At 44.7% G+C, this 71,785-nt stretch overlaps 4 protein-coding genes and 1 pseudogene across 5 annotated transcripts in view; 1 reads left to right on the top strand and 4 right to left on the bottom strand.

Moving 5' to 3' along the window:
- Window positions 1-5,599: 5,599 nt before the first annotated feature.
- LOC308402683 (P2Y purinoceptor 14-like) lies at window positions 5,600-6,872 on the bottom strand (the record flags this gene model as incomplete). Its single annotated transcript, XM_080891715.1, has 3 exons — window positions 6,762-6,872; window positions 6,398-6,657; window positions 5,600-6,218 (listed from the first exon to the last, which is right to left on the bottom strand). The coding sequence occupies exons 1-3, from the start codon at window positions 6,864-6,866 to the stop codon at window positions 5,600-5,602; spliced, it is 984 nt and encodes a 327-aa protein (XP_080747841.1). The 5' UTR covers window positions 6,867-6,872.
- A 22,365-nt stretch (window positions 6,873-29,237) lies between these two features.
- LOC308402679 (P2Y purinoceptor 14-like) lies at window positions 29,238-30,531 on the bottom strand (the record flags this gene model as incomplete). Its single annotated transcript, XM_080891707.1, has 3 exons — window positions 29,238-29,880; window positions 30,075-30,334; window positions 30,427-30,531. The coding sequence occupies 3 exons, from the start codon at window positions 30,529-30,531 to the stop codon at window positions 29,238-29,240; spliced, it is 1,008 nt and encodes a 335-aa protein (XP_080747833.1).
- A 10,897-nt stretch (window positions 30,532-41,428) lies between these two features.
- LOC308402678 (P2Y purinoceptor 14-like) lies at window positions 41,429-61,921 on the bottom strand (annotated as a pseudogene). The gene is made up of 4 exons: window positions 61,817-61,921; window positions 60,618-60,732; window positions 42,257-42,516; window positions 41,429-42,084 (listed from the first exon to the last, which is right to left on the bottom strand). The product of its transcript is annotated as a P2Y purinoceptor 14-like (transcript).
- On the top strand, window positions 46,635-50,840 carry LOC308402708 (uncharacterized protein). Its single transcript, XM_080891755.1, has 2 exons — window positions 46,635-48,759; window positions 48,817-50,840. The coding sequence occupies exons 1-2, from the start codon at window positions 47,062-47,064 to the stop codon at window positions 50,251-50,253; spliced, it is 3,135 nt and encodes a 1,044-aa protein (XP_080747881.1). The 5' UTR covers window positions 46,635-47,061; the 3' UTR covers window positions 50,254-50,840.
- Window positions 61,922-69,516: 7,595 nt separating the features above from the next.
- The window catches only part of LOC308411609 (uncharacterized protein), a 6,031-nt gene continuing 3,762 nt past the window's right edge, over window positions 69,517-71,785 (bottom strand). The window contains exon 2 of the mRNA XM_080905564.1: window positions 69,517-71,785. This exon is cut by the window's right edge and continues 2,116 nt beyond it. The gene's annotated coding sequence lies outside the window, so the exon portion shown is untranslated.

The raw sequence follows: 71,785 nt of genomic DNA, 5'->3' as shown, positions 1-71,785 counted from the left end.
TCTTGATGAAGTTCATGTCAGAAAAGGCTGATTCACAAAGATAGGTTGAACCAAACAGGCTGGCAACCTTCATAGCTGCTGTGCATACACCACTGTACTTTTCTGTGTCAACAAGGCACCAAAAGTTTGGTGCACCCAGATAGGCTTTGAGGTGGACGTCATTTTGCAATGTTACAATTTCGATTTCCACCTGTCCAGCATCCAAGCTGAACATTGAACTTAGTTGCTCAGCAATGCATGTTGTGTCCACATTCATGAAAGGATTGGAAACAAATGAGACACATGGCTCAAGCTGATCAAGGTCACAAAACCTGTTCCCAAACTCTTGACCAAGTCGGTTTATGACTTGAGTGTACTTTTCTGCAACTTTGTCAAAAGTCTCAGATGCAGAAGCATTGTCTTTCAGCACCATCTGCACAGAGGGAAAGTGCAGCACCTTTTTTCTCTGTAAATGCACAGAGAAAATGTTCATCTGGGCTTTAAATCCATTTAAAGCACTTATCATGTCAGCAACAGTCTTACCTTTGCCTTGCAGCTCACAGTTCAAATGGTTCAGTTTCCCAGTAATGTCTGTTAAAAACGCAAGGTCAAGTGTCCACTCAGTGTCCTCCAGCAGAGATGTGTCTTCCCCTTTGGATTGCATGAACTCCTTGATTTCACCCAAAAGTGACAAAAAACAAAGCAAAATCCGTCCCCTGCTGAGCCATCGGATTTCCGTATGTAGTAGCAGGTCACCATATTCAGCTGACAGCTCCTCCAATAGCACCTTGAATGTTCTGTGCTGTTTAGCTCTGGAGCGGATGCTGTTTATGATCTTCACGACGGGAGTCATGACGTGCTCGAAGCCGATCACCTTTGCGCATAACGCCTGCTGGTGAATGATGCAGTGGTAATGCATGAAGTTTGGGAACTCTGTGTCACCTTTACAGTGAGCGATGAATCCCGTATGTCGGCCGATCATAGCAGGAGCCCCGTCGGTAGTCACTGATACCAGCTTTTCCAACGGTACCTTTTTCTTCGCGAAAAACTCCTTCACCGCGTTATAGATGTCAACTCCCTTCGTTGTTGTCTTTAGCGGCAGTAGTGTCAGAAGTTCTTCTTTTGTGGAGAAACCATCAAATACCATCCGGATAAAGACCATCAGCTGTGCTGTACTGCTGCTGTCGACGGACTCGTCACACTGGATGCTAAACCACCTGCACTTTGCCAGATCCTGATCCAACTGATCGGCCAAGTTCCCGGACATAGCCGACACTCTTCTAACAATTGTAGTTGCCCCCAGCTGGACATCAGAGAGAGTGGAGATTACATCGTTTCCATATTTCTCGTCTTTAAGCACAGTTTTTGCAATTATCATCATTGCTTCTTTGAAATACTCCCCGTCTAAAAATGCCTTCTTTTTCTTAATCATGAAATGTGTAGCTCTAAATGAGGCTTCGGTTGCTTTTTGAGAGTTTTTCACCGGTCTCGTGAAAAAAGACTGCTGTTTGCTCAAACCTGCCTTTAATTCGCGGGCCTTTTCCGCTCGCAGTGTGCTGCCCTTTGGGTAGTTAGCATGGTAGCTTGTGTGACACGTTCGGAAATGTCTCTCCACGTTGTGCCGCTTTGCCGTTGCCACAGTTGCCCCGCAAATGAGACACACGCATGAATCTTTCACAGTGGTAAAAAAGAACTCTTCCTCCCATTCACTGTGAAAATTATATGTTTTCTTCCTTTTTTCCGCCATGTTTTCCTCATCTCCTCCCCTTTGCCTTTGCTGGTCTTCACGGCAACTGTTTCCGTGGAGACCAGCTAGCACTAAATACTAGATCATGATCTAATATTTAATAATAAACTTTTTTTTTTAATATATTATCTCTAACAAATTAACGCCAATGCAATTGTGATTAAAAAAAATAGCAAGAAAAAATAAAAATAGATGCAGCTTACTGGTAAGTTGTTATGGTGAGCTATTTTTAGAACAGGCCCGCGGGCGACTCATGTGGTCCTTGCGGGCGACCTGGTGCCCGCGGGCACCGTGTTGGTGACCCCTGCTATACACAGTTCGCACGATTGCAAAGTGAAAGCAAAAAAACAAGCGCAAATTCAAACGCGACTTCAATATGTCACATATTGACAGTGGCTCACCGATGCCAATGACATAATTACCCAGCTACATTTCTGAAAGAATGCAAAAGCATTGACATATATTTTTCCTTCCTACAATAGCCCGACGGGCAGGGAAGAGATAGATTTTGGTAGCCCGACTGAAAAAATCGCTAGCTTCGGGACGTCGGGCTAGCGATATTGCGAGCCCTGTATCTGATTGAGGAATCACTCATCTTTGGAAAAGAGAGTTTATTACAGAGAAATGGCTCTTTCCAAAATAAAAGCTATACTATCCGCTTCTTCTGGGCTATATTCTCAGCAGCATAAGGAGAATCATGTGCTAAATGACTCGGCTAAAGTTAGTAGCATGCTTGCTTATTTTTGTCTGCTTCCACTTGTCTTTGCACTAGGATGATGTTGGCGTAAATGTGCAGTCATATTCGTTGTGTTCCCACTAGTGCATTCAGGTTAATCTCGTTGAAATGACCTTAACGCCACAACACGGCAAATCTCTGTTAACGAGCTACCGCCGATCGCTCCGTGCATGGGGCTAGACGGCCAACACGTTAACGAGCTAACTGCGCTAACACACTAGTTCACACCAATGTAATTGAGCATTGCATGGCACATCCAACATACTGTTTTACTTTAGTCCATGACTCGCTTACCTTCAGGGTCATACGTCACATGAAAACCAAAATAATTCCAAACGCCAGATCTGAATGAGGGTGGGGGAGGTTCAATTTGCCATGTTGCAAGGAGAGCTTAACTTCTGTCTCGCTAGCTTGCCCTGCGCTCTTCCTTCTGACTATGCTGTCTGTGTTGAGCGCTCAGTGGATCTGCGCTGGACAGTGCAGCCTAGGCGGAGTAGTCGAACACAGATTCACTGAGCGCTCAACACAGACAGCATCGTCAGAAGGAAAATTGATAAAATAAATTACAAATGTTGTATTGTTCGAGACATATGCGTACCGAACCGAAAGCACTGTATCGAACGGTTCAATATCGATACGAATTGCACCCCTAATATATATATATATATATATATATATATATATATATATATATATTGTTAGGGAGTTTTTATTGTTTTATTTGCTTATGCTTCAAAAGTTATGTTATACATATTTCACCAGACAGTTTTCTGTAGAAACAGGAAGCTGACCCTGTGACACTGACAAGAGACCAGCACAGAAATATATATAATATTTATTTATATATTTATTTATATACATCAAGCCATTTCTCTTCTTCTTTTTTCTTTTACTCAGTCGAGTGTTGACTCCAGTCAGACCAGTGTTCCAGTCCAGGTTTTCTCTATGTTTCTATAGGCGGTGCAGACTGTTTTATAAATGAGGGAGGATGAGCGGAGATCTCTCAAGGTTGCAGGAAGTAAACCTCTTTGCCAGTTTAGCTGAGATGATCTATTTATCTTCAGAACTCATCCTATGACTCCTCGGCTCACATCTGGTTAATGGACGTGTTTAATGTTGGAGGAACAAATCAATGAATGGGTGGGTATGTGGATTTTCATAAGCATCGGTCACACACTCACATACTATTGTTTTCAAAAGATAACAAATGCATATGTCTGGTTTTGTGTTAAAGTGTAAGGCCAAAGATATTACAGACCAAATCTAAAAATAGTTTTAATCTGCAGTTCGAAAAGCTCTTCACTTAAACAGCAGCCACTAAAAAAAAAATCTGCAAATCACAGGAAGGCTGAGAACTCTGGCCTCCTTCATGACGCTCCGAGGTCTTAGATTTTCAAACCACTCCCTGAGCTCAAACTGAGCGTCGTTACAGATCATATGATGAAAAAGATAAAAAGATCTCTTAGCATGAGCATTTAGTGGAGTGATACCACAAAGTAGCCTAAATATGATCCACAAAAAAAAAAAATCTTGTCAAGTCATGGTCAACACTAAAATACACCAGCTCAGGTTATTAGATACAGGCAGTGTGATTTCTGGTCATTTCTGTGTTGGGCTGCTTCAGCCACTGTATTTATTTTAGCTGATATTTTTCAGATGAGTTTTAATTTTGTTTTGCTTTGTTTATTTCTGTGAATAAAAAACCCTGGCTGAGATAATACAGCACAGACGCCCCATGTAGCATTATTTAAAAACCTAAATGTTAGTAAGTGTCACCAGGTTCCTGCAGCTCTGTGATCATCTTTCCTGTTCATAAATAACAACAGATATTAAAACACAAGGTACCAAACAGAGACACACTTTGTAACACTATATACACTTTATTATTAGCTCTGTGATGAGAAGTCTTGCTGTAGCAGGAGCAGGAAGTAGCTGCTGTGGTTATACGTGCACATCATACAAACATATAAATAGACGCTCTAATACATTACTGTTGTTCCGTCTATGTAACTGATAAAGTGAAGTTAAAGAGTTTTGTAGAGATATTAACTGTCCCGTGAGGACTGATTAGCTCATGAGCTCACTCAAGACTCTTAGTTTGAACTGTGAATCTGGTTGGTGGAGGCTGACATGTAGAGGCCACAGCTTATGTCCTCTTCAGTGTAGTCACAGTGGTGGCTGCTGCTGTTAGAATAATGTGTGAGCGCAGCGGCCATATTGTTCAGGGCTGACTGTGGATCCAGAGGTTTAAACAGAAGTAAGTCATGCCTGAAAAGTCTGGGTGGTTGCAAAATTGTATTTATGACACACAGAAAGAAGAATTAAAAATTAAAGTAAAAATTGTAATATTTAAAATGAATCTGCTTTAATTTTATGATGATTTCTGTAAAAACTGAGTCTAAAATGTAAAATGATTGGATTATTTAAACCTGTTTTTTATTCACTAAAACAGCTTCTCTTTTTAACCTCTGTCAGGGTCTTTTGTTATGTTTTTCCTTTTTTTGCTCTGATTTTGAGACCATCAGATAAAATAGTTCCTTTTCGCCGACCCTCAGATGAGTATCACAGCTTCCCAACTGATGAAACTGTGCTGCATCTTTGCATTATTACATAGTAATGATGATGTAAAGTGCATTTGATCAGATTTAATTGATGTAATTTGAATGAGGAAAAAATATTTTTGATTTTGTGTTACATCAGCAGGATATGAGAACACCCTAAAAGCTGTGTAGACAAACGCTGACACAGACAACATAAACACTAATGTTGTTTGGTTGTTTGGTTTGGTTTTGTGCTGAGTTCAGCCTTGTATTGATCTCTGAGCTCAGTACAAACTCCTGTGGTTAATCAGGACCTGGAATCCCTGACACTGGTTTCACTGAACTCATCTGACAAATGTCTCAAATGTAAATCAACATTTTATAAAATGTCAAACTTTTCCTTAAAGCTTATTGATTTAACTTGTTGCTGTAACAGTGTCCACTTCCTCCTTCCTTCTCTTGCTATTATTGTTTGCTTGTTGGATGTTGGTCCCCACTGATACTATTCTCTGGCTCACCTGATCCCAAAGTCTTACACTCCATGAAATGTTGAGTTGATGTCTGAGCTCTTTTCTTTACTTGTTGCTGTTGCTGCTCTCACTCTTCTGGTCTGTTTGCTTGTTCGTTTGGATCATCGACTCTCCTGGACATCTTTCTCACCTGAGCTCGAAAAGTCTTACAGAGGAAAAAGTAAACAACAGGGTCCAGACAGATGTTGAAAACTGACACCATGATGGCTGCCTCCTTCAGGTAGTACAACACTGAAACAACAGAGCAGCTGTTCCACAGAAAAGCATAAGGAAGTCGAACCAGGTGAAAGGGGACAAAACAAACACAGAAGATGCTGACCAGCACCAACATGTTCCTGCGAGACTTCACCAGCTTCTTAGCATTGGAGGAGGCCAGCTGCCTCTGCTGTGCCTGCAACACCCTGCGGGAGATGCTGTAGTAAAAGAAGACCAGGGATATGGACACCAAGAGGAAGATGATGGTGCAGAGGGTGTGGAGGATTTTGAAGAACAGGCTGATCAATACACTAAAGAGGGCCCCACAGTGGCTGGGGGTAAACGTCAGAGGTTTCTGGGTGATGAAAAAGACGATGGCATATGTAACTGATGGAGCCAGGAGACAAACCCAGGTGACCATGGAGATGATGTGTGCAGTTCGCAGTGACTGCAAGACATGAGTTCCTGAAGGATGGACGATCTTCAGATACCTGAAGAGAGAAGACAGAGGAGACAGTAGATAACTTCACGAAGCAGTCACAGTGGTACCAAATTCGCAAAGGTCATTATCAAGTTAAAATGAGATGTCTACACATTCATCTGGAATTTAGGGTTTTTATTCATTAACACTGTCGTGAACTGTAGTGGGAAATCAGTAGAGGTCCTTTACCTGTTGGCAGCGATATAACACATGAATATGATGCTGGCATAAATGTTGACATAGACAGTAGAAGCTCCAAAGCTGCAGTAGAGCCTTCGAATGATGAGTGACTTGCTACCACAGTGGGCGATGCGCAGTTGCAGAGAGAGGCAGAGCAGGAAGTCAGCAGCTGTCAGGTTCTTCAGGTAGACCATCAAACTGTTTGACTCCTGCTGCTGAGCTTGACCAATGTAAAACTTTAGGATGAAGCCATTGAGGAGTAAACCTACCTGAAGAGACAGAGAGAGGGTGAGGAGATGAGAACCTTGGTACATACAGTGCTTTGAGAAACTTAAAGCAATTTCTAACACAGCACTGAAGATTAGAAACTTACCAGAAACACCAGACTGTAGACCAGTACAAAGAAAGTGTTGAGTGATGGGACAACTGGATCACAGGTCTGGTTGAACGATGAAGTCATGTTTTTTGAGTCAGCCATGCTTCTTCAGCTGAAAAACAAATCCACTTTATTCTCTCTTTGAATGGCTTTACCATCATAGTCTAATTTTATTGTTAAACAAAACAAAGTCAAACTCATTTTAAATATTCTTTTGAACTCTACTGCATCTCTTTTTAAGACAGTAATGTTAATACATGGAGCTTTCTGGGGGAGTTTGCTGACAGTTTGACTAAATTCAGTTCACAACAGTTGTCTCAGGTTGCTTTCTATATGATGCACCCTACAGTCTTGCAGCATTAAAAGAAAAGTTGAGAGCTTAACATGCAAGTATAGAAATCATTAGTGGTGTCATCTTTCATGTACAGTTTATATTTATGGAAGCAAAAATGAATCACTTCCTCTCACGAGTCTAATCATAACAATCATTTCAACATGGACCAAGACAATTCTTTACTCTGAGCATTACAAGGTATCATGTATAACAACATATAACTGGTTATAATCTTGTCTGCATATGTCCAGGTCTACAACATGTTCTTCTTAACAAGAGCTCGTAACATGGGATTGCTGCACAGTCTGTGTGATGATATATAAAGAGTGTGTATATAGATGATACAGTCACTTTCACATACGTGACAGGATCGGAGCAAGGAGGACATATGTTGGATAAACTATGTCACATATGTTGGACAAAGTTTCATGCTGGCATTTCATTTTTTTTCTTTCTCTTTTTTGTGTCCCGTTTGGATCTATAGCCATCAGAATTGTTGTCTTAAGGCCAAGAAAGATGCCAAGCGGATTTATTTTACCAAGTGGATCATCATGGCCTTGCCATATTGGTCCATTTGATTGACCTTTATTATAATTATGAATTTATTTTATTTTCAGTTGCTACAAACGGGACAGACATGACTGGGGGATAGGACAGGGAGAAAGAATGAAAGAAAGAGAGGGAGAGAAAGAAAACCAAAGGGGAGAAGAGACGGTGAGAAGGGGGGAAGAAAGAAAAAAACAAACAAACAAAAAAACAAAACACCTGGGTCACCTGTGTGGAGAAAAAAAACAGAAGAGAAAGCAAACAACAAAGAGCAACATAATAAGAAAAAACGGCACCATCACAATAAACTAGCTAGCAGTAGATATCAGTAGATACTAAATAATAAACGATATTGTGCAGCACGCAAGATAGACAGCGCACAATGTGCTTTGAGGCAGCAGCCATGAAAGCTGTGTCTGTGAACACCCGTGTGTACACCTGTGTGGATCAGCATGCTTGTATTCCAAAGGTTTCTCCATGTAACGATCTGCTAGAGGGTGTGGGGGGGCCACAGCCCCGTCCTCCAGGGCATGAAGCAGGTATGGAGGAGATCAAAACTCCAGACATCCAGAGGCCCCCAGAACACAAGAGACCAAGGAAGACCAACAGAGGGGCAGCCGCGCCACTGTCCCAGTAAGAGCTGAGGAGAGTCCCAGATGAGGGCTCCGTCGGCAGCCGCGGAGCAGAAGCCAGGGGGAGTTGCAGTGACGCGCCCGTGAGCTCCGCCAGCCAGCTGTGCCTGAGTGACCGAGCCCCAGGCCGAGAGGCCGGGGGCACCCCACCTCCGAAGTGGCCTGAGCGAGCCCCAGGCTCCAGGCCCCGATAAGCGGCCGCCAAGGAGTGAGCCGGTGTGTACCTGGACGCCCACCCCCACACACAAAGAACCACCAACGCACCGACACCTGAGGGAGTCCGTTGGCATTTCATTTGTGTTTCACCCAGAAGTGTAAACAAAAGTTGTATCCAAATATTTATGATCATTAGAAAGCATGCCAAGAAGAGGAAAGTGAAACCAGTAGCTGTTTCTCCTCTGTGATTTCCTCGGGAAATACCAAATATTAGTTTATTAGATCTTAGATTTTAATTTTGCACATTGGCAGAGGCCACTTGTAATGCTGATGCAGCTGTGTAGAGTATTTCTATTCCGGGTGTCAGTAGTCACTAAAAGTGATCTTTTAAGCTAAGCATGAAATATGTACAAGTACAAACAATTTAAGGATGATCAACCAGCAAGACTCACCTCTGTTTCTGCAGTTTTCAGTGAGCAAGAAAAGCTGCTTGAGTAGTTATGCCCATCTGGTTTAACAGTATTGCTGCACATCAGGAAACACACAGTGATCACACCACTAACAGGCACTCTGACTTATTTCCTGCTTGTCTTCCCTGCTAAATAGGGCCAACATGTTTCTAATACAGGCATGAAATTTTCTGATCAGTTGTGATATATGCCATTTTTCTCAGATGACCTCATGATGAGAATGAGGACCCAAGCACACACAAAATGGTGTGAAGGCGTATGTTAAAAAAAGCGAGCGTTTATTATCGGCTTGACACAACACTACAAAGTAGACGGGGAACTGACAACACGAAGGAAAAGCTAAACTAAAGAACATATCGAACAAAGAAACCATAACTAAGACCTGAAGCAAGAACATGGAGCCTGAGACATGAAACATGAAGGAAACACAGATGGAGACGAAGAACAGAGGTAAACACACATGATAAATACACACTAAGGGAAAATGAGGAAATGGGAGGGAGACACAGTAAAAGTAAAATAAGGACAAACATCAAACCAGGGACACTAGACACAACACAAGAAACACAGGAGGCAGAGAGAACACCTAAACACTGGAAATAATTAACAAATAACCAGGAAACAAGATCAAATTGTGAATATTAATAAACACAAACATAACCACGGAGTCACTAGACTCCAGACCATAACAGTTTGATATTATCTTCTATTTTAACTGCATCAGTCAGCCATCTAAACCACCCACACCAGCCCATCTTCATCTTCATCTTGATCCTTATATCTGTCTTTTTTTACTAAAACACACATTTTGCAGGATGTTGCTGGCACAGCAGTGGCAGAGGCCCCTCTGGCTTTTGGGTGAGATTTAAAGTCAGTGTCATAGATGTCAGTCTTCATGAAGATCTATATGAGAGTTAAATCAATACATACACAGGCCCACATAGACAGCATCAGTGTTACTGTTGCTATTTTGCTACTGTGGCCGATCAGCTCACAGTGTCACCCTGTATATTATCTCTTCCTCGTTCTGTTGGTGTTAGGTACTACATTGCAGGTTGATTATTGGTGGTTCCTCTCTCTGCTATAATTGAACTGGTCTCCTGTGCTCATTGATTCATTCATTGGTCTTTCCTGGAGTTTGCTGCTCTCACTGGACAAGCAGTCGACCAATTTACTTGTCACCTTGCAGTGGCAATGCAGTAGTCTTCAGGGGTTACCTGAGTTTAATTACTGATTGACTACACCCAGTGAGTTTTGGATAAAGGTGTCTGAGATGCACCAAAACGGGGCCAGCAGCAGCAACGGAGCTGGTCTGGAGGCCGACCGTGGGGCCAGCGGGGCCAGCGGCTCAGGGTGCTTGGCAGGCACAGGATGTGCAGGACAGTGAGGGTGCAGGATGTGCTGGACCATAGCCACCCTCAGAGCAGGAACAGGCAGAGGAGATGGTACAGGGGTGGCTTTAGAAAAAAAAAACACTTATACAGTTGCAGGCTTTGCCTCTGTGGAGTGCAAAACACAGGAAGATTAGCTTCATGGATATTTGGTTTATGGATTAGAGAGTCCCCATGACTGAGTCTCATCCTTAAATTAGCAGGTTCAAACACAGTTGACTCAGGGGTTTTACCAGGCTTACAAACATTTACTGTGGACACCAACTCAGATAACGCAGGGTGAGACAACTCATGCTCAGTCACAGGAAGTGTAGCATTAGCCAGCTCGCAAACACTGCGCAGCTTCTTGAACATCCACATTGACTGGGTCAGACAGAACACAGGGAGTTGTTAAGGTTCGTTCGAGTTAGGGAAGAGAAGAAAGCAAGCCCAAGCCGAAGTAGGTGTCAAGAATAGTGATCTTTATTTACACACTTTGTGCACTAAGTGTGGGAAAAGACAATTTGCAATCGAATCCTCTCGTCAACTGAAGCATCGGTCTCCTTATATTGCCATTATGACATCACAGTTGGATCTTTACTGGAAATGATCTCAAATGATAACAATTCCCCGCCTATCACAAAGTTTTCCCTTATATAGACATCAACTGCTACTCTTAAGAGGAAAACAAGTGTGTATTACATTGTGCATTTTGTGAAAGTGTATCTATCAGAGAAACTGTCCTCAGACGACCCTCCTATTATTACTAAGTGTGTAGGTGAACGTGCGTGTGTGTTACATAAGTGCGTGCATGTAGTTACAGGCCGGCGTACGTGCAGAACTACACGCAGGCGGGCCAGGGCCCAACAGAACTAGTGGGTCTGTATGGTGTGACTGCACTAAAGTGCAACAACTTTATATAAACAGTCAGTGTGCATTAATATTTGCTCAGAGTAACACAGATGTAATTAAAAGATTATTCTGTCAACCGATTTAACAATGGTAAATGATTAATCAATGATAACTGATTGTGAGAATACAAAATAAAATATCTCCTGATCACACTCCTCCTCTTTGGCCTTTTGAAAAAAGGCCAACATTTAGAGATATTGTGTCACTCCTCCGTCCAGGCGGCTTCTCGCAACGGCATCATATGTTCCGGACCAGCTGACCCAGCTGAACCAGAAGCTATGGCCCTGCTCACCAGATTACCCAACACCTGCCTCACCAGAGGAATGAGACAACACCCGATCAGCAATAAACCTAGAAAAACTAAAAGAGAAAACATGGCAGACATAAACAATCCCTTATATTGCCCAAAAACAGATGTGAACCAGTCTCCCAGCCTCGAGTTCACGCCTGATTGCTCATGCATGGTTCTAGATAGCGCTTTCAAATTCTCCAGCGCCCGCGTGACCGTTCCGTCCGGAGCTGTATTGTTGGGAATAAAGGTGCAACATAAATCTCCGAACATCGCGCAAACGCCTCCCTTCTCAGCCAATAACATGTCCAGCGCCATGTGATTTTGGATTCCCATTAACGACGTCGGACCTAATTGTTCTGCAAGACCTTCCACCGCGTCCCTAGTGAGATTAGAGAGTCTCAACACATTATAATGAACATAATTAATGCGATCAACATTTTTATTTGGAGTCACCCACAGAAACACACTTTCAAACCCGGCTGCTATCTGATCAACTAACTTATACTCATCTGGAACTCCTCTGGGAACTCCTATTGAGTCTATCCAGGTTGGCGAGTCCCGTCTTGGATCATACTTGTGGATAGCTCCTGTGGCCCTCCTCCGTCTGGGTGTAGACACATCCGCGCCTTGCTGTGGAACTGTCTCTAGCCTACTGCCTATAAGCATCAAAGGTGCAGCTAGGCGCACCAGAGCACACGTTCCCACACTCCCCAAGGGAACTTGCACCAAAAGGGTGTACTCCCCACAATAATAATATAGCCCACCTCTCGCCCAGGTGCCTATAATTGTGCTTGGGTCACTTACATCATTGTTAGTCCTACCTGTGATTGTCCTCTGACACCAGCTTGGATCAATCCTTCCTAGCCTAAATCTCACTCTGTCTGTAGAAAACTCAAAACATGTATAATTATCTCGTTTTGGTGTGAATGAACCTGGTTGTGTACGTTTATCAATTGGCGGATATAAACCTGACAAAGTGGTGCAGTTACCTGTGTCCACCGCCTCTCTAGTTAATCTCAACATGCAATTATATCCCCACTCATCCTCTGGATACAGAGGAGCGGGTTCAGTAAACAAATGTGGTCGAGCGGTAGCACAAGCAACACAATCAACCACTTTCTGCTCCTTAGCATTTTGAGCCACCCAATCTAACCAAAGATTCCTATCTCCAAAACCTGTGGCACGCTCTATCAACTCCTGAGGTTTTAACCTAGTATAATCAGTGGCAACAAACCATTTTTCTTCTGGATCCTTGTAAGTAACTGTCTCTACGGGATCCGTTTGCACCGTGAGATTCAGTGCTGAGTCATTTCCCAGCGGTTTAGACCTGGGATTAAATAAATTCACCCGAATTAACCCAAATGGATCTGTCCCTACTTTATCTACCCCTACTACTAAATAAAACACACCTCCATCAAACCCAGGTTCAGGGAGTTCACTCCATGGTCCTAGGGAAAGAGTAATAGGGTTATTTGTAACAGAATAATCTCTCTGAATAGCTATTCCTTCAAGGGCCGGTGGCACCGTTGGCTGCCATCCTACCCCTGTCCACGCGACCACATCCTGCCAAGAACACCACTGATCCGTTACATAGGTGTAGATCTCACTATCCCATGATGGGCCCCACACCGACTTAGGGTAACACATCATTGGATGATAACAAACCCACACATTATATGTCCTCCAGCTATTCCCGTCACCCGAGCATTTAATTACCTCACACAAATCGAATGTGAACGCTGTTGTGGATCCATTAACATACCCAAACTCGACTCCGCCACTGGCTTTGAGACACCCATCATCCCCACCTGAACCAACCGCCCGCTTGACTTTTTTCGATGATTTGATCGGTTCGGGCTCTGGAGCGGATAGACCTCTGTGTCTGGGCAATTCACCTGTCTGCCAAAAAACAAAGAAACACGTTATAACACTTATTAACCCCAACACCCCCGTTATTCTCCAATTTTCCCACAATTTCATGATGACTGTTCCCAGGCTCGTTTACTTTTACTCTATACTAAAAAGATAAAGTTACAAAAAGAAGAGTATAAAGTTATGAGTATAAAAATATGCGAGTAACATACAAAACTATTACGATTCCTTCAAACTATCAAATACTTTAGACTAGAGCCCTAGCCTATTTAAGAGCCTGTAATGGATTCCTCCTTGGCGCGTGACGCTCCTCTTCTTGCTTCGCCTCACTCAGGTTAGACTACTGAGGAGGACCGTGGCACAGGGGGAGAGAGGATTATTCTGCCTCTATGTTCCCCCCCTGCGTCGATGGGGTGGAGGCTAGCTCCAGCAAGCTCTCGTCCGCGACTGCACACTGAGACCAATGGAACCAGGTCTCCCCTTTCCCCTTCAGACGGACAGCACTGGTGGTTCGGGCAGTTACTTCGAAGGGTCCGGTCCACCTCGGGTCTCTCCACTTTCGCTTAATGACCTTCAGCCACACCGCCTTGGCATCGGGGATGGACCTGTCCGCCGCTTTCACCCCTTCTCCAACCTGTTGTGTGAAACTAGACACAAGAGCTTTTAATTCTTTCCAACATTCAATATGTTTTCTGTTACTTTTTACACTTTCTTCCGCCGGAACTGTTGTCCAAGGACCTGGAAACTGTCGTCCTGTCAACAGCTCATATGGTGTGAAACCTGTGGATTGATTAACACAACATCTTATTATCATCAATGCAATTGGCAGGGCCGCTACCCAATTGAGCCCCGTGTGAGCTGAAATCTTAGCAATTTTATTCTTCAGGTTTAGATTCATTCTCTCTACCTTTCCCTGCGACTGGGGGTGATATACCGTGCCAAATCTATGTTGCAACCCCAGCTTCTGTTCTACCTCTGCCAAATCTTTGTTTTTGAAATGAGTCCCATTGTCGGACCTAATCCGCTTAGGGAAACCATGCCGGGGGATGTAATGATTGATTAAACACTTAATCACACTTTTTGCATCCTCCCTCTTGGTAGGCCATGCCTCAGGCCAGCCCGTCAAAGCATCTACACTTACCAGTAGATATCGAACTCCTCCTGGGCCTGGATCAATCATGTCAGTGAAGTCAATGACAATCTCTTCACCTGGTCTTTCTGGAATGGGGAACTTACCTGCCTCTGGTTTAATCACTGGCTTCGGATTGTGCCTCCCACAGATCAGACACGTCCTAGCCTTCTCCTTGATCATATCCTTCAAAAAGGGATGCCACCAATGGCACAGATGTCTCCCCATCTGGGCGACACCCACATGTCCAAGGCCGTGCGCTTCGGCAATCTTCTGTTTTGCCAAGTTGGCTGTCAACACTGGTCGACCGTCTGGTCCTCGCCAGAGACCTCCTTCTTCCCAGGCTCCTCGACTCTTCCAGATCCCCTTCTCTTCTGGGGCAGCCTCCCCTTGGGCCTTCCTGGCTTCCTCTAGCATGTTAACTCCTAATTCTTCTTCCACCGTTATTTGTACCATCTGTCGTGATGCTTTATAGCCCGCTGCCTCTTTTGCAGCTCGATCGGCTTCCTGATTTCCTCTGGCCATCAGGCCGGTCCCTGAGGAGTGGCCTTTGCATTTTATGATGCTCACCTCCTCTGGATCTCCCAAGGCCTGCTCAAGTTCCTCCATTTCCTTTTTGTGGCAGATTGGTGCGTTATCTGCCGTCCTGAATCCTGCTCTTCTCCATTGGGCCAGCTCCACATGAGCCGCTCCAAAAGCATAAGCTGAGTCCGTGTAAATGTTGACTCTTTTTCCTTTTGCAAGTCTCAAAGCTCGACTTAGAGCAATTACTTCTGCTCTTTGGGCTGACTGCTGCCCTTCAAGTCTTCCAGCCTCCTTCACTTCAAATGCAGCCCCTTTTCCGCAAACTACCGCGTAGCCTGCTTTTAATCCTTCATCATCCCTGTAGCAGCATCCATCAGTGAACCAATCTTCAGCTCCTGTCAGAGGTTCTGCTTTCAAGTCTTCTCTTATCTTCTCATCCACTTCAGCTCTCTTTGCGCAGTCATGAGGTTCTCCTCCTGACTCCATTAAATCTGCCATGTTAATTCCTTCATGTGTGAAGGTCAAGTTAGGAGCGTCTAAAACTTTACACACTCTCTGTTGTGTAAGAGGTGTCATGGTGAAGGCTTGTGAGTTAACATATGCCACCACACTGTGGGTGGTCAGCACCTTCAACGGATGGTCCCTCACTATATGTGCTGTCTTTTGTATAATTTTTGACACCCCAATGGCATGCTGAGTGCATCTCGGGTGCCTTGTCTCTAATGAATTCAGCCTGATGCTGACGTACATAAGTACATCTCTTCCTCCCCCTTTTTTCTGAAACAACACCCCATTAGCTATCCCGTGTGTTTCAGAAACATCAAGATAGAAGGGTTGTTCATAATTAGGGATAGCAAGATCAGCCGATCTGGATAAGTCCTGTTTTAATGCAATAAACGCCAACTCAGTGGCCGATGTCCATGGCAGTTCAGCCTTAAGATTTCTGACACCTGCCGTTTTTACCAAATCCCTCAACAGGGCTGTTTTGCCTGCATAATTTGGAATGAAGTGCCGGCTGTATCCTGTTAACCCCAAGAATGAGAGCAACTCCTTAACCGTACGCGGTCTTGGATGTGTCAAAATCTGATCACGATGAGTGTTTAGCAGACCCACTGATTTGTGAGCAATGACACGGCCCAGAAATGTTACTTCTGGTCGGACCAACTGCAACTTTTCTTTACTGACCTTGAAACCGCACTCAGCGAGTCTCTTCAGTATGGTAAGTGAAGCTGCCGTGCATGCCGAAGCAGACGGAGCTGCAATGAGCAAATCATCAACATATTGCACTAGTGAACACCCCTCTGGGAGATGGCATGGCGATAAAGCTTCTTTCAACACTTGGTTGAAAATGCCAGGGGAAAGTGCAAACCCTTGTGGCAACCTTGTGTATCTGTACTGTTGTCCCCCATATGTGAATGAAAAAATGTCCCTCAGAGACTCATGCAATGGGAGACAGAAAAATGCATTCGCTAGATCAATACATGTAAACCACTTCTGGTCTGGTGTTAATGCCGTCAATGCTGTGTATGGGTTTGGGACTGGCACCGTGTCAGTACGTAAAATGGCATTGATGGCTCTTAAGTCATGTGCCATTCTGTACTTTCCTGTCCCATGCTTCTCTACTGGCAAAATAGGAGTATTCCAGTAGGATTGAGAGGGCTCAAGCACCCCTACTTTCAATAGCCCCTCAATGGTTTCTGCAATTCCCTCCTCAGCTTCTCTCTTTTGCCTATACTGTGGTTTCCAAATTGGCGTTTCAGACTTCAGCTGGAACAAAACGGGCGAACACGTTGCCTGGCCCACATCCGTAGGCCCTGCTGACCACAAGGTGTCAGGAAGAGTCGCAAGTGCGGCAACTGCATCCGCATGGTCTGTTCTTTCTCTCCCATGGATTCTTGAGATTTGTTGATGCTCCAACATCACTGTGTCCTCTGATTGACAAGTGATACGATAAATTTTGCATTTTGGCGAGTACCAAACGTCTGGAATCTGAGTAGCTTGCCAGCCAGGTTCCTCGAGGGCTCTTTTGACCATCGTCCCCAGCTCCTTCGCCTGACGACTCTCATGGACCGCCAATGTTATATGGGGCACTGAATCAGGTCCCATTTTGAACCAAGGCCGTTGTTCGTCGGTTAATTTTACTGCTGCCGCGACGCCCTCCGGACCGACATAGATGTTTTGAGAACACACATTCCAAGTCTGGCCTTCAAGGTCAGACTGGAACAGGTCCCTGTAAATTTCATCATCATTTCTATCATAATAGAGGGTGACATGGAACGGATCCCTGGGGAGAGAGAAGACTGCCAAGGCCATAATCCAAGGTTTCCACAACTGATATTGTCTTAATATGCCTTCTTCCACCACACGACCCCAATAGATGTCAGCGGTCGTTTGTTCACAGTCTTTCAGCAAGTACTGGTTCTTTGAAAATGTCCCCAGGCACGGAAACTCTTTTCCTCCTGGAAGTGTAACTGTTAGTCCATCAGCTGAACACATGATGGTGGCCCCCAGTTTAATGAGCAGATCCCTGCCCATCAAGTTCACAGGCACATGGGGAGACACCACATAGCTGTGCTTCAATGTCTGTTTTCCCAGCACCGTCAGGGCTGGATTGGTTGTTGGCAGCGTCATGGGTACCCCAGAAAACCCGACAACACTGACCACATGGTTGGAAAGTGTGGCACTGTTTGGTTTTTGTTTCAGTGTTGAATAGGTAGCCCCAGTGTCCACAAGGAAGGTCATTTCATCTCCTTCCACACTCATTGACAACATAGGATCTGCCACTCCCATGTTGTCTGGTCTCTGTGGGTCCCGTCAGTACAGCTCCTCCTCTCCGCCCCAGTAGCCCAGGGGATACTGAGCCGCTGGCGCCATGCCTGGGTTCGGAGCTTGATGTCCCCTTGTCTGGCCCACTCTGCCTCGAAAAGTTCCCTGTGCCTGGGGTGATGATGGATAACCTGCTTCTTGCTGTCGTGGTGTAGGACAATCACGAATCCAATGTCCTCGTCCTCCACACCTTAGGCATACATTCGGGTCCAGCATAGGTCCCCCCAGACCACGGCCCCTTGGTCCACCTCCCCTTTGGGATCCACCACGTCCCCTCAACGACCTAGTAGTCCCCCAATTCCCCGCGGGTCTTCCTTGCCTTGGGAATTCATTGGCGGGCCATCGGTCATCAGGGTACAGAACCGGATTCAAATCTGGCCAATCAGGCCCCGGATCGCCCCGTGGCTGCGCCACCAGCATCTTCTTAGGTCCATCTTTGTTTTCCTTTTTCTTTTCGCTTGATTTTTCTCTCGCCTCTGCCAATTTCAATTTCACTAACTGCGCTTGCGCCTCCTCCAGCTCCTGTTTCTTCTTGTTCACCTCGTCTTTCTCCAGCTCAAGTCGATGTATAATGTGCCTCTCCCATTTTGCTGAATCCGCCACCGCAAAATCAGGATTCTTTTGTAAATCTGTTCTTACTCGTTCTGGGAGACCTGCTAATACTGCAGATCGGAACCACGCCCTTGGTTCACCATTCTGCCCAGGATGTTCACCAGTTTGAAGAATCCACTGTTCTTTTGCATGCTCCATAAACTCTCTAGGGGAATGTTCTGGGGTCCAAACAATCCTAGGTGTAGTGCCCATGTTATGAGTCGGATACTTCTCACGCACTGCGTCAGAGAGAGCATTTCGCACCCTTGCATAGGGGACGTCGTTTGGTTGGCATACAGTTCTTGCTATCTCTTCTACATCTGCGAGGCCTCCTCCTCTGAAGGTCCTCCCACCGATAGCTCGGAAATCTCCCAGGGCCAATTCCTCTCCTTCGGTAAGACTTCCTAGTCTCCTCAACCAAGCGGCTCCTCCCTCCGTGATTGGGGGCAGCTGCTTCACCAGAGCCTCAAGATCTCTGATATTATAGGGGTGGTAGACTGGTTCACCCCTTACACCCGTCAATAAAGGCATTGTGAGGGGTAATTCCTCCTCTGCGTCACACTGCCCTTCTCCAGTTTGCAATGCAACAGTCTTCTTCTGGTTCTTCTCAAAGATGGACGTTCTTTTATCTCTTGGTTCCTCCAGAACCCTCCCAGAGCGAAGGGTCGTCCTTCCTGTGGGAGCCTGAAACTTTGGGGCAAATCCTCCCCTTTGCAGGTTTGACACTTCTCTGGATTTTCGTGTGTTGCTTTCTACTGAGGCCGCCAAGTCCTTTTCCAAGGCATAAAGTGTTTGTGCTACGCTACGTGGTGTTGCTACGCCTTCGTCCTCTAATTTTCTCAAGAGGCGTTCCAGCTGTATCACGGCCTCCCGATTGTCAGATTATTTTCCAAAAACGTGGCCTTGCCACTGTTCTTTCTCAGAATTATCAACCGTTGACCTCTGATTAGTTTTACGGGTCGCCTTTGATGGCGCCTTCTGATACTGCATTGAAGGTGAGTCTTCCTCTGAAGTCCAGACCTCCTGGGATGGATTTTCCTGGCTGGGCTGTTGCAATGTCACCTGACCGGTACTTGTAGACGCCACAGGTTGAGCTTCTTCTGTAGCTCTATCTGGGCTAAAAAGAGAGGGAGGAATCAAGATCAACCCCCGTGTAGTGATTCCTTGTGATGTCCCAGCAACTGGGTGAGGCTGACTTACCTCTGATGCAGCTGCCGCTGATTGAGACTGCAGCGCTTTCTGTGCAGGTACCCCTGATTGTGGCTGCACTACTCCTGTGTCTGCCTCCACTGTGGCTGGAGCAGATGCCGATGGTGGAGGATTCTCCTGTAAATTGACAATTCCACCTGTCACTCTTCCTGTTTTTCCTTCCGGCCCCCACATAGTACCACCCTCCAGAGCCACCACTGGACAAATATAAGGTGGGGGTGGGCCACTCAGGAAGTCCTTCAGGCTGGGATATAGCTTTCCCTCCGCCTCAGCTTCCTTTTTTAAGGCTGGCTGGATGTCGTTCACTTCCTCTTGCATCCAGTGGGAAACACCTTGGGAGATAATCATAAGCTTACAATACTTACTTTGTTTTTCCATCATAAGTTTCTTTTCAGCCTTTATTTTTCTCCCCTGGAAACGTCCTAAAGATTCCTCTTCAAGCTCCTTGATTCTCTCTTCACATTTCTCCCCTTCTAGCTGAAAGATGGAGTGCAAAGGGATTCTGTCCTCCAATGTCTTCTGTTGATTTTCACATAATTCCTTCACTTCTTTTTCTAAATCCTGACACTGACGAGCAATCTCTTTTGAAGAAGTCCCTTCAGTCATTTTAATGGCTTTCTTCAATTCCTGTATTTGCTCCTTCAGTGGCTTGTATCTCTTTCCCCCACCAGGGGTCGCCTTTTCCTCTTCAGCCATTTTGCTTTTTGACCTCACTTACCTTACCAAAATGGCCGGTGTTAGGCTCCTCCCTTAGGGGTTGCCTCGTTGTATTTTCCTTTCGGCAGTCAGAATCTCACAAGCTGGTCAAGCCGAACTTCCGCTAGGCTCCAGCCTGAGAGAGAGAGAGAGACCGCCCACAGACACACATACACTCACACACACACTCCCTAATCCTCGTTTCAAGCTCAAAGCTTGACAAACGTCTAATACAACAGTTTTAAGCACGCAAAGCCAGCGAAAATTCACTCTCACATTCACTTCCCTAACAACTACAAAGTTTTCGCATACACGAATAATCCAGACAATCTACCATGCACCGTTTTCCCTCCTTATACGAGAGACTCAACCAACTTTTAAAAGCTTTATTTACACAACATCAACTAAAGCACAGATCTCTGCCTTTTCCAGGTAGAGAAGGAAATACGACCCAACTAAAAATCTCCCAGCAATCACACAAAGTTCTCAAATTTTGTCAAGATATTTATCCCCGCACTCCTACCTTACGGGAGTTTTACACAAGGGATCATTACTCATGGAATTCTATTAAACCATCGTCACATTAGGAAATCACAAACACAAAACTACACGGTTTAGTTTATTTAATATACTGAAATCTTTTAACCATACTTCTGAGACCCCCTTTCACCTAACGAAAAGAAGCTCAGAAGGACAGAAATGGAGAAATAGAGCCGCAACTGTACACACACACACTCCGCTCGTACTCGCGCGCGTGTGCCCGCTACCGCGCAGCACCACACAACCCCTCCTTTCGCCTAAGGAGAAATACACACACACACTCTCCTCTTCTCTAAGAGCGAGAGAAGAGAAAGGCGTTTTCGTTTTTTCACACTCTGGATCCACACAGAAGAAATTCAACAACACAAGACAGTTTATACAATTTACACTTTTAAATGCACAGACACACGGGTAATTTATATACAATATACACACGGGCCCGCATAGACGTCATATACCAGAAGAGGTTACGCCTAACTTTTTGACTAATTTAAAAGCACCTATAGCCCAGGCCTAGCCTTGCTGGTCAATACACGCCTCGGGAACGCCCTCCCGATAGCGCTCGAATTCCTAAGAAAACACCATATGCCAGAACAACTTCTCTTCTCTATTTCTCTGCTGGTGTTCCTAAATTTTTCCACTAATTTAAAAGCATCTTTCAGCCCAGAGCCTAGCTCTTGCTGATCAATTACACGTCTCAAGTACGCCGCCTTGAAAAACGGTCAAATTACTAAATTCTAATTACTTTTAAAACTACTTCCCCGCCAGGAAAACACGGAGCTCCACCGGCCACGTGACACATCACAGTTCACGCTTTTGGCTTTACTTAAAGCTCAGTGTGCCCAACGTTTAGATAGGATGCAGCCAGGTCTAACCTTCTTAATCAATCAATGCAGTAGAAGGCAATCACTCATAGATTACCTGGCCAATTAACCGGGAGTCCCAAGTCCCCAGCGGGAGGCCAAACCGGGCTAGAACCTAACCACGCGTCCGCGGTCAGGGGTCAGCGCCACCTGCTGAACAACTGCATTCTTAGAGAGCCTAGCTTCTCAGTCCTGAACGAATTTACTTGTTTTAAAAGCCTCACTGTTGGACCCCTGCCATCCAGTTTCATTTATCTGAAGCCCGAGACCGTCTCTGCTACCCAATTAAAACCAAATTATCCCTACACTACCGATTGACTGGCTGGCATTCCCAGTCAACCCACATTTAAACCTCTTAAACCGTATCTATTTGTTTCCACACACCTTAAACCGTATTAACTTAAACACATAACTTCTTAACTCAAAATTCACCCCCAAAATAAACAGCAATGAATTTAGTCAGACTACTATGCCCTATTTTAAAACTAATTAGTCAAGATCACTATGGACCAACGCCAGAAGCCCAGACTGAGTGAATATTATTTAATTAAATTTAGTTTTAACTTCCAATATAGCGCCTTTGGATAAAAATCAACAGGTGGCACTCACCTTTTCTTATGTCGCCTGGCGTCACTCAGATAGGCTGCTGGCCTTCGCCCCTTTGTCACCTCAACGCGCGACGAGCTGCAGGTTCCAACTCCTCCCCAACCGGGTTCTCGGCACCAGGAATTGTTAAGGTTCGTTCGAGTTAGGGAAGAGAAGAAAGCAAGCCCAAGCCGAAGTAGGTGTCAAGAATAGTGATCTTTATTTACACACTTTGTGCACTAAGTGTGGGAAAAGACAATTTGCAATCGAATCCTCTCGTCAACTGAAGCATCGGTCTCCTTATATTGCCATTATGACATCACAGTTGGATCTTTACTGGAAATGATCTCAAATGATAACAATTCCCCGCCTATCACAAAGTTTTCCCTTATATAGACATCAACTGCTACTCTTAAGAGGAAAACAAGTGTGTATTACATTGTGCATTTTGTGAAAGTGTATCTATCAGAGAAACTGTCCTCAGACGACCCTCCTATTATTACTAAGTGTGTAGGTGAACGTGCGTGTGTGTTACATAAGTGCGTGCATGTAGTTACAGGCCGGCGTACGTGCAGAACTACACGCAGGCGGGCCAGGGCCCAACAGAACTAGTGGGTCTGTATGGTGTGACTGCACTAAAGTGCAACAACTTTATATAAACAGTCAGTGTGCATTAATATTTGCTCAGAGTAACACAGATGTAATTAAAAGATTATTCTGTCAACCGATTTAACAATGGTAAATGATTAATCAATGATAACTGATTGTGAGAATACAAAATAAAATATCTCCTGATCACAGAGTATAACCTGATTTGCTGGTTCAGAAACACTACAAGTACTGGAGATAATGTCAGGTGTAAACTGGAGACTGAGTCACTATAAATTATTTAGATTAAGCCCAAATATTCAGTCTCTGAGTTAGCCGATTTACCAAATGTAATGGGGAAGGCTTTAGGACCCAGGGGACCCAATGGAGGGTATAAAAGAGGAAGTAGCAGCAGGTGCTCTTCATTTCCACTGACTAGTAGTGATGGGATTTCCGGCTCTTTTTAGAGAACCGGCTCTTCAGGTTGTTTTGTTGCTTTAATAAATATATTATTAACTGTAATATAAAATTATGCACAAAAGGAATTACTAATGTAAAAAAAAGTGGTTTTATTTATATATGTTTATATATAAATATATGTGGTGGCCCCTAGAGACAAAGCACGTACAAACTTCAAAACACATTCCTAGAGTTAACTGAACTTCCAAAGCAGAGCTACTAGAACACAATTGAAAGCATGTGTGTATTGTTTGTGTATTTATACACAAGCACTCATATATATTCAAATAATTAAAAAAAAAAGTTCATTCACCTGTTACTACCACACACCAAATCCGGTCGTTGGTACTTGCTGACTTGTGTAGCCACTAGGTAACAAACGCTCATCACTGCGCCCAGCATCCTGGAGCACTTCTGTTGTGTTTTGTAAGTGTTTTGGAGTTTGTGCGTGCTTTGTCTGTAGGGGCCACCGTAAATATACTTTTATTCATTCACTCCACATAAAATGTAATAAATAAATCATATAATACAAAAACCAACTAGTCACAGTTCAACTTTAACTATTTAAATTTTCAGCTTTTTGCTTTTAAGAAATTTAAAGTGAAACAACACAAAACACTACAAACCACAACACAATTAAATATAAATTAAAATATGAAAACAAAAAGAACATGCATATTCTCTGTCATATGGACCTGCATGAATAAACTTTCTGAATCCTTGAAAATCCTGAAAATAGTTGTGGATGATTACTATACCTTTCTAATGTGATGTTGTTGTCCCTGGCTCTCTTTCTCTCTCTTCCTGTGCTACTGCGAGTGTAACTACCGCCCCTCCCCCCTCTTCCCAGTGCAAAGCACAAGGCTCGCATGCAAAAGGTGTGAGAGAGAGGGTGAGAGAAAGGGGGGGGGGGGGGGGGGGGAATCCAAGGCTCGCGATAAGGAGTTGGATCGCGTCTTTCATGTCAAAGACCCGGCTCTAAGAGCCAATTCGTTTGCGACTGACACATCACTACTGACTAGCTGCTGTGAACAATGGTTGTGTGAGTAGGTGAAGAGCCTGAGAAGTTTTGATTGTCTGCTACACAAACAGTTGTTTTAAACCTCTTTTTTTTCTTCTTTTTTTTTTTTGCCTGTCCCGTTTGGCTCTTTTGCATCAGAATTGTTGTCTAAAGGCAAAAAAAGATGCCCAACGGATTTACTTTACCAAATTGACCATCCCAGCCTTGCCATAATGGTCCATTTGATTCACCCTTTATTGTTTATTTTATTTTCACTTGCTGAATACGGGACAGACTTGACTGGGGGAAAGAAGGGGAGAAAGAAAGGAAGACCAACAGAGGGGCAGCCGCGCCACTGTCCCAGAAAGAGCTGAGGAGAGTCCCAGATGAGGGCTCACTCAGCAGCCGCGGAGCAGAAGTCAGGGGGAGTTGCAGTGACGCGCCCGTGAGCTCTGCCGGCAGCTGTTGTTTTAAACCTCTACAGCAGAGGTTCGAGGTAAAGGCTGTTTCTCTTTTAGTGCTTTTTTTTTAATTTGTTGAAATGTATTTGATGTTTATTGTATTTTATGTTTTTAGTAGTGATTTTAGAAGATAAGCCAAGATAAGCCAGGTGTGCAGCAAACACAGTTGTCTGCTGGAGGTATGTTAACTTAATATATTTGACATTAAAAAAAAGTATATTTATGCACTATAATCTAATTTATATTGTACTGCCTCCTGCAGGGCAGGCTGCACATGTGAATTTGTCACTGTTTTTTTTTTCCTCCTTCTCTTTTTTGTTGGCTTTTTGGTTTTAGTGGGGTCACCTTTTAAACTGTTTTTTATGCCGGGTTTGTTTTTATTTCTACTGGGCTGGTGCAATATTAGTCGGGCAACGTGCAATCCCTGAGCTGGGCTCTTACCTTAGGGGAATTAGGTCTTTTTAGAGGTGCTCCGTGTGGATTTGCAGTGAATAAGTTTTATTAAGAGTGATTTTAGTGCCACTGATTATTGCCTGAACTAAAACACTTAGTGCATGCGATAAATGTTCTGTTGGGCTCTGTGGCGGAGGTGTGGTCCCGGGCACGGCTGCAGGGGAGGAGTGGTGCAGTGAGCTCAACGGGGCGGTGCTGGAGACGCAGGTGAGAACAGCTGATGGCGTTTGGACTGATGATGGTTGGACTGATGACAGGAGAGGAGCGGAGGGGAGGCTGGAAATCAGCTGAGACTGGAGCTGTCAGACTGTGGACTATCATAATAAATGAAAACTAGAAATAAACGTGGAATCTGGCGACAAACAACTGTGCGTGTGTGAAGTGCATTTCACAGGCTCGGATTTATTTGGGGTGGATTTGTTTCTTTTAAAGCAACGATCTGGGACCACCGGGGTAGAGCAAGCCCTCAGGTGATAGTTGCATTGCTGGCAGGTTGCACCAATAAGACTATCTTGTGGTCGTTAGTGACCTTTCCCATTTTGATGTTTTAGTCCTTTTGCAAACCCTTTGTGTTTTCTTTTAAAATAATAAATTTTAACATATCTGACTGATATTGACCCTCTTGTCCCGTTTATTCTGGGCTCGTTCCTGTAAGAGCTTTGGGCCTGAAAGTTTGCACAAGTAGTATAGAGGCCCTTAGCGGTTACTCGGTGGCTTTTACTCGCTACACAAACAAACTTTCTGACTGTGAACAGCACTGAAGTCATAATTAAGATCTGGTGGTACTTTTAATAAACATTTATCTTTAATATTACACAGCTTCATTTAAGTGCTATGGCTCCAGTGTCCTCTCAGAGATGGACAGCCTGAGCAGCAACTGAGAGCAGCCAGCAGGTGGCAGCACACCTCCAAAATTGGTTATGCTCATTGGAACTATGAAACCCCAACAGAGCGCTGAGAGTATGATTACATGCTTCCTGTTAAGGACACATTTAAGAGTCAAAAATAAAAGTTTACTTATAAGCTTGATAATTTAATTCAAGTCAGTTCAATTCAATTTTATTTATATAGCGCCAAATCACGACAAAAGTCGCCTCAAGGCGCTTCATAGATACAGAGAAAAACCCAACAATCATATGACCCCCTATGAGCAAGCACTTTGGCGACAGTGGGAAGGAAAAACTCCCTTTTAACAGGAAGAAACCTCCGGCAGAACCAGGCTCAGGGAGGGGCGGGGCCATCTGCTGCGACCGGTTGGGGTGAGAGAAGGAAGACAGGATAAAGACATGCTGTGGAAGAGAGACAGAGGTTAATAACAGATATGATTCAGGAGGAGTATTCAACATTTGTCTCTTATAAACATACAGGCTCAGGAGGAAGAGCAGGTCTTCTAGCAATTGTAATGTAGGTGGATTCGATTGAATGTTGGATAAGATGCTTAGATTAAAAAACGTATGAATTTGTGTGTAACTGGCTAAATGAGGCTTGTAGTTAAAAGTGCTTTGAGTGTTCAGATAGAGCTGAAAAGCGCTCTATAAGTGCCGAGCCCAAAGTTAAAATCTGAAAGTACTTCACTTGAACAGCAGCCAATCAGAAAAAAGCCTCAAACCACAAGAAGTCTGAGAACTCCGGCCTCTCTGAGGTCTTAGATATTCAAACCGCTTCCTGTGCTCACTCTGAACGTTAACACACGGCTCAGTGTGGTTGTTCTAGGTCAGGGGTGTCAAACTCAAATACACAGTGGGCCAAAATTCAAAACTGGAACAAAGTCGCGGGCTAACATTAATATTTATTGAAATATATTTATTCCTCCTGATATAAGAATGAATCTTTTCTTATGGACACGTTTTGCTGAAAAACTGAATATGGAACAAGCAAAGCTTAATACTAAACAATATATATATTAGCTGTATAATGCCAGTAGGCCAGCTCTAATAGTAATTTGGTATGGCTTCGCGGGCCAAATGTAATTAGGCCCGCGGGCCAGTTTGACACCTATGTTCTAGGTGTTACGATAAAGTTTAACGTCCAGCTGTTGATGAAAAGAGGATTTACAGATGATATCACTGCAGCTATATTTATTTATAACTATCAGCAGAAGAGCAAAAATAACACATATTTCACCACAGCATACAGGAAAGACACACACTTTCCCACAGCTATACACACTCTATTATTAGTTTTGTGTTGAGAAATCTGACTGTAGCCTCAGCCATCAGCTCAGTGGAAAGAGTATGAGGAAGTAGCTGCTGTACATGCACAACATGAAACAAAACAAAACCATAAAACATACAGAAGCACAGCAGCCATACTGTTCAGGGTTGTCTTTCCCTCCCAGTGTGTGCATGTCTGTGGAGCCTGAGGTCTATACAGAATAAATCTGAGACCTGATTTTTAAAACAGTTTGGTTTGTTGCAATGTTGGAACTGAATGTAAGACATTGATGATATTTCTAAGTGTTCTATAGTCTAGAAAACTGAGGGTTACAAGTTCTCCGCTTCTGATCAGTTCAGCGTCGCATGTCATGTTGTTGATGTACACATAAATAAAGCAAGAAAATAAAAAACCTTCAGATTATTTTCTATCTAAAGAGATTGTGACTGATAATAAGTCATTTACATCTGCAAACATTCTATTATTGCTGCAGGCAGTGTTGGGTGTAACGCGTGAGTCACTGTAATTAAATTATTTTTCCACTGAAAAAGTAGAGTAACTAATTACTGTTCATTTTTAGGTATTTTAAATACAGTTACTTACAATGTACTTGCGTGACATTGTAAAATAATTAAACTCGCTGAATATCATTATTTAATTTCAATAATTTGTCTTCTAAACGTAGAAGTAAACTCTGCCGCTTTAACATCGTTGTAGTGCAGCTGCGCGTCATTTTGCACCAGTTTGCTGCACAGTCGTATTCTACAGCGGAAGATGTTGGACTTGGCTGAAGCGAGTGGCTGTTTTATGAAGTGGACATATTCCCGTCTCTTCACTTTTCTGAAACAAGCAGACAAGAACATTACAGTAATATGTAAAAACCATCGGCTGCTGTTAATAGCAGGAGTAATCTACCGAAGCGCCTGACACGAGAGCATAGACGAACACTTCTGAGCGATCCTTGTTCATCATCCATCACCGCGGCAACTCCTGCTAAGCAGCAAAACGTGATTTTACTTCAGCAGCACAGAAAGCATCTGAAGGTGAGCTTAAAAAATGATTGCAGGCTACATTGTGGAAGAGATGCTACCGCTGCGTACTGTAGAGTCTCTGTCTTTAAAAAAAATGTATATAAAGAGTTTAATTTCTATTGTTTTTCCACTCAAGGTTCATCGGGATTTTAAGAAGTATTTAGTTAAATTTTCTTATTTAGTAATTAAGTTACTTTTCAGACACAGTAATTAGATAAGTGTTTTAAATACAATATTTATTAAGTAATTAGTAATTAGTAATTAATTACTTTTTTAAAGTAACTTACCCAACACTGGTTGCAGGTAGCTACAAGTGCTGACGTATAGTCAGTCTGTGTGACACAGATTAACAACACAATCCAGGTCACAAAGAACAACATGGTGATCGTTTATCAGCTCCAGGTTTTGGAAAAAAACAACTGAAAGAAAGTAAACAAGATATAAAAATGTGATTGTTTAAGCTACATGTTAGCGTGTTGTGGAAAGAAGAAGGTTAAAAATGAGCCATGTGTGAAGCGGTGATGTTGAGGTGCCGTGCATCGCGAGAGTGTTCACAGCGCTTCACTTGGTCCACGTGTTGTCAGGTTACATCCTCATTCCAGAATGATTCATTTTCTTTTCATCTCAAAATTAATGTAAAAAAAAAACCCATAATGACAAAGTGAAAAATATTTTGTTTTCTATTCTTGAAAATATATTGAAAATTAAAAAATGATCATGATGTCATCACCCCATGAAATGTTGAGCTGAGCCTCATATTGATGTCTGAGCTCTTTTCTTTACAGCTCCTTGGTTTGGCTCGTTGCTGCTCTCACTCTCCTGGTTTGTTTGTTTGGATTGTTGACTCTCCAGGATGCCTTTCTCACGTGGACCCGAAAAGTCTTACAGAGGTAAAAGTAAACAAGTGGGTCCAGGCAGACGTTGAAAACTGACACCATGGCGGCAGCCTCCTTCAGGTAGTACAATAGCCGGCCCACAGTGTTGGTGTCCCACAGAAAAGCATAGGGAAGACGAGCCAGGTGGTAGGGGACAAAGCAAACACAGAAGATGCTGACCAGCACCAACATGTTCCTGCGAGACTTCACCAGCTTCTCAGAGCCAGAGGAGGCCAGCTGCCTCTGCTGGGCCTGCAACACCCTGCGGGAGATGCTGTAGTAGAAGAAGACCAGGCATATGAAGACTAAGAGGAAGATGATGGTGCAGCTGATTTGGAATGCTTTATGAAGGACGCTGAATGACGTACTGAAGAGGGGCCCACAGTAGCAGCGGTCAGAGGTGAAAGGTTTGTGAGTGATGAAGAACATGATGTTGTAGGCGATTGTTGGAGCCAGGAGAAAAACCCAGGTGACCGTGGAGACGATGTGGGCAGTTCGTACTGTCTGCAGGATGTGAGTTCCTGAAGGATGGATGATTGTCAGATACCTGTAGAGATAAAAGAGGCAGTATACAACTTTACCAAACGAGTCAGTGGTGCCAAATCTGCAGAAGTCACTGTTAAAGTGAAACTAAATATTCATGTTCTTGCCAAAAGTACAGAGTTTAAGAGTGTAATTAACCAAAATCCTTGTTTTAACATTGTTATGAACTGCAATTTTAGCTCAGTAAATGTTCCTTACCTGTTAACAGCGATGTACCCCATGAAAAGGATGCTGGTGTACATGTTGAGGTACAGGGAAGTAGCTCCAATGCTGCAGTGGAGTATGTGCAAAATGGCCGAGTTGCTGGCATAGTGGATTATCCGCAGTGGCAGACAGAGGCAGAGCAGGAAGTCAGCAGCTGTCAGGTTCTGCAGGTAGACCATCAAGCTTCTGGATGCCTGCTGCTGAGTTTGAGAAATGTAAAACTTTAGGATGAAGCCATTGAGGAGTAAACCCACCTGTAGAGACACAGAGAGGATGTAAACAAGAGGACTTTCAAACATGATCCAGGAACCAGTTTCAGGGCACAATCTGACGATTTGAAACATACCAGAAACAGCAGACTGTAGACCAGCATAAAGAAAGGGTTGACTGATGGGACAACCAGATCACAGGTGTGATTGACAGATGAAGTCACATTTTTTGAGTCAGCCATGCTGAAAAACAAATATAATTCACAGAGATACTTTACACATTAAGAGGAGCTGCCTTGGGGGCGCTATGGAGCCGCGGACCAAGATGGCAGCATAAAGTGGTTGCTCCGTGTAACCTGCATTAAAAACCCAGAACAACCCAAAACTAGAAACTTAACTGCTATTGGAAAATGTCAAAAACGACTAATCTCAAGGACTGTGATATTTTCACCCGAAAACGCGGTTCCCAAAAACCAGTTAAAACCGATATTTTGGCAACGCCTGAAAACAGCGAGGGAGCTGCTAGCGCTAGTAGCATGGGTGACCTTAGCACGGTGTTAGCTGAACTTCGGTCGTTGCGCTCCGAGTTTAGTGTATTCGGAACTAAACTGGACAGCATAGATGACCGTATGGGCGAAATGACGAAGTCAGTTGCTGCTTTGGAGACAAACATGATGGAGGTAAAGCAAAATGTTGCTGCAAATGCCACACGACTGGAGGAAGCTGAAAATAGAATAATGTCGGCAGAGGAGCTCCTGGGAAAGAGCGTGGCCGATCTCAGCAATGCCATGAAGCGGATATCCTACCTGGAGGCAAAAACCGACGACCTGGAGAACCGGGGCCGAAGGAAGAACCTGCGGCTATTTGGCCTCCGAGAGGGCGCCGAGGGTCAGTGGCCAATGCTGGAGTTTATAAGGGAGACGTTACCGCGCTGGCTTGAGACCGACAGATCGTTCGTTATTGAGAGGGCTCACCGCACCCTAGCATCTCCAAAGCCAAACCAACACAGAGCTGTCCTTATCCGATTCCTGAACTTCCAAGATCGGGAGTTTGTTTTCCGCTCCACAAAACACAGTAACATCGAGCACGACGGAAACAAACTCTTTTTTTCCCAAGATTTCTCAGCTGAGACCATCCGGCAGCGAACAGAGTTCAACGCGATCAGAAAAGTGTTTGCTGACGAAGGGGTGTTCCGCGGTTTTCAATATAATCCATGCAAGATGAGAATCCTCCACGATGGGAAGATGCGCCTGTTTTCATCTCCAAAGGAGGCCAAGGATTTCCACCGTAGACACACTGGACAGGACTAACTGTAGCGGTGAGCGTTTCACTCCCTGAACTGCAGAATCAGCTGCTCATAACTAATAGACAAGCTGTAAAAATCTGTATTTTCACTCAGTTATGATATTTGGCTTTTTGCTACTCATTGACATGCCATGTTATTGGGCACAGGAAGTTTTATTTTCTTTTTTATAGCTTGAAACTTTTCCATTACGTTTTAATAACGCCACTACAAACGTAATTTTTTGTTTGTTTGTTTTTCCTTTTTCTCTCTTTCTCCCTCTTGAACACAACAATGTTACCTACTTTGGTTAAACTTTTACCTTTTCAAGTGGGATTCTGTAAGTTAAAAAAAGGACACTGCCATGGAATTATTCTAATCTAGTGGCTAGTCTGATATGTTAACACATATGGGTTTGTTATGTTTATGTTATGTTTGAATATGGTGTATGCATGGTTGACGGACACCACTGTTGCTTTAGTTGGGCTGGGTTCTTATAGTTCAGCTATTCCCCTTTGTAGTGGAATAGCACAGCCCCGTAGTTTACTACTCTGAGTAAGGGAAGGGGGGGGGGGGACTTTAAGTGTTATGGGTCAATGCCAGGGTTTTTTTTCTCTATTTGTTTCTCTGTTTTATTTTATTCAAAGTTTACTTGTCACTTTTGTTTACTCAACATCAGCATCACGTGTTGTTATCTTAATATTACAGAATGAAAACTCCAAGTATGGACCAACTAAACACCCGCAATATCTCTGACATAAAAGTCACTAGTTGGAATGTCCGGGGTCTGAGGAAACTACTCAAACTGAAACAGGTTATAAGCAGGATCAAGCAATTGAAATCAAAAATAGTTTTTCTTCAAGAAACACATCTGACAGACTGTGAACTAAAGTCTGTGAGGAACAGATGGCCTGGCCAGGTGATCCACGCATCATACAATAACTATGCGAGAGGTGTAATTATTTTGATTCATAGAAGCATACCATTCCAAATGACGAAAATAATAAAAGACCCTGCTGGTAGGTACGTAATCACTCAGGGTACCATCCTTTCTATTACTTTAAACTTGGTGAGTCTCTATGGCCCAAATGAAAATAAGCCCAAATTTTTTGAAGATCTGTTTCTCACTGTATCTGCTTTGCAAGGACTGTATATAATTGGAGGAGACTTTAACTGTACTCTCAATCCGAATATGGATCGCTCAACAGGTTCAGATACATATAAAGCACAAACTAGACAACTAATAAATCGATTTATATCAGATATCAACTTGGTAGAAGTATGGAGAGAACAAAATCCTGATAAAATAGAATTCTCCTGTCATTCAAGTATACATAAATCCCGCTCACGTATAGATTACTTTCTTGTCTCAAGAGAACTTTTATCAAGGATCAAACAGTGTCAGTATGATAGCATAGTGATCAGTGATCATGCAGCTATCTCACTGAGTATCCATCTAGGAAAGTTTATCCATAACCCCCCTCACTGGCGGTTTCAAACAAAATGGCTGCAGAATCCTGAATTTGTTAAATTTATAGAGGAGAAAATAGAAAATTACTTTGAGTTAAATACAGATCAAACTTGTGCCTCAGTGAGATGGGAAGGATTCAAAGCATATATTAGAGGTGAAATTCTTAGCTTTACGAGTACAAAGAATAAACAGCAAAGAAAGCGAATGGAAACCCTGGATAAACAGATTAAATCTTTGGAATTAGACTTAAACTTTAGCGACGACTCAACAAAACAAAGTGAATTGCTACGTCTGAGAACTGAATATAATAAATTATCATCTGATGCTGCAGCAAAAAGTCTAATGTGGCTGAAGAACTCTTATTATGACCAAGGAGAGAAAGCAGGTAGACTTTTGGCATGGAGAATTAAGAAAATACAGAGTGATAGAGCAATTAATAGTATAAAGACCTCTTCAGGGAATGTAACAGTAGATCCATTGGAAATTAATGACAGCTTTAGAGAATTTTATGAAAATTTGTATAAATCAGAATGTGCTCAATCCTCAGAAGAACAGGACATATTCTTAGATCAACTTCAGTTTCAGACACTAACAGAAAACACAAAGCAGGAATTAGACAGACGTCTAACTACTGAAGAGATATCACAGGCTATCAAAAGCATTAATAGTGGTAAAGCACCAGGGCCAGATGGCTTTCCGATTGAATTTTATAAAACTTTCCAAGACAAATTATTAATTCCACTTTTTAATATGTATGAAGAAGCATATCAAAATGAAGCTCTCCCACCCACTCTGAGACAGGCAATGATTACTTTGATACTGAAACCTGGCAAACCCCCTGCAGAGCGTTCATCATTTAGACCAATAAGTTTGATGGGGGTTGACACTAAAATACTTTGTAAAATTTTAGCAAGGAGATTAGACCCCTATATATCACATTTAGTTCATAATGATCAAAATGGCTTTGTGCCAAAACGTCAAGGGTTTCACAATATAAGAACGGTTCTAAATATAATTCACGAGAAATTTGATGCTAAAGATACAGCATTGTTATCACTTGACGCTCGTCAAGCTTTTGACAGGATAGAGTGGTCATATTTATTTGCTGCTCTCCCAAGATATGGATTTGGAAACAATTTTCTCAAATGGGTTAAACTTTTGTATACAAACCCCAAAGCTAGTGTTTTAACAAATAACATAGTTTCGAACCCTATTACATTGGAGCGTTCCACTCGCCAGGGGTGTCCATTATCTCCAATGCTATTTATCTTGGCTATAGAACCCCTGGCAATGACAATTAGAATGAGAACTGACATATTTGGTGTCCAGTTAGGAGATCAGGAGCATAGATTGGCTCTGTATGCTGATGACCTGATAGTGTTTCTGACTAGGCTGTCTGTTAGTATACCAAAATTAATGCAACAAATGGAGTTATTCGGACAATTCTCTGGCTATAATATAAACGACTCAAAATCCTCAATCCTATTTCTGAACAAGGATGAAAGGCTAAATCCTATTATACAAACCCCATTTATTAATGCAAAAGAAGGATTTGTGTATCTTGGAGTTAAAATCACCCCAGACATTGATACCATTGTAGCAACAAACTATGATCCTCTGATTAGTGAAGTGGAGGAATCTCTAAATAAATGGATGACAATGCCCATATCAGTGATTGGCCGTATAAACATGATTAAAATGAATATATTGCCCAAATTTTTATATCTCTTCCAGTCACTTCCTCTGCCTCTTCCAAAAGAATTCTTTGATAAACTAAACGGTATCTTTAATAGATTTATTTGGAATAATAAAAAACCTAGACTAAGACTCCGCTTGTTGTACCTACCATATGAAAGAGGGGGGTTACAACTCCCTAATCTTAGACTGTATTACTGGTCTGCACAACTGCGCTCAGCCATGTTCTACTTTTCCACTGAGACACCCCCGGCCTGGTTACAAATTGAACAAACATCAGTAACAAATCTTCAGTTAAATCTGTATTTATATTCTGCGAGCCCGAGCAATTTAAAAAAAATGACAAATAACCCTTTTTTAAAAAACACAATAGATGTTTGGTATAGGGCCCATCAGTATATGGGAGATAAGTCTTCTATCTCTCGTTTTTCACCTATTTGGGGCAACACATGTTTTAAAGCAGGAAGAGTGGATGGGGGTTTCAAAATCTGGGCAGATAAAGGTGTACAGAAGGTGGCAGATCTTTATAAGGATGGCAACCTTCTTACATTTGATCAGCTATGCCGAATATACTGCATCCCCAAAAAACATTTTTTTAAATATCTACAAGTTAAACATTTCATTATGTCAAAATATAAACGGATTGTATCTGAGCCACCATTATCACACTTGGAGAATGTCGTACTTCAAAAGCCAGTGGGCAGAGGTCATATCTCTTCAGTTTATACAGCTCTGTTAACGCATGATGGGGATTCTGCCACTGACAAGTTGGACGCATGGAGGGCTGACATCCAAGAGGAGATACACGAGGTGGACTGGGAAACTGCATGTTTGAAAGCCCAAAGGCAATCAATTAATACAAGGATGAAACTCCTCCAATATAAGTGGTTGATGAGAACTTACATAACCCCAGTCAAACTGAATCGCTGGTCGCCTGTCATCCCAGATAGCTGCAGTAAATGTTTAGACGAGAGGGGCACTCTGCTCCACTGTGTATGGAGCTGTCCAAAATTACAACAGTACTGGAAATTAATCACGCAAACTTTATCTAAGATTGTTGGAGTAAATATACCTGTTGAAGCAAAAATGTGTGTGTTGGGTATATATCCAAAGAACTGTGACTTTAGCACCAGACAGCTAAAGTTAATTGACTTTGGCCTCCTGCAAGCTAGGCGCTTAATATCTTTGTATTGGAAGAAAGTGGATGTACCCTCAAGTCATATGTGGGTGAAGGAGATGGCATCATGTATTGTATTGGAACGACTTACTTATATTGTCAGAGGAAAGGGAGCAGATTTTGAAGAAATATGGTTACCTTTAACTGAGTTTCTGAGACATTATGAAGGGAATTAATTTAGAGGGTGATACTTGGTGCTGAGTTTTGGGTTTCTTTGTGTGTGTGTGGTTTTCTTTTTTTTTTTTGCTGTTGTTTTCTTTGTTGACCGTTTCTTTGTTTTTGTTGTTTTTATTTTTCGTTCGCGTCCTGTTTGTTTTACCCATGCTGTGCATCGGTTTTGTTTTATTTTATTATTTATTTATTTTTATTATTATTATTATTGTTGTTGTTCCTTTTAATTTATATTTGTTTATTTTGGGGACTATGTTCTTTAATATAAATCTCATGTTAACTGTACTATTATTCTTTGCTTGTTCTGTAATATAAAAGTCAATAAACTTAAAGATCAAAAATGAAAAAAAAAAAAAAAAAAAAAAAAAAAAAAAAAAAAAAAGAGGAGCTGCCTTCATTCAGTTCAAAGTTAATGAATGTGTCATGGTCGCTGTGTGGCAGGCAGGATGAGGACCCAATCGCAAAACTCACAGACTCAGGGGATGAACTCAAAAAACAGCTTTATTGCTGAAGAGGCAGAACGTTGGAAAATACAAAACTAAACTGGGAAAAGTAAACTAACACTCGGAGAGAGAGACACAGGGAAATCCACGCAGCATGAGGGAGAACATGACACAGAACTGAGGGAGACGCAGACATAAATACACAGAGGGTTAACGAGGGAAGTGGGAGCACACGGGGAACACAGGTGACACTGATAATCATAACAAGACACGGCAGGAGTGAACACAACACTAACGGGAGACGGGCAGAGTCAAACAGGAAGTACAGAGGTTCAGACAGGAGGAGAGAGAGCACGGGGAGAACACAGACATAACGGGCTGGGGAAAACATAGAATAAAACACAAAGAGAGACGAGGGCTCATAAATACACAGAGGGGCACACAGGGGGTAAGAGTCACGAAGGGAAAACACTTAGGGAACAACACAACAGGGCAACTCAGGAAACATGGCCTAAGGAACGAAATACAAAAATACAAGGAACTAAGAATACTGGGCCCACATGGCCCAGGACCATGACAGAATGTGTTTAAGGAGGATTGCTGTACGTCCTCACTATCATGTCTTTATTAAAACTCATTGGAAAGCTTTCAGTTCTGTTATGACCCCCTCTGCTAAGGGCCAGAGGGAGAGTAACATAAACGAGTCCTTACACAGGAATCTAACAGAAACAGGGATTTTATTACCAATTTTACAACTGCAAACTGTCAGGGCTGCGCACAACAAGCCACTGGGCAACATTAAATACCCACACAAAGGAAATAAGACACAAGGGCACTCTAGATAGCTGAACGAGGCTCGAGGAAGGGAGGAAAAATAACTCAGTACAATAAACTCTACACAGCTAACCTCCCCGGAACAAACAAGCGGGGCTGGACAGTGCTCGGCTTTACACACACAGTTTAACTAGCAGGCATTCTCAGACCGCACTCTCCCAGACCCAGACTGCGCTCTCAGTCTAAAGACGCCACGCCAAATGACACATATAAAGCACAACGTTTCACATCGTTTCGAATCATCAAGTCTTATGTTCAATATTGAGTAAATATTTGTATTTTGCCAGAAAGTGTAAACAAAAATACCCAAATACATATTTTTATGATCAAAAAAGAGCGGGCGTTAAATGTTTCAGGCTTGAGAGGTGAGATCTGAATCTTGGCAGAAGTCAGTTGCAGTCCTGAGGCAGCTGTGTGAACTGCTTTTCTTTCCCATGACAGGAGCCACTGAAAGTCATCTTTTAAGTTAAGTATGAAATCAGTAGAAATACTAAAGATTTGAGGATGAGCAACAGGACTCACCTGTTTCTCCAGTTTTTGGTGAGCAGAAGAAGCTGCTTGCGTCGTTATGTCCCCTCAGTTAATAAGTATCACCGTAGATCAGGAAACACACAGTAACCAAACTGATAACCGGCACTCTGACTTATTTCCTGTTTTTCGTCACTACTATAAGTAAAGACAGTGATGTTATGATATAAAGTGTGTGAGTTTATTACATACTTCATGTGTCTGCCCTTTTTTTGTAGATTATCTCATATTAAGTCACACCATAGCTCTTTGACAAGATGCACAATTAACAGGCTGAAATCAAAAGCGCAAACAAAGCAGAAGATTTTTGATCTATCTGTGACTTCACTCCTATTGGCTTCTTTTTGTTTTAAGATATTCCTTTGTTGCACTTTTATGTTATGTTGAATTTAAAGTGCATTTGTCACTCTGTTTATCAAACCATCCACACAAGTTGCATCACCATCTTCTTCGTGGTCTTCATATCCCTGGTTTTCTTCTACTACAGCACCTCCTACAGGGTGTTGCTGGGACAGCAGAGGCATCTGGCCTCCTTTGGTGTTTCATTCCAGTGAGACCAGTCACCTAAATCCCAAGGATTCATAAACAACACAAGTTTTTACTGAGATCAGAGATCAATATGAGGCTGAACTCAACATGAACACACTCCCAACAGTGTAAATGTTGTTACTGTGGCCAATCTGGTCCAACACACAGGCATGTACAATGGCTACCCTTCCCTTAGTCTGCCTTGGCCAGAGGTTTCTTCCTGTTAAGATTGAGATTTTCCTTCTGACTGTCACCAAGCTCTTGCTCATAGGGGGATCGTGTGATTCTTGGGTCTGTCTGTATTTTTGTAGGGCCTGTGCCTTACAATAATAAGAAAACGTAATAAGACAACTTATTAATAACCTCCCTTCATGTTTTAAAGTCTATTCTCACTATAAATATATTGTTTAGTGTTGAAGGTGCTATGTTGGGTCGGTGTGTTGTGGAATGGGGGGGGGGGGGGGGGGGGGGTTGACATAAGCACCCCACCCATAATCCCCCAAGACCCTCAAAGTCTAAGTTGAAGAAAAAATTGAATTGTGAAGGGGTTAATGGGGTCACTGCTGCAGCCCAACCCTCCAGCCTCCCAATACATGTATTGGGAGGTGTATTGATGCTGCAGATAGAGATGGGTGTTATAACCTTAATAAGACAGATGCAGAAAAACCCAGGACACTGACAGGGCCTGCCCTCCAAGGCCCTGTGTGTGTGTGGTGATACGTTGTGAACCGTAGTGACTATAGTGTAATTAAAAATTCAAAAGGAGGGCAGGTTACTGTAAGTAAGTTAGTACCGGGTAATTCTGTTTAAAAGTTTGTTTCTTGATCTTACATGGTAAGCGCACTGCATTTTCAGGGTACAGGTCGTATTATTAAGTCACATCATTTTTGATAACCAAAGCAGGGCTTTGGCCTCCTCCAGCCCACATTGTCTACATCCCCAGACCGTTAGCGTTAAGGGGACAAAGGGGGGCCAACAAATGAAGGCCTCCCTTTAACCCTGATCATTTCTGCTTCTTGGGATGATACAGCTTCATTTTTAATAAGACATGGTATATCATGAGATCAGAGACTTCAATTTTAAATATAATAAACTAAGGAAAATGCGTGGCAGCTTTTAAACTTTACTGACAGCAAAGAAGAAAAAGAAAGGAAAGCATTTAACAAAACCAGAAGTTTCATGAGAAGGCTGTGTGCAGGCAGGAGTGGTGGTAAAGAGAACCCATATTGCAGACTCACACAGGCAAAATAATGCAGTCAAAACAGCTTTACTGATGAAACATAAAATAACTAAACTGAAAATACCAAAAAAGACACAGATTTTCAGGAAACATAACACAGAGATGTGGACTTGACAAGAGGGGATACAGCAGACGGGGGAGACAGAGCAACTAAGCAACACAGACCGAACATTAACAAAGAAACCAAAAGACTAGAAACAAGAAATCAAACGACTCAGGTCTCCTAACAAGAAGCCCCCATTGAAGAGAGCAAATAGATCAGCAAACAATATCTGAAAGAACATTTGTATTTGTGCTCAGTGGTGATTTTTTTTTCCTTTTTATGTAGTTTTGAAAATAATATATTGCACCTGGCCTCTGTGGCGCCTCCTGTGGGTGGAGGTCTTACAGGACACGTACGAACTCCTGCTTGTTTTCCAATTAACCTGCCCTTGTAGCTTCTTATTGGCAGAGCACACCTGATCCAGGTAACCAGCAGCAGGTAGGAAAGGGATAACTCAAAAACAAGCAGGAGGCTCACACTGGAGGACTGGAGTTTGACAGGCCTGTCTTACAGTAAGGTTAGCACACGTCTTCTCTTCGAGCTCTGCCTGCCACAGTGTGCGAGAATGTTAGATGAGGTGCTTGGGTTTATAAAAACAGCAGTTGTATGAATGTGTGATTGGCTGAATGAAGCTTGTAATAAAAAGTGCTTTGAGTGTTTGCTTAGAAAAGAAAAAAAAACAAGAAGTACCAGTTTATTTATCATAAGCACAAATTAAGCTTTTAATGTGAAAGAGACCACCCAGGAAGTGATTGGTGTGGTAACTTGTGTCAAAGACGAGCGCCTCAGCAGAGCTCGGAGTCTGTGACACATAGGTAGAGTGTTGTTAACAGCACATCACTGAGTACGGTGCAGACCCAAAGATAGAGCGCAGTTGTTCTTCCAAGTGTTACAATAAAGTGTATTGTGAGGATATACTGATGTTTGCACACATAAAGACATTTTCAGGGAGAACATGAATTGGCCATTTACAGCTGCAAGCGTGGCAATATTTCACAGTTAGCTACAGTAACTACTGCTACCCCTGATATACGGTTCATATTTTGACTGTTTTTCTTCTCTTTAAGGGAAAGACGAAAACACTCACAGTAGTGATAAAGGATATTCGTGTGAACCAGAGAGGTGACAGATAGCTGAGCTGATTCAAATCACGCTGAAACCACAAGATGGATCAAATTGGCTTAAAACGATGAATATCATAAAAGTTACAGCCCCAGGGGAAACTGGACACCCACAAAGCTGTTAGTTCCTGTTACACAACTGCAGGATAAAAAAGAAGATGTTACAACTACAGGGGGACCATTTATCGACTTTTACTGTGAAACTGTGTCACAGGACTTTATTACAACTGTAATAAAGAGTAGAGAGTAGAGAGTGTTCCTTCAGTGTCTGACATGTGTTTGACTACTTCTGCTAAGCTTTTTAAACGAATTAAAAGCTGCTGATTGAACTTGCTGATAAGATTCAGAGGAGAAACCACCAGACTGAGATCATGATTTGAATGAGAAAAATGATATATTTGGTTTTGTGACATCAGCAGAAGACGAGAAAACCTCAAAGACAGAGAAGATAAAGTCTGACAGTGGAAACATGAACACGCATGTTGTCTGCATGGGAGTGTGTTTGTGATGAGTTCATGAAGACTTGGGATCCATCACATCACTGAACTCATCTGACTCTCAAAACAAATGTACAGCTTAGCATTTAATAACATGTTGAACTTTTCCTTAAAGCTCATTGGTTTAACTTGTTGCTGTAACAATGTCAGCCTGCTCCTTCCTGCTCTCACTCTCCTGGTTTGCTTGTTGGATGTTCTTCCCCCTCAAAACCTTTCTCAGGTTCACCTGAGCCCGAAAAGTCTTACAGAGGTAAAAGTAAACAAGAGGGTCCAGACTGATGTTGAAAACTGACACCATGGTGGCCACTTCCTTCAGGTAGTACAACACTGAACCAACAGAGCAGCTGCTCCACAGAAAAGTATAGGGAAGTCGAACGAGGTGATAGGGGACAAAACAAACACAGAAGATGCTGACCAGCACCAACATGTTCCTGCGAGACTTCACCAGAGGCCAGCTGCCTCTGCTGTGCCTGCAACACCCTACAGGAGGTGCTGTAGTAGAAGAAGACCATGGATATGAAGACCAAGAGGAAGATGATGGTGCAACTAACATGGGTAATTTTGGAGAACAGGTTGACCGATGTCCCAAACATATAACCACACCTGATGGAGTTTGAGGTCAGTGGTTTCTTGGTGATGAAAAACAGGATGGTGTAAGTAACTGATGCAGCCAGAAGAAAAACCCAGGTGACCATGGAGATGATGTGGGCAGTTCGCACTGTCTGCAGGATGTGAGTTCCTGAAGGATGGACGATCTTCAGATACCTGTAGAGTGAAGAGAAAAGAGGCGGTGAATAACTTCACTAATCAGTCACAGTGTTCCCAAATCTTCAGAAGTCATTAATAATCTGAAAAGCGACGATGTGTGTAATTAACCCATTAATCACAGTTTTAACATGGTTATGAACTGCAGTTTAAATTACTAATGGTTCTGTACCTGTTGGCAGCAATGTACCCCATAAATATGATGCTGGCGTACATGTTGAGGTACAAGGCAGAAGCTCCAAAGCTGCAGTAGAGCTCCTGAACAATAGGAGAGCTGCTGGCATAGTGGGAGATGCGCAGTGGCAGAGAGAGGCAGAGCAGGAAGTCAGCAGCTGTCAGGTTCTTCAGGTAGACCATCAAGCTGCTCGATGCCTGCTGCTGAGCTTGACAACAGTAAAACTTCATGATGAAGCCATTGAGGAGTAAACCCACCTGAATGCGGTGCAGAAAGGATGGGGAAGGCAGGACTTTGGTAGATGCACAGTGAACCTTAAACCAATTTGTAACAGAGCCGGTGTGCTGAAGTTCCATGTCTTGAGCACATTTGAAAATCTGAAACTTACCAGAAACAACAGACTGTAGACCACCACAAAGAAAGCATGGACTGGTGTTCTGACAACATCACAGGGTCGGAGGTTGGGAGATGACGTCGCATTTGTTGAGTCACCCATGTTTCTGGAGAAAATAAATCCACTGACATTGAGAGGATGCAACTTCACGGTCTTAACCTTATTTTAACGCAACAAACCAATTTTACAAACTGCAGCGTAGCTTGTGTTGAGCTCTACTACAAACAATTTTGATCCATGGCCCTTTCTTTCACAACAGATGTCTCAGGTGATTAACGAGTCTTATTAACTGTAATAAAACTGCAATAATACTTTAATCAAATTTTAGATTGGAATCTTTGAATATACAACACTGAATATAACGATATATTCATCACAGATTGTTTACAATGAACCCCACAAAAGAATGTAAGGTTGATTATTAGGCCAGATGGCACCAGCATGCCCTCGATGTTAGTCAGTAATACGTTTCATGAACACTGATAAAAGCGAGCTGTGGTGCTGCTGAGTGGAGGGAATATTGAGTATTTCACCAGTAATCGCCAGTACAAAAGAATAAAAATACTCACCTGTATTTCACCAGTTTTCAGTGATCAGGAAAAGCTGCTTGAGTTGTTATGTCCTCTCAGTTTAATAAAATCACCTAAATGAGGAAACACACAGTAACCAAACTGTTAAACAGCGCTCTGACTTATTTCCTGTTTGTCTTTACTGCTAAAAAGTTGCAACATGTGCACCACACAGACTTATCTGATTTAGTTATTTGGTCTTTTCAAACAGGATGTCTGCTTATTACCTACTTGATGCGTTGTCACTTTTCTTCTTAAATGATCTCACATTCAGTCACACCACCTCTCTCTGACAACATGCACCATTTACAGGCTGAAATCTGACAAAAGAAATAACCAAACAGAACATTTACTGCTCCATGGTTCAAGATGATTTGAGGTTTTTCTCCTGAAAATCAGTCACTGGTCTAAACTGATTCTGTTTACTGGTAGTGCCAGGCCCGGATCTAGAAGGGTGGCATGGGGTTGCATGTGCCACCCTAAAATGATCTCTTGCGACCCAAAGTGCCAGCCTAGTTTCGCATATGACAGTGATGTTTATTAAAATGAGACAGCATCAACACTTTGAGCATAGTTACAGTTAACATTGAATATAAATTCTAAAACTGAATATATTGCATAGTGTTACCTGAACACAAACACTGATGATAACTAACACAATAATAACATAATATTATAATGATGCTAGTATTAGTATTAGTATAATATAATATATGAAGGCCAGGAAAGTTGTGTGGTGTTTGCATGTTCTCGCACTGCCTGCACAGGTTCTCTGTGGACACTCTGGCTTCCTGTCTCAGTCCAGGGCTCATATTATCAGATCATTTCTAATTGATCTTATAAATGAACATAAATAGCTCTGTGTTTGCTCTGTGACAGACTGGGGACCTGTCCAGAGTGTACCCCACTTCTCAACCTCTGACAGCTGAGATAGGCAGCAATGTTTAGCTGTTTTAGATTTAAATTTCATTTACACTGAATCATTTAAACAGCACTTAACATTTCTCAAAGGCAGAAAAATGATGCAGAGATGTTTGATTTTCTTTGAAATGTTCCTTTTTTTAAATCACATGGCTCACATGACTCACAGAAAGCAGACAGCAGGTGGCAGCAAATCACCAAAAGTAGTTCTGCTCCCTGTGACTCTTCATCCCCAGTCTAACACAACAAAGGGCTGAGGTGACATTTAAATGTTTTCAAATCTTTTTCAACTCAGCCCTCTCTCTTCATGGCGTATATGCTTCAGTCAGCTCCAGGTTCGTTTGGCCAGGCCTGTGGAAATTGGTTTAAGAGCAAGTGCCCCTCGAACCCTTCCATGTACCTGGTCGGCGTTTCGACTATGTAAATGTTGATCTGGTTTGCCATCCTCCTTAGTCGCAGGGTTTCACGCACCTTTTGACTGTGTTGGATTGCACAACCAGGTGGCCGGAGGCGGTCCCCCCGGCTCCATGACGGCAGAAGCGATGGCCAGGGCTTTCGTGTCGACGTGGGTTTCGCGTTTTGGTCCCCCTGCTGACATTACCTCAGACAGCGGCCCCCAGTTCATTTTGGAGCTTTGATCTGCCATGTCTGACGGCCCGGGGGTCAAGGTCCACTGCACTACGGTGTACCACCTGCAGGCTAACGGGATGTGTGAGCGGTTTCACCAGTCACTCGAGGCTGCGCTCCGGGCTTATTTAACGGGTGGCAACTGGGTTGACCATCTTCCCTGGGATTTATTGGGATTGCGCAGCACTGAGCTGGTCCTTGGTCGTGTGTCTGGGGAGTTTTTGCCTAGTTGTCCATCTCCCTGGTTCAGCCGTTCTGGCCATTTGCATAAGCCCCGGTCTTTGGGTGTTCGGGGGGGTTCTGCTGGTTTTTGGTGCAATGTGCCCAGCTGCAGGTGAATAAAGTCAGAATAGAAAGTTACAGTTCCTGTTTTGTCTGTATTATGGTGAATTACATATTTTTATGTACTTTACATTTGTTTTGTAGTTGTGTGTCTTATTTAAATGTTACCATATCAACCAAAGAGCAGGGGCAGAGAGGAGGATGTTACTCTCAATGTTGGTGGTGCATTTCAGGAGGACACTGCTAATAAAGTTAGACAATTACACAGTGAATTTGCATTGATTAATATATTTAGAAAATACCACAGTTTTTGTTGTATCATTTTATTATTATGTTCTAATTTTGAACTTAGTTAGCTTTTCCCTCCATCCATTCACTTCCGCTTCTCCTTTTCAGGGTCGCGGGGGGCGATGGAGCCTATCCCAGCTGTCATAGGGCGAGAGGCGGGGTACACCCTGGACAGGTCGCCAGTCTGTCGCATTCGTCATTCGTGTCCCATTTCCCCGTCACAACAGTTGGCATACTTTGTAACATACCGAGTTTCAGTTGGAAACAAGTGCGTCTCATTTACTTTTTTTCCGGGACTCCGCTGAAGCCCACTCAGCAAGGACAGCTTTGAGTCAAGTGCTAAACGTTATCTTTGCATCCCCATCCAAAATATAAATAAAAACAAACTATGTGCAAAAAGGACATGTGAAATCATCTGATGTGCATCATACTGGTGTTTCTTAAATAGATAACGAATAGCATAAGTCACAGTTACCACCTCCCCAAGGTAGACTCCGCACCTTTGTCCAAAAAAATGTTAGTGCAACACTTTGAAAGACCGCGACATCACTGAATGGGTGCACTAGTGGAGGCCACCACGGCAACTGGCGACACAGCGTGGACATATGGGTGTGAGAATGGATACACTGATGTAGCAGACATCCTGCTGCAGGCTGGCTCGTAGCTGTTACACAAACGGACGTGTTGTTGGACGTGGACCCATTCATGTCGTGGTCTTCAATATGTTGCTCTCAGTTTTGTCAGTCATGCCAAAAGATAGTCAATCATTGAGCTGTCCAAGCTGGGCAGACTGGGGACCATCAGGTCCTGGAAGCACAGATCCGACAGGTCGGCCATGGTCTCTATAGAGCTGGAGAGAGCCTGGAGACCTTGCTGACTCTGGATGTCTTCCTTGTGGACAGGATGGCCACGTTCTGCTGGCTGTACCCCCCGTGCATTGAGAAAAGATTCAAAGTCCTCTGGTAAATCCAACTCATCCAGCCCTTCGTATGGAAACACGTCTTGGCAGTAGCTGGTGAAGTCCTGGGATTGGTGGCAAAAGATTTGGGGAACGTCTGGTGACTTGGTCTGGATGTCCAGGATTGACGAGAGCCTGGTGGACTGAGGTAGACTGGGCACCCGGTAGTCTGTTGGAGATGCAAGTGTCATGGTCCTGGGCCATGTGGGCCCAGTATCCTTAGTTCTTTGTATTTTTGTATTTCGTTCCTTATTTAGGCCATGTCTTCTGAGTTGCCCTGTTGTGTTGTTCCCTAAGTGTTTTCCCTTCATGGCTCTCTCCCCCCTGTGTGCCCTCTATGTATTGATGAGCCCTCGTCTCCCTTTGTGGTTGTTTCATGTTTCCCCAGCCCGTTATGTCTGTGTTTTCCCCGTGCTCTCTCTCCTCCTGTCAGAACCTCTGTGCCTCTACATGTCATGTTCAGTTCACCCCGCCCTGTCTCGTTATGATTATCAGTGTCACCTGTGTTCCCCGTGTGTGCCCACTTTCCTCGTTTACCCTCTGTGTATTTCTGTCTGAGTCTCCCTCTGTTCGGCGTCGTGTTCTCCCTCATGTTGTGTGTGTTCCTCCCTGTGTTTCTTGGCGAGCTTTGTATTTAGTTTTCCCAGTTTAGTTTTGTATTTCCTACGTTCTGCCGTGCCAGCATTAAAGCTGTGTTTAAGTTTATCCCCGTGTCTGTGAGTCTGCATCTTGGGTCCTTCTCCTGCCTGCCACACAACGAACCATGACAGAAGAACACGACCACGATATGGACCCAGCGACTCCTGGCAGAGACGTAATACAAGCGGTGGAGTCGTTATGCTACCAGTGGAGCCGAAGCTCTAGTGAGGAGGAGAGGGAGGAGTTACTTTCCTCGTTGGGGACAAGCGTCACGGTTTTTCCCTGGTTATGGGAGGCGCTACCCCCTCTGATCTCGGACTTCCTCCGCACCATCCTCCCAGCCTGCCCTCGGCAGCATCAGCGGTCCGGTGTGCGGACTGCGTCACCACAGCCCCGTGGCCGCGCAGCCTCCCCTCCGCCTGCTGTGAGCATACAAGTCGGCACACTGAGGTTCGCCACGGCACCACACTCCTCTACGCTGGCGCCGTCCCTCTACTCGCCGGTTTCCACTTCGCTGTCGCAGCTCAGTCGTTCACCCTCACCGCCTCGACCGACCTACCCGTCCTCCGCTTCCTATCTGGCACGGATGTGGTCAGAAGACGAGGAGCCGGTCGCCACAGAAATCGAAGTTTCATCCACGACCACCTCAAAGAGGAAGCGGCGTTCGCGTCGCCGTCGCCCCGCGCTACGGCATGTTTCGCCCTCCAACGAGCCACACGAGGATGCGGGGGAGGTCATGGATTTCGACCTGGAGGAGCGGCAGCGTGCAGCATGCGATCAACTGGATGAAGAGCTCCGGTGGAAGCCGTGGCTAGCTCCTGACTATGAGGAGATCTTCCGGGGAACCCGCCTGGCTCTCGGGGGTCCCCTGAGCTTCCAGGAACTCTCATCTACCGCTCCATCAGCACCCAGTTCACCAGCCTCTGCGACGCCGCCCGGCGCGCATGAAGCGCCGTTGTCTGGTTCATCGGGAGCTGCAGTCAAGAAGGAACGGCGTTCACGCCGCCGTCGCACCACCCCACAGCCGGACATTCGGACTCCTAATTCACCTGCTGTGGTGAGTGAGGACGCTGTGTCTTTTCCAGACATTATGACTGTTCATTCAGGAGCTGTGTCTTGTGTGGCGGAGGTCAAAGCGAGCTGCTTATCGCCTGCGCAGCCACCCTCAGTTCAGTTAGCACCCTCGCAGCCACCCTCAGTTCAGTTAGCACCCTCGCAGCCACCCTCAGTTCAGTTAGCACCCTCGCAGCCACCCTCAGTTCAGTTAGCACCCTCGCAGCCACCCTCAGTTCAGTTAGCTCCCTCGCAGCCACCCTCAGTTCAGTTAGCTCCCTCGCAGCCACCTTCAGTTCAGTTAGCCCCCTCGCAGCCCTTCACAGCTCAGTCGGCTACCCTCCTGGAAGCCCCCGCTGCCTGGTATTTTCAGCATCGGCATCTTTTCCCGTCAAGATTTATCGCTAAATCATTCGATCCTCCCTTAAGAGAGAGACTGCATCCTCGCTGCCTTCACCCCAGTACACCAGTGTCACCTGGGTCTCCAGTGTCACCCCCAGTTCAGTCTCCAGTAGCTCCAGTGTCACCCCCGGTTCAGTCTCCAGTAGCTCCAGTGTCACCCCCGGTGCAGTCTCCAGTAGCTCCAGTGTCACCCCCGGTGCAGTCTCCAGTAGCTCCAGTGTCACCCCCGGTTCAGTCCCCAGTAGCTCCAGTGTCACCCCCGGTTCAGTCCCCAGTAGCTCCAGTGCCGCCTGTAGCGCAGGCCCCAGTAGCTCCAGTGCCGCCTGTAGCGCAGGCCCCAGTAGCTCCAGTGCCGCCTGTAGCGCAGGTCCCAGTAGCTCCAGTGCCGCCTGTAGCGCAGGCCCCAGTAGCTCCTGTAGCCCAGTCCCCGATAGCAGTACGGTCCGCTGGTCAGCTTAACATCCAGCCAGGGGTCTCAAATCTCTCTGGCTCTGCATCAGCTCCTGCTGGGAGCTCGGATGAGCTCATCCAGGACTCCGCGGCTCCCACGCCGCCATCTACCTCGTCAGCTGGGGGTTCAGGAGAACCGCACCAGCCTCATGCCGCGTCAGCTGGAGGGTCCGAGGGGCCCGTTCAGCCTCCTGTCTCCGCTGGAGGGTCCGAGGGGCCCGTTCAGCCTCATGCCTCGTCAGCTGGAGGGTCCGAGGGGCCCGTTCAGCCTCCTGTCTCCGCTGGAGGGTCCGAGGGGCCCGTTCAGCCTCATGCCTCGTCAGCTGGAGGGTCCGAGGGGCCCGTCCAGCCTCATGCCTCGTCAGCTGGAGGGTCCGAGGGGCCCGTTCAGCCTCCTGTCTCCGCTGGAGGGTCCGAGGGGCCCGTTCAGCCTCCTGTCTCCGCTGGAGGGTCCGAGGGGCCCGTTCAGCCTCACGCCGCATCAGCTGGAGGGCCCGAGGAGCCTGTCCAGCCACCACCTGCGACCGCCTCGTCGTCGCCTGGTCCGGCTGCATCTGCCTGTGCTTCTGCTACGCCTGGGCCAGCCTCTGCCTGTGCTTCTGCTACGCCTGGGCCAGCCTCTGAGTCTTCGTCCTCGTCTGGCCCAGCCTCAGAGCCTTCGTCCTCGTCTGGCCCAGCCTCAGAGCCTTCGTCCTCGTCTGGCCCAGCCTCAGAGCCTTCGTCCTCGTCTGGCCCAGCCTCAGAGCCTTCGTCCGCTGCAGCCTCAGAGCCTTCGTCCGCTGCAGCCTCAGAGCCTTCGTCCGCTGCAGCCTCAGCCTGTGCTTCGCCTGGTCCCGCCTCGACTGGTCCTGTGCCCACCGGGCCTCGGCCAGTACGCCTGACACTGGAGAGCTGCCGCCGCTGCCTTGCGCGCGGCCGGCCCCCTGAACTGCTCCGTCGTCTCCTTCGCCGCCGCCGCTGCCTTCCGCGCGGCCGGCCCCCTGAACTGCTCCGTCGTCTCCTTCGCCGCCGCCGCTGCCTTCCGCGCGGCCGGCCTCCTGAACTGCTCCGTCGTCTCCTTCGCCGCCGCCGCTGCCTTCCGCGCGGCCGGCCCCCTGAACTGCTCCGTCGTCTCCTTCGCCGCCGCCGCTGCCTTCCGCGCGGCCGGCCTCCGGACCAGCTCTGCCACCTGTGCCACCTGCCTGGTCGGCCCCCCGACCGTGTGACCCGTGAACTCTGGTGCCTGTGGGCTCTGGGTCGGCCCCCTGAACTTTATTTTGACTATGGTCATGTGCTCCCGTGTTTTCTGTTGTTTATTTTGTTTCCCGTTCTGGTCCCTCCGTCCTGGTCCCCCGCCTCCCGCCCTGGGTGGGTTGTTTTCTGTTTTTGTTTTTGTTTCTTGGGTTTGGGCTGTCGGGAGCCAGCCCTTTAGGGGGGGGTGGTGTCATGGTCCTGGGCCATGTGGGCCCAGTATCCTTAGTTCTTTGTATTTTTGTATTTCGTTCCTTATTTAGGCCATGTCTTCTGAGTTGCCCTGTTGTGTTGTTCCCTAAGTGTTTTCCCTTCATGGCTCTCTCCCCCCTGTGTGCCCTCTATGTATTGATGAGCCCTCGTCTCCCTTTGTGGTTGTTTCATGTTTCCCCAGCCCGTTATGTCTGTGTTTTCCCCGTGCTCTCTCTCCTCCTGTCAGAACCTCTGTGCCTCTACATGTCATGTTCAGTTCACCCCGCCCTGTCTCGTTATGATTATCAGTGTCACCTGTGTTCCCCGTGTGTGCCCACTTTCCTCGTTTACCCTCTGTGTATTTCTGTCTGAGTCTCCCTCTGTTCGGCGTCGTGTTCTCCCTCATGTTGTGTGTGTTCCTCCCTGTGTTTCTTGGCGAGCTTTGTATTTAGTTTTCCCAGTTTAGTTTTGTATTTCCTACGTTCTGCCGTGCCAGCATTAAAGCTGTGTTTAAGTTTATCCCCGTGTCTGTGAGTCTGCATCTTGGGTCCTTCTCCTGCCTGCCACACAACGAACCATGACAGCAAGGCTGGGACTAGGAGGTGGAGGAGAAGCCACCTGAGGAGTGCACGGTGTCTTGTGCCTGACCTGTGAAGGTTTGGTGGCTCCTCGAGTTGATTTCTTAGTCTTGAAGAAGCGTGCGCGCCGATTTTGAAACCAAACCTGAATTTTAGACTCCGGTAGTCCAGTTAGAGTGGCCAGGGTTTTCCTCCCATTGATATCCGGGTAGGGTGTAGCAGAGAAGGCCCTCTCCAGCTGGCTCAGCTGCGCCTTGCTGAATATTGTGCGCTTCCGGCGGCACTTTGTCTTCGAGTTGATCGTGTATGGCACATGGTGCACCGTGCTGGAGCGCTGTGCTGACCCGTTGTTGTTGCTGTAAAATCCATCCCGCACGCTGTGTCCGAAGCACGCAGCCGAGTTCTGCAGACACAACACGACCCCCTGCGTGGCATCCTCTTGCACATCACAGACGCTATCGGGCTTTGCGAACGCGTGGCTTTGATGTGCTGCTCACCTGTTAATGGCTGTCTGGATAATAGGTGTCTGTTTGATCCCCTATGGCCTGTTAATGGGCCCCGTTTAGACCAGAGAGACAGCTTGTCTTCAGCTACGGACAACGAGATGCTCCAGAAACCTTAACCCTTGTATGGTGTTCGGGTCTGTGAGATGCGTTTTCAGTTTTTCTCAAAAGAAAAATTAAACAATTAATTATTTTTTCAACCTGAAATTCATTGGCTTTGGCTTATTTTCTGTGAAGAACATAAATCCGAACTAATTTTCAATGACCTCATACTGTACCTCCCCCCACGCATTTACATTACATAGAAGGTGTTCGGGTCCACTGGACCCAGGTCTAATAAAAGTGTTGAAAGTGTAGGTCCTGTGTTCCCACACTCTGTCTTCCTCCTTTCTGGTGCTGCTGATAGTGTTTTCTTCCCCTCCTGCTCCCGCACAAAGTTGCAACATTGTTGAAAATTCAACTATCAACACCGTCTGCTCTGACATTCCCACACATTTTACCCTCTTTCTTGAGGGATCCAAATTTTATTTTCTCATACCCTGTCCCTCCTGCAAATTAGGGGCATAATACTATAAATAAGACTTTGCCAGTGTGGTTCTTTATCACAACTGATCAAGATGGCAAAAGATTATCTGCTGCGAGGGCCATCTGATTGATTTTGGAAGAGAGAGGAGCTTCGGATGATGATGTTGACAAAGAGGTTTCAGAATATTTCACATTTCTGAAAATTCAGAGTCTGACAGTGACTTTGAAGAAGAGGATGAGGTTGAACACCATTTAGTAACAAAACGAAGACGAGTACCCCATCTGCAGCCAGCTCCAGGACCAGAACAAGCCCACCAGACAGCAAGTGAAGAAATATGGATGTCAATAACTGGTGAAATTGAATGGTCTTCTTGCCCAAGAAACCAGCCACCCTGCAGAGCTGTTACTGTGATAAGCCAGGGCCAACACGGCTGACAGTTACTCATGTGCAGGACATCAAGTCTTCATTTGAGCTTTTCATCCCAGATTCCATCCAGAAAATTATTCTGGATTGCAGTAATCTAGAAGGACGTGTGTTTTTGGAGAGAGGTGGAAGGAGATCTAAGAACCCCAAAGGCCTACTTTGGGGTTCTTATCCTTGCAGGAGTTTTCAGGTCCAAAGGGGAATCCACAGAATCCCTGTGGGATGCAGAAACTTGCAAGAACCTTTCAGTGCATCAATGTCTCTGGAAAACTTCCACAACATTTCCAGGATTATCCGATTTGATAACCGAGACGACAGACCAGCTCGACGGCAGAGAGACAAGCTAGCTGCCATTAGGACAGTGTGGGATAAGTGTGTGCACCACCTCTCCCTGTTTTACAACCCTGGGCCTAATGTCACCATTGATGAGCAGCTGATCCCATTTAGTTGTGAAAGATATTGCTTCACGTGTAAATGTGTTGTGTCTTTCCACTCACTCCACTTGATTATAACTGATTTATTTTTTTATAACATTTAAAAAAAAAAAAAAAAAAAAAACGAGAAGCACATTAATTCATAAATGTGATCTAACAAAGGTAAAGGGAAAAAATTAACCATGTTTGCTGTTCATATGGCTTGTAATTGGGATGAAGTAAACATCTGATGAGTAATTTAACAAAAAATTGTTTGATAGTGTTAATTTGGAAATCCAAAACTCTAGCGGGTCCACCAGACCCATGAACACTGGCTGGGTAACAAAAATATGAACACCACACAAGGGTTAAAATGGAAAGATGAATCAAAGCCACCCGCAGGTGAAGAAATAAAATTATCGTGGGCGTGTTTTCTTTCATTTTAAGATCATTTTCGAAGCAAGACACTCTGATTTTATGGCAACTGTTTTGGCCTGAAATTATAAACACATGTGTTACTAATCAACAGCGGGGAGGGGGGCAAATTAAAATGATTGGAAACACCTTGAAGCGCCAGAACGGCTGCTCTGATCCGGGTCTAGTTTTGTTTTTAATAGTGCCCGTAATAATGATATTCATGAACGTATACAGTGTAAGGCATCCGCACTACGAGGAGCGAAGCAACACCGGCACTGTTTTACTGATTTGAAGCTCCAGTCTGTGGCACATCCTCTACCGCGCGCCGCCTCCTGGTGCGCATGAAAGCACGCAGTGGAAGCGTATTGGAGAAGTTGTGGGAGTGACGCTTCTGTCAGCTACAATGTGTGAAGGTGACAAATCAGGCTACTTCTTTTCCCACCCCTTTCTTCGTTGTCAGTTGTGTTTCCACCGAACAAGACATCAAAACACCGGATCACTCGTAGTCCTTTTCAGCCAGTTCCCAGGCGAGTGCCAGACTCGCAGCTCTTGAACTGAGACGGCGGCCTTGTTGATTGGGTCAAATTAGCTGTGAAGTACTCTACGTTCACCCTCTCTCCAGAGAACAATGCGGCATTAAAAAGATCATAAGCCAAGCTCACGTGATTTGATTTGATTAAATGCAATAACATAACAGATGCTGTCGAAGAGGTCCCAGTAAACTGTGGAGTGCAAAGAGTGGCCTGTGTTTGTGTGGGACAAGTTTGTAATGCTGGGAAGTGGTCTGAAAAATGAAGGTGGTAGAAGAAACATTTTCAGTTCCACGAATGGGTAATATAAACGACCAAAGAACTTCTCCCCGAAAGAGTTTGTTTTAAGAGGTGCTACAGACTTGTAGCAGAAATAATTTCCTTAAGGAACCATTTTCGGGAAAGCTCAGACTGTTTGTTGTTGTTGTTTGTTTGTTTGTTTTTAGTAAAGAAAACTTTTTTTCTCTTTCTGCCTGTCCCGTTTGGCTCTTTTGCCATCAGAATTGTTGTCTAAAGGCAAAGAAAGATGCCCAACGGATTTACTTTACCAAACTGACCATCCCAGCCTTGCCATAATGGTCTATTTGATTCACCTTTTATTGTTCATTTTATTTTCACTTGCTGAATACGGGACAGACTTGACTGGGGGAAAGAAAGAGGGAAAGAGAAACAGCTGAGAAGAGGGACGGGGGAGAAGGGCAAAAGACAAAAACCAACAGAATGAGCAGAAAAAAAACAAAAGAAGAAAAAATGCATATATCGATCACCTGGATCACCTGCTGAGAAAGAAAAAAGAAAACAAGCAGAAGAGAACAAGAGTAATAGATTAAACAACATCACAATGATATATGGGAATATGACAGTAAATACTAAATGTTAAACATTATTGTGCAGCACATAAGATCAACAGAACACAGTGTGCTTTGAGGTAGGAGCCAAAAAGGGTGTAGTTTGTGGGTGTAATCACCCGTGTGTACACCTGTGAGCATGGACGCGCTTGTTTTTTTAAAAGGTTCCTTCATGTAATAATCTGCTAGAGAGTGTGGGGGGGGGGGGGGGGGGGGGGCACAGCCCCGTCCTCCGGGGCATGAAGCAGGTATGGAGGAGATCAAAACTCCAGACATCCAGAGGCCCCCAGAACACAAGAGACCAAGGAAGACCAACAGAGGGGCAGCCGCGCCACTGTCCCGGAAAGAGCTGAGGAGAGTCCCAGATGAGGGCTCACTCAGCAGCCGCGGAGCAGAAGCCAGGGGGAGTTGCAGTGACGTGCCCGTGAGCTCCGCCGGCAGCCAGCCGTGCCTGAGTGACCGAGCCCCAGGCCGAGAGGCCGGGGGCACCCCACCTCCGAAGTGGCCCGAGCGAGCCCCAGGCTCCAGGCACCGATAAGTGGCCGCCAAGGAGTGAGCCGGTGTGTACCTGGACGCCCATCCCCGGACACAATGAACCACCAACACACCGATGTCTGAGGGAGTCCGCCACTGGCAGGGGAAGTGGGACATCTCAGGCCCTCCAAACCTTGGAGGGCCTGAGATGTCCCCAGAGAGGTGGCGCCTGACACCCAACCTGACATATAGACACAGAAATACAGGCACACACAGATACAAACATCCATTCCCACCCTCATGCGCTCATATGCACTTACTCCACACTCAACCAACGTGGAGACAGACATAAAGAGACGCTGTACACACGATCACACTCCCCAAGCGTACTCTACGAACCGGGTCTAGGTACCCTTGCCCCTGGAGGGGGGAACTGCACCCAGACCCAGGTGGTGTTACCCTTTTCCCTGCGGTGGGGAGAGGCAGACCGCCCCGACTCCGCAGCAGCAGGGAGGCCCCACACGGCCAACTCCTCCTCCTAGCCCCCCCGCTCCAGCAGGCCGCAGAGAATGAGGGTGAGAGAAGATTCCAAACCTCCCTCCACCCGCTCATATGTAGTGGTGATGCATGTGTGTTCTAAGGTGCATTTAAAACCCAGGAGGGCATGGAGCTACCTGCCAGAGAGCAGCAGGTAAGCGCATGGTCCCTCTTGCTAGCCCTCAATGTCTACGTGTATTTAACCTTGAGAGGTGGGCAACGACGCCAGGGGTGAGGTGTACACCCTGATGGTACTTTGGATTCCGTGTATCGTGCCCACCCCCAAGATCCTATATGTATGTGTAATGAGAGTGTGAGTAATGTGAATGTCTAAGTTGTGGGATAAAATTGAGGCAGAGGCAGCCAGAAGGGGACGGGGGGGGGGGCGTAGCCTCCTCTGCACCCTGGTGACATACCCCTACTCCAAGGTCCTGCATGTGTGGGTGGTTGTGGTGGAGCGGGAAGGGGGAGGCAGCTGGAGATGGGGAGGGAAGGAAGGGAGGGGCAAGTGACCCCTCCCTGGGGCCAGCTCCCCCGCTGACCCCAGTAGACACCTCCATACTCCGCGACCCGCCAGGGAAAGGGGGCCCAGGCCCATCCAGACCGGGGCCCAGTGCAGCAGCGCCTCCCGGCCCCACAGAGCCCGGGACAGTCCACCCAACCCCACCACAGAGAAAACTGCACCCACCCCACCATCCACTCATCTTCCAGACTACATAAGGCAATAAACACCCAGGCTGAGATCTTCCTCCACCTCTCCTCTACCTCCCCCTCCTGCAGAGAGAGTTCCTGAGGAGAGGAAAGCTCCTGCAACGTGTGACAATCTCCCCCACCAGTTGAAGAGCCACTCTATATTTCCACCATGCATTGTCTGTGTTATCTCTCATGCTTAGTCAGTTCTGTCTTTGTGGTTTAATTAGAGTTACTTTGCTTTGCTTTGACATTCCCATGTCCGGTGTGCATCATATTCAGGTTTCTTTGACTGTTTTGTTAGTTACATCATGTTCAGCTGTGTTGCCTTCTGTGGTTTGTTCCCTCTTTGTGTGTATTTATGCCTGTGTCTCTCTCTGTCCTGCGCCGTGATCTCCCTCATTCTCCAGCTGTGTGTTTTTCTTGCTAGTTTAAGTTTCTAGTCTGCCCCTGTTTGGTTTTTGGATTACTACATCCAGCAATAAAGCTGTGTTTTTGAGTTACGTTCTGCCTATGAGTCTGCATTTTGGGTTTAATCTTTCCTTCTTTGCACTGCTGCAAAACTATACTCAACTCTTATAATAATTCTTTTTTATCAGCTGCCAACCACAACCGTGTGGGCGGGACAAGGTTGTTGTTGGTTTACAGTTAAATGGTATTCTTCTACCTAGGGATGGGTATCGTTTAGGTTTTATCCGATACCGGTGCCAGACCGGTACTTTTGAAACGGTGCTGGTGCTTAAACGGTGCTCGAACCGGTGCTCGAACCGGTGCATAAAGAATGGAGAACACAAAATTGGTCCAAAAACGTCTCATGTTCAGCTGTTTTTTTGTAAAAAGATAACAATGTTAGCCTTTTCTGCAGCTATAGGGCATATATGGTATCACTCTTGGCTGGAAGCAGTGCTTAATCAATGGAAAAAACACAAACTTTTTCCAAAAACCTCTCATGTTCAGCTGTTTCCCAGTTTTTCTTTGGTCATTTTAGCCTTTTTGGCCAGGGTGAAGGGAGTATCTGCCATCAAACAAGAAGACAGCTGCATGTAACTACAGCGGTGTTTGCTAGTTCACCTTACATGCATTAATGTAATAACGTGGTTAGCCTACTCAACGTAAATTACACACGAACAACATTAAGCTACTCACGCAGAGAAGAACGGCTGCTGCTGCATCATCATCCGTTATCATTTCTGCTACAGTGGCAGGGCTAGGGGCCAGGACTCTCCTCTTCGTGTTTTTGGGGATGTTGCTAACTCCGGGTCCGATAACAGGCACCACACCCGCAGTAGATGTGCACAGTGTGAGGTCTCGCAGCAAGCTATCAAATACGGTGCATTTCTCGGCTTTAAAAAAAACCGCTATGCGTCGCCAGGTGTTTCATCGGATTTGAGGTTTTACCTCCTTTGACAGTATCACAGTATCAGCTTAAAGCACTTGTTGCTGCTGAGTTTGCATCTTTTGCTGTGAAGTACAGCCAGACTTTTGACTCTTCACCTTGGGCATTTTTAATCTGTAGCTCTGCACTAAAAGAACGTACGTACCTGGGCCCGCCTACTATCCTTGGAAACGTAAAATGATTGGCTAGAATTCAAAGTGTGTGACATCTCAGGGGGGAAAAAAGCACCGAAATAAAGCACCGAAATGTGCGCTGCTTTTCGATCTGGTTACTACCGTTTATGTCAGAACCGGTGCCATAATGGCATCCCTACCCATCCCTACTTCTACCTCTGGATTAGCCCCAACAGTGTTCACTGGAACTTTCCGCGGTCTTGAAACTGTTCTGTAGCCCATGCGAGTAGCATGTTTTTCAAAAATAAGGTTACACAGGTCCTGAGAGAGTTTATTGGTTTTAACAATCATGAGGCGTTTACATCTGTTTAAGTGTACAATGAAAAAACTGAAAGAGTAAATGTAGCTTTTAACGAGCGTCTTCACTTAAACAACAGCTAATGAAAAAAGAAATCAGCATAAAACATGAGCGGAGTGAGCTAGCCTCAACGTGGGACTCATAAAACAAAAAATAATATAATAAATCCAGAGATTCAGCATCATTTCATATATGCTTCTGATGATATATATAAATTTGGATGTAAAATTCATATATTTTTGAAAGATTTCTTTTTGCCATGATAATATGGTGTAGTAGTGTCACAGAGAGGTGTAAATTTCTAAACATATGCAACATGACATTGTTATCATAAAGTGCTGAATTTCATTTAAGGATCCAAATATAGGCAGTCCTAAGGTCCCAGCAGACAATGTTCTCCCCGGTGATGGAATAAAGTATGATGCCCAGGTGTCAGTGAAAAAGAGGATTTTCAGCATGTCACTGCAGGTTATAGCATTACCGTTACTGTACATTGCTTTAGCAATTTCCAGCAGCTCTATGGTCATCTTTCCTGTTTTGGAAAAACACCCACCATTAACAGCAGAACAACACAATTTACCGCAAAGAGGCATAAAGACACTTATACATTATCACAGTCAATACACACTCTTATCAGCTTTGTGCTGAGAAATGTCACTTAAGTGTCTGACGTCAGTGCAGTGGAAACTGCAGAAGGAAGTAGTTGCTGTGGTTTTACATACGCAACATGCAAACAAGCAAAAACATACAGTCTTGACATTCAGTCACCTGTGCTTCATATTGTGCTTTATATTGTAAGATACAGAGCCTACAGTAATGCAGAGAAAACGCCAACCATCAGACAACTCCCATTGAGCAACCACTTGGTGACAGTGGGAAGGAAAAACTTAACAGGAAGTAACCGTTGGCAGAACCAGGCTCAGAAAGACCATATTATTGAAATAATAAAAGTAGCAATTTTTCCTATATCATCAAAAGCCGCAAAGACAATTTTGCAATTTTAAAATTTAAAGCTGTTTTTTTAAAAACAGAACAAGTTTTCAGAAACAACTCGAGATTTTGTATTTGTTTTTTATTAATTTGATCATTAGCCTGATTAAGCTTCAGATTAATGAGTTTCAGATTCAGCTACTTAGCTAATAGGTGAAAGCTAGCAACATAAACTGGTGGTATCTGTGTGGGGGTGGGTTTGTGCTCAGTTTAGACTCATTATGATATCTCAGCAGAACCTATTGTGGCTCATGAGAACTTGGAAAACATGACTCATGACATGGTTTCACTGATCTAATCTGACTCTAAAATCAAATATAACTCTTTGTATTTCAAAAAAGTAGAAATTTGCATAATAACTCATGGATTTAACTCTACAATTTCCACCTCTTTCCTGCTGCTCTCACTCTCCTGGGTTGCTTGTGTTGTTATTCTTGACCCCATGCTAAAGTTCACCTGAGCTCGAAAAGTCTTACAGAGGAAAAAGTAAACAAGAGGGTCCAGACAAACATTTAAAACTGATAAGATAGTGGTCACTTCCTTCAAGTAGTACAATAGCTGACCCACAGAGCAGCTGGTCCACAAAAAGGTATAGGGAAGACGAGCCAGGTGGTAGGGAACAAAACAAAGACAGAAGATGCTGACCAGCACCAACATGTTCCTGCGAGACTTCACCAGCTTGTCAGTGCTGAAGGAGGCCAGCTGCCTCTGCTGTGCCTGCAACACCCTGCGGGAGGTGCTGTAGTAGAAGAAGACCAGGGATATGAAGACTAAGAGGAAGATGATGGTGCAACTGATTTGAAATGTTTTATGAAGGATGCTGAATGACGTACTGAACAGGGGCCCACAGTAGCCAGGGTCAGAGGTCAGAGGTTTGTGAGTAATGAAAAACATAATGTTGTAGGTGATTGTTGGAGCCAGGAGAAAAACCCAGGTGACCGTGGAGACGATGTGGGCAGTTCGTACTGACTGCAGGATGTGAGTTCCTGAAGGATGGATGATTGTCAGATACCTGCGGAGAGAAGAGAAAGGAGGCGGTAGACAGCTTCAATCATTAGTAAAAGTGGTGCAGATATGTTTTTACTGTTGAGGTGAAAGGAGTTGTTGGTGCTTTAGTCAGGAGCACAGAATATGTAGTTCAGCCACTAATCTAGTTTAAACATTGTCATGAATTCAAGTCTGAAATCAGTAAAAGTTCCTTACCTGTCGGCAGCAATGTACCCCATGAATATAATGCTGGCGTACATGTTGAGGTACAGGGAAGTAGCTCCAAAGCTGCAGTAGAGCTCCCGAAATATAACAGACCTGCTGGCATAATCAGTGACACGCATTGGCAAAGAGACGCACAGCAGGAAGTCAGCAGCTGTCAGGTTCTTCAGGTAGACCATCAAGCTCCTCGATGCCTGCTGCTGAGCTTGGCAACAGTAAAACTTTATGATGAAGCCATTGAGGAGTAAACCCACCTGATGAGACAGAGACAGAAGAGATCCTGTTTGTGTGGAATCTGAACCAGGTGAGGGGAATCCTTAATCCATAATCTGAAGATTTAAAACGTACCAGAAACACTAGACTGTAGGCCAGCATAAAGAAAGGGTTGACTGATGGGACAACCAGATCACACGTCCGGTTGACAGATGAAGTCACAGGTTTTAGGTCATCCATGTTTCTGGAGCTGTAAAAAAAAGTCCCAGCCACAGATATTTGTTTTTGGAGCAAATTTAAAAGAAAAGTTTTTTCCCTTTAAATTGCTTTACTTTTCTACTGTCTTATCATGTTCATACAATTCATTTCACAACTGTTGTCTGTGGCTGTTTTGTGATGGAATTTAATTTAATTAATAAAGCACCAAATTTAAACAGTCGCCTCAAGCTGTGTTGTGTTGTATGAGATGGCCCTGCCTGTCCTGTGATGCACCTGTACTGTCTCAATCAATCAGTTGATCAATCAATCATCTCCTCTCATGAGTCTTATTAGGTGTAATTATCCTTTAAATACAGTCTGAGAAGGAGGAGTGGGAATAATCCTCCCCTGAAGCTTATTACTGACTTACGGCTCTGTGAAGTACTATTGGCTTCTGACACGCAAACACCAGCTTTGTTTTAATTCATTATTACACACAAAAGTCCCTCCACTCAGTGTCTAAAACACAGGACAGGAAAATAAGCGCAATAACTCAGCAACATGAATCAGTAACAAAAGAGAAACCATGGACTGATTCATGATCAGCATAACGGACAAAAAAAACTGTTTATGCAGTTTTCAGCTTAGAGCAGGAAAAACTGCTCGTGTCATTATGCCCTCTTGAAGATAAGGAAACACGCACTTGTAGCGTGAAGTCTGAGTTATTCCCCGTTTCTCTTTGTTGCTAAACTGGCGCAACGCATTTCACATGTGGAAAAAAGACAATTTTCTGTTGAGTTGTAATTTAGAAAACTTAGAAAACTTAGAAAAAAATTAGAAAACTCAACAAAACCATCCCCACCAGCTGCACCATCATCTTTCTGTTCTTCTACTACAGCACTTCATACAGACTGCTGCTGCTGACACAGCAGAGCCATTTGGCCTCTTCTGCCTGTTGAATCAGTGCCATAGATGAGCAAGAAAAAACCATATTCTCCTGCTGGATGCTCCTGACTGTGGCAGGTGGTGTTTTGTGGCTCAGCTGCACTGGAGGGATGGAGCATTTGGCTCAGCATCAGAGGTCAGGGCATGCTGTCCTACAAATCGGACCCCTTATCTCATCATCTCCATCTTACCAGTTAGATGTCTGTGAAGGTCCTCAGTCATCCAAGTCATCGTAGTCTAAGGAGCTTGGAAAGAAAAGCCTCTGGACTTCTTTAAGTTACTTGAAGACGTTTCACCTCTCATCCGAGAAGCTTCTTCAGTTCTAAGGGTCAAATGGTGGAGAGTCCCAGATTTAAACCCAGTGGGAGTTTCCCCCCAAAGAGGGACAAAGGACCCCCTGATGATCATCTACCTAATCACATGAGCTGAGGTGTGAAAACAGGTGTGGGTCACAATCAGACAGGGTTTCTGGTGAGCTCATTGTGAAACCTGGCCCCACCCTATCATGTGATTTCCTGAGGTCAGATGGCCCAGGATGTGAGTGGGCGTTAAGGCGTCTGGGAAGGGATCTCAAAACTGGATTATAGATGGCAGACAGTTGGTGTCGTAAACCACCGCCTCTGTTCAAGGATACCAGTTAGACACCGCCCACTGGATTCCATTGGTTGGGCCGGTGGACTCCACCAGAAACATGGCCTGTGTGTTTTGTTTATAGGAGTGAAAATGATAGAGAAAGGACATTTAATGAATTTAAATGTCCTTCTTTTTTTAGGCTACTAGCCAGGTCTCTCTTCTAGGGATGGGTATCGTTTAGGTTTTATCCGATACCAGTGCCAAACCCATACTTTTGAAACGGTGCATTTCTCGGCTTTTAAAAAAACGCTATACGTGTCAAGGTTTGTCATGAGATTCGAGGTGTTACCTCCTTTGCACAGTATCACCTTAAAGCACTTCTTGCAGGCAGTTGAGTTTGCATCTTTTGCTGTGAAGTACAGCCAGACTTCGCTTCGCCTTGGGCATTTTTAATCTGTAGCTCTGCTCTGAAAGAACGTGCGTACCTGGGCCCGCCGACTATCCTTGGAAAGGTAACGTGATTGGCTAGAATCCAAAGTGTATGGCATCTCAGGAAAAAAAAAGCACCGAAATCAAGCACCGAAATGTGCGCTGCTTTTCGATCTGGTTACCCATCCCTACTCTCTACTGCCATGGAAGACTGCATGAAGAATGCAATTAAAAGGAAATTGTAAACATCCTGAGCATCAAATAAACTCATACATTCAAAAAATATTTCAAATTTCACCAAAACCACAGGGTCTCAAGAAAACCGGAAAATAATAAATATCCTTTCAACTCCGCTAATCCAATTTAAACAGTGAACGTCACCTCCTCTATACCTCCTACCACAGTGGATTTTTTCCTTCCCACAAATTGGTTCCTCTTCTGAGGACTAAACTATGAAAAAAAACAATAATAATGATGAAACTTTCCCAACACAAAAGTCCAAGCAGACTTCTTGTTTTCTCTTTTACTCACCACAGTATTGAGTCCAGTCAGACCGGCGATTCCACCTGGATTTGCTCTATGATCCTACAGGTGGTGAAACTAACACTATAAAAGACATATTCTCAAAATCCCAGTTCTTCATTTAAACGAAAGCGAATCAAAACGGCAGCAGAAAACGGGAAGTCTCTGGACTGGCCTCCTTCATGACAGTCCGAGGTTTCAGACTTTCAATACACTTCCTGTGTTGGCAACATTAACGTATAATTCATAAATCATAAAATTTCAGCAGAAATCCACAGATTCTTCTTCATTGCGTTTCAGTTCACTAAAGATGACACGCTTTTTTTAAAGATCTATTTTTAGCGTGATGATTTGATGAAGAAGCTCTCGTTACTGAATACATGTAGTGTTATTGGTGGTCATTTCTGTGCTTGGCTGTTATAGATTATATTTTTTTTAGATTAGCTTAGTTTGTTTGGTTGTTGTTTGTTTGTTTCTTCTAAATGAATAAAACACTGGATACGATCATAAAGTGCTGAATATCATTCAGGGCCCAAGTGCAGGCAGTCCTAAGTTTCCAGCTGACATGGAGCCACCATTACTGAGTGAAAATGGTCCAAATTCTTTCAGCTCCAATAAGATTCTCAGTGTCAATGTTCTCCAAAATTTTGCATTAAAGTTTAATGTCTGGGTGTCACTAAAAAAGAGGTGGTAGCAGTAGTGTTATTGTACAATGTACGTTAAAAGAAGACAGTTCTTATTCATGAAGCATCATGAAAAGTATTCTTTTCAACCTGTCAGCAGTTTCCAGCAACACTGTGTCATCTTTCCGTTGGTACATCATGTACGCTCTTATCACCTCTGTGCTGAGAAATGTCACTGATTCAGACATCACTTCAGTGGAAACAGGAGGAGGAAGTAGCTGCTGTGGTTTCACTCAAACATACAAAACCATAAAAACTGTTCGTGTTTTTAAAATACACTGTGAAATACAGAAATCTATTTTAAAAAATTGAATCTAAACAAGTGTCAAATAAGCAGTAGAGAGTGATTGAATTCATGAACTCACTGAACATTCTGATGAGAACTAAACTAGAAGCTGCACCTGAGTTTTGGGAGGAAGCAGCTCAGCGTTAGACAAGAAAAGCAAATTAAATTTCACAAAAGTGAAATCTAACATTTAAATGCTGTGAGTTTTAAATAAACCTTTATTAAATACGGTAAAATACTGAATGAATTTAGTGTGTGTGTGTGTGTGTGTGTGTGTGTGTGTGTGTGTGTGTGTGTGTGTGTGTGTGTGTGTGTGTGTGTGTGTGTGTTAAAGGTAACAGCCCTGCAATAAAACTTGAGAACCTGTAGTCGCATCAGAAACAGGACGCAATGACTGCAGAGTTAAAGTCAGTCTGTGTGACACAGATTAACGACACAATCCAGGTCACAAAGAACAACGCTCATTTTACTCTCATACAAACAGTAAAGAACAACAAGGTGATCATTTATCAGCTCCAGGATTTGGAAAAAACAACTGAAAGAAAGTAAATGCAATATAAATGTGTGATTGTTTACGCTACATGTTAGACTGAAGTGGAAAGAAGAAGGTTAAAACGAAGTCACGCCTGCAGTAGAGAGGTTCAGTTCTCACAGTGCATCTGGATGGTGTTCACAGCGCTTCACTTGCTCCACGTTTTGTCATGTTGCAGCCTCATTCCTGAATTGATTCATTTTCACTTCGAAAATATTACCAAGTGAAAAAGTTAGTTTTCAATTCTTGCAAATTAATTAACAATAAGACAAAAATATAACATGTCACCTTTCTTCCAATTAGCTGAAATAATCCAAAATAACTAATATTTACTTACTTACTGTTTATTAAGTCTCGATAAATTCTCATTGTTTTTCCAGTTAATAGACAAGTGACAACATTAAAACAGAGATGAAAGGCAGAACAGAGGTAGACAGAAGAAACAGCAAGTACTCTCTGTGTGTGCTTTAAGTGTGTGCGCATTTCTGTGCAGAAAGCAGGGCCACCACCCATAGAGTGTTGCTTGGCCTCCAGAACAGCAGGGACAGCATGATTGTTTTTAATCAACTATATCATCGTTTTTTCAAAATGCGTCTCATGGAGCACATTATCATAATTTGGTCTATTACTTAACAATTTTCCCGTATGGCTGTGTTCACGATTGCATGCGTAGTCACTGAGCACCAAGTCAGGTGTGAGGTGGTTTTTGTTTGTGCTCATGAGCTTTCGTTTGCAGCTACTGAGAGTTGGAAGGATTGTAATGATCAGCAACTGATGACACAGCTTTGCAGCAAGGCCAGCTGATCAACCGACAGGACCATAGCTTCAGGAGCCATCATAAGATTAAAGATATACGGAGTTCAGTTGTTTACCGGGCTATGACAATGGCCTGAATGTCACTCCTCTACTGATGAAGACCTCTGCTGTTTGCAGAGCCTGCCCCAGAACTAGTTACATCTTTACCGAGCTGTTCTGATCTGTGGGCATGCCCTGTTATCCCACGATAGAGCTCAGGTCCATTCAGGTTGTGCCTGTGGTGGAGATGATTTTGTACATTTAACACTGCATTGTTTGTATAAATTTAAACGTACATTGGTTCTGTTTATTCATTTTAAAGCTACTGCCTATGTTTAGTGCACTTGTGCTGACTGTAGCCTCACATCGATCTCTGAGCTCAAATGAAACTTTATTTATAAAATATATGTCATTTTATTCTATGCTAAATCAGCCACATGTCTAATAGCTGAAAGCAGCAACAGCAACACAATACAAATGCAAATTTCTTCATTTTATAAAATGTTGGACTTTTTGACTCTCCTGGACATCTTTTTCACCTGCTCCCGAAAAGTCTTACAGATGAAAAAGTAAACAAGAGGGTCCAGGCAGACATTTGAAACTGATACCATGGGTGGTCACTTCCTTCAAGTAGTACAATACCCGACGTACAGAGCAGCTGGTCCACAGAAGTGTATAGGGAAGACAAACCAAGTGATAGGGCACGAAACAAAGACAGAAGATGCTGACCAGCACCAATATGTTCCTGCGAGACTTCAAAAAGCTTGTCAGCACAGGAGGAGGCCAGCTGACAGGTTATTTTCCAGGCGCCACTCATACAGCGCCATCACCTCCTCTCTATAGGCCGTCTCATCATTGTCTGTAGTGAGGCCTATGATGGTTGTGTTATCCGCAAACTTGATGATGATGTTGGACTCTTGTTTAGCAACACAGTCGTGTGTGAACAGGGAATATAGGAGGGGGCTAAGCACACAACCCTGTGGCGTACTTGTGTTTAGGATGAGTGATGAGGAGGTGTGCTTACCAACTCTCACCACCTGGGGCCTGTTTGTGAGGAAGTTTAGAATCCATCTGCAGATCGGTGTTCCCAGCCCAAGGTCGACGAGCTTCGTGGCAAGTTTTGAGGGGATGATGGTGTTTTTGTTTTTTTTTTTTCTTTTTTTTTTCCTAAATGACATCAGAAACAGCAGTATGCGACATTACGTGATGGCAGAGCTTCAGTTCATCCTTTGTCTTTTTTTTTTTTTTTTTTTTTTTTTAATAAATAGGACAGGGGGAATGAATGAGAGAGAGAGGGGGAGAGAAAGAAAGAAAACCAAAGGGGAGAAGAGACGGTGAGAAGGGGGGGGAAGAGAGAGAAAAAAAAAAAACTCCTGGGTCACCTGTATGGAGAAAAAAAAAACAAACAAACAAACAAACAAAAACAAACAGAGGAGACAGCAAACAACAAAGAGCAACATAATAATAGAGAAAACAAAGCACCATCACAATAAACTAGCTAGTCATAGATATCAGTATTTACTAAGTAATAAACGATATTGTGCAGCACGCAAGATAGACAGCGCACAGTGTGCTTTGAGGCAGCAGCCAAGAAAGCTTTAGTCCGCGTCTGTGAATACCCATGTGTGCATACCTGTGTGGATCAGCATGCTTGCATTCCAAAGGTTTCTCCATGTAATGATCTGCTAGGGAGTGTGGGGGGGCCACAGCCCCGTCCTCCAGGGTGTGAAGCGGGTATGGAGGAGATCAAAACTCCAGACATCCAGAGGCCCCCAGAACACAAGAGACCATGGAAGACCAACAGAGGGGCAGCCGCGCCACTGTCCCAGTAAGAGCTGAGGAGAGTCCCAGATGAGGGCTCGCCCAGCAGCCGCGGAGCAGAAGTCAGGGGGAGTTGCAGTGACGCGCCCGTGAGCTCCGCTGGCCCCCAGCTGCGCCTGAGTGACCGAGCCCTAGGCCGAGAGGCCGGGGGCACCCCACCTCCAAAGGGGCCCGAGCGAGCCCCAGGCCCCAGGCCCCGACAAGCGGCCGCCAAGGAGTGAGCCGGTGTGCACCCGGACGCCCACCCCCAGACACAAAGAACCACCAACACACCGACACCTGAGGGAGTCCGCCACCGGCAGGGGAAGTGGTGGTGGGTGGAGATAGGCCTCCAAACCTTGGAGGGCCTGAGGTGTCCCCAGAGAGGTGGCGTCTGATACCCAACCTGACATATAGACACAGACATACAGGCACACACAGACACAAACATCCATTCCCACCCTCATGCTCTCATATGCACTCACTCCACACTCAACCAACGTGGAGACAGACATAAAGAGACGCTGTACACACAATCACACTCCCCAAGCGTACTCTACAAACCGGGTCTAGGTACCCTTGCCCCTGGAGGGGGGAATTGCACCCAGACCCAGGTGGTGTTACCCTTTTCCCTGCGGTGGGGAGAGGCAGACCACCCCGACTCCGCAGCAGCAGGGAGGCCCCACACCCCAGACCGCAGTCGGACAGCCAACTCCTCCTACTAGCCCTCCCGCTCCAGCAGGCCGCAGAGAATGGGGGTGGGAGAAGACTCCAAACCTCCCTCCACCCGCTCATTGTAGTGTTGATGCATATGTGTTCTAAGGTGCAATTAAAACCCAGGAGGGCATGGAGCTACCTGCCAAGGAGCAGGTAAGCGCATAGTCCCTCCTGCTAACCCTCAATGACTAAGTGTATTTAAAATTGAGAGGTGGGCAACGACGTCAGGGGTGAGGTGTACACCCTGATGGTGATTTGGACTCCGTGATTGTGCCCACCCCCAAGATCCTATATGTATGTGTGATGAGAGTGTGAATAATGTGAATGTCTAAGTTGTGGGATAAAATTGAGGCAGAGGCAGCCAGAAGGGGACGGGGGGGGGGGGGGGGGGGTAGCCTCCTCTGCACCCTGGTGACATACCCCCACTCCAAGGCCCTGCATGTGTGGGTGGTTGTGGAGGAGCGGGAAGAGGGAGGCAGCTGGAGATGGGGAGGGAAGGAAGGGAGGGGCAGGTAACCCCTCCCTGGGGCCAGCTCCCCCGCTGACCCCAGTAGGCACTCCCACCCTCCGCGACCCGCCAGGGAAGGGGGGCCCAGGCCCATCAGACCGGGGCCCAGTGCAGTAGCGCCCCCCGGCTCCACAGAGCCCTGGACAGTCCACCCAACCCCACCACAGAGAAAACTGCACCCACCCCACCAACCACACATCTTCCAGACTACATAAGACGGTAAACGCCCAGGCTGAGATCTTCCTCCACCTCTCCTGTATCTCCCCCTCCTGCAGAGAGTTCCTGAGAGAAGAAAGCTCCTGCAAGATGTGACCATCCCCCCCACCAGTTGAAGAGCCCCCCAGGCGGCTCGATGCACCGGCGGCACCCTGCTCCAGGGCCGGGCCCCCATGCACCCACCCGCCCACAACCCCGGCAACACACCAACCAGGACCCGAGCCCCCGAGGCCCGGCCCGGGCCCCAGCCCAGAGACGGAGCGCCCCCAAAACCTCACGCCCATCCCGGACCCACCCAGGGGCAGCCAGGTTGCCAGGTCAGTAACCCACGTCCGTCAGCACAGACCCTCCCCTAGCCCCGCTGCACGCAGCCGCGAGGAAACAGTCACCTGAGAGCCAACAGAGCCCTCAACCGGACGTGACCGCTACCCCGGGTTGAGCCCCCCAAGGAAGATGCCTCCGGGGAACCCCCCGACGCCCTAAGCCTGTCCCTACCCCCTCACCAATCACAACAGTGAAGGCGGGACCAAACTATGACCCCCCCACCCCCACTAGGTGATGGAGCTGATAAAAGGGGCCCAGAGCAATTGATCTAATGTGGTGGCAGAGGCTGTGTCAAGACTAATGTAATCTAATAGATAATTTCTATATTGGTTAGAATTAAGATTATTTTTATTTTTCCAGTTCATGAGGACTGTTTTCTTGGCTATGCATAGGGCAGTGAAAACCATATGGGCGATATTCTTATCTGTAGTGACATTATCTAAGCTGCCCAACAAACACACTAAGGGGGAGGTTGGAATGTTACATTTCAGACATTTTGATAAGTCTTCACATATCTCGCGCCAAAACTTTTGCACTGGTGGACAGAACCAAAGAGCGTGGATGTAATTGTCTGGTGTATTGCCTTGACAGTGTGAGCAGTTGTTGGAAGATGTAAAGCCCATCTTGAACATCCGATGACCTGTATAGTGCACTCTATGAAGTATTTTGTATTGTATTAATTGCAGACTGTGATTTTTAATTAATTTAAAAGTTTTTAAGCAAATCTGAGACCAGAAGTTTTGGTCTAGGTTGACTGCTAAATCTGCTTCCCACTTTGCAGTAGGAAGGGATATTGATTCATCTAATTTAGAAAGTGTTCTGTATATTTTAGATAATAATTTGGGGGATTTAAGAGTAAGAAAATGTGCCGCACTTAGTGGTGTTTGTAATTCAACTTGACTGAGGTTAAATTTCTTTTTTACTATGGATTTAATTTGTTGATATTCTAAAAACCTTGTCTTGTTGATCCCATATTGTTCAACTAGTCTGTCAAATGGAATAAATTCTGTTCCCTCTAATATATGTTCTAAGTATTTAATTCCTTTACAACTCCATTCTGGGAAATTAATCATATTATTGTTTTGTAATATGTCAGGGTTATTCCAGATAGGTGTACGTTTGCATGGGATTAATGAAGACTCCGTTATTTTTAGAAACTCCCACCATGCTGTTAGAGAAAAGCTGATGTTGATACTTTTAAAGCATTCATGTCTTTTGATGTTTGAGCTAATAAATGGTAGGTCTGAAATCTCTAGATCCTTGCATAGTGCCTGTTCAACATCTAGCCAGGGCTCAACTAAGAAGGTATGTTTTGACCATTCTGAGATGAACTGAAGCCTGTTGGCTAAGAAGTATTGGTGAAAATTAGGCAGATCTAATCCTCCTCTATCCTTGGTTCTTTGTAGCGTTTTTAAGCTAATACGCGGGGGTTTATCTTTCCAAAGGAATTTGGAAATATATGAATCCAGAGATCTGAACCAATCTTGTGATGGTTTGTTAGGGATCATCAAAAATAAGTAATTTATTTTTGGCAAGATCATCATTTTTATAGTGGCGACCCTTCCCATGAGTGATATGGGTAAAGATTTCCATCTAGTCAGATCGCCTTCTACTTTCTTTAGAAGTGGGATGTGGTTTAGTTTAGTTAAGTCTGAAAGCTTAGGAGAGATATTAATACCTAAATATTTAATATTTCCGGATTGCAGTGGGGCAGAGGAAGAATTATGGAAGGAGCAGTTAATGGGGAGAACTGTAGATTTTGGCCAGTTAATTGAATAATCTGAAACTCTTGAAAACCAGTTTATTAAAGTAATTACCTCAGAGAGGTTGGTTTGTGTGTTTTGCAGAAAAAGCAACACATCATCCGCATAGAGACTGATTTTATGTTCTATGTTCTTACATTTTATGCCCTTAATTGTTGTAGCCTGTCTAAATGCTGCTGCTAGAGGTTCGATAAAAATTGCAAAAAGTGAGGGGGAGAGTGGGCATCCCTGTCTGGTGCCCCTCAGGAGACAGAAGCTGGAGGATGTCTGGTCATTTGTTCTGATACGAGCCGTTGGGGAATTGTATAATATTCTTATCCAGTTTATGAAAGAGTTTCCAAAACCAAATTTGTGTAAAGTTGCGAATAAAAATTTCCAATTAACTCTGTCAAATGCTTTTTCTGCATCTAGAGATAATATTATGGCTTCGATGTTTTTATCGTATGAGTAGTCTATTAAATTAAGTAATCTACGAGTGTTTGTTGAGGAGTGCCGACCTTTTATGAAACCAGTTTGGTCAGGATGAATTAAGAGGGGGGTCATTTTCTCTAATCTCTTTGAGAGAGCTTTGCAGATTATTTTAAGGTCTACATTTAAAAGAGAAATTGGACGATAGCTTGAGGGAAATAAAGGGTCTTTGCCTGGTTTTAGCAGGAGACTAATGTTGGCAGAATTCATATTTGGTGGTAGTCTGCCCTTTTCCTCGATTTCCTGCAACATGCTGTGGAATACTGGTGCCAAAATTGTCCAGAATTCTTTGTAGAATTCTGCAGGGAAGCCGTCTGGACCTGGAGCCTTATTATTGGGCATACTTATCAGGGCTTCCTGGAGTTCACTTGGCGTCAGTGGCGAATCCAGTTCCATTGCTTGACTGTCTAGTAATTTTGGAAGAGTTACATTGTCAAGAAACAGATCAATTTCATTTTTAGATGGGTTTATTTGTGGTGAGTATAAAGTTTCATAGAAATCCCTAAAAATGTTGTTTATTCTTCCAGGATCATATGTTGTGTTC

This window comes from Rhamphochromis sp. 'chilingali' (genome assembly GCF_963969265.1).
Source record: "Rhamphochromis sp. 'chilingali' genome assembly, chromosome: 1".
In the NCBI taxonomy this organism is placed as follows: domain Eukaryota; kingdom Metazoa; phylum Chordata; class Actinopteri; order Cichliformes; family Cichlidae; genus Rhamphochromis; species Rhamphochromis sp. 'chilingali'.
This window is presented reverse-complemented; position numbering and strand designations above follow the sequence as displayed.

Bases quoted from the DNA above. Each gene is read 5' to 3' on its own strand.
- LOC308402708 (XM_080891755.1), top strand. From the start codon at position 47,062: ATGACAGAAGAACACGACCACGATATGGACCCAGCGACTCCTGGCAGA. The intron at 48,760-48,816 runs GTCCCAGTAGCT...CCTGTAGCCCAG, and splicing joins CAGTGCCGCCTGTAGCGCAG to TCCCCGATAGCAGTACGGTC.